The sequence below is a fragment of the Nerophis lumbriciformis genome, linkage group LG34 (assembly GCF_033978685.3).
Source record: "Nerophis lumbriciformis linkage group LG34, RoL_Nlum_v2.1, whole genome shotgun sequence".
Taxonomy (NCBI): Eukaryota; Metazoa; Chordata; class Actinopteri; order Syngnathiformes; family Syngnathidae; genus Nerophis; species Nerophis lumbriciformis.
This window is the reverse complement of record NC_084581.2, coordinates 11,508,709-11,561,780: the sequence shown is the minus strand read 5'-3', so window position 1 is coordinate 11,561,780 and position 53,072 is coordinate 11,508,709. Positions and strand designations below refer to the sequence as shown.

At 41.2% G+C, this 53,072-nt stretch overlaps 1 protein-coding gene across 2 annotated transcripts; it reads right to left on the bottom strand.

The window, feature by feature from the left end:
* Window positions 1-13,289: 13,289 nt before the first annotated feature.
* On the bottom strand, window positions 13,290-44,915 carry LOC133576301 (hormonally up-regulated neu tumor-associated kinase homolog). Of its 2 annotated transcripts, none has more exons than XM_061929429.1 (10): window positions 44,583-44,915; window positions 40,232-40,354; window positions 35,826-35,995; window positions 26,739-26,794; window positions 26,525-26,663; window positions 26,256-26,383; window positions 20,133-20,268; window positions 15,543-15,720; window positions 15,264-15,471; window positions 13,290-14,137 (listed from the first exon to the last, which is right to left on the bottom strand). In XM_061929429.1, the coding sequence occupies exons 1-10, from the start codon at window positions 44,799-44,801 to the stop codon at window positions 13,677-13,679; spliced, it is 1,818 nt and encodes a 605-aa protein (XP_061785413.1). In that variant the 5' UTR covers window positions 44,802-44,915; the 3' UTR covers window positions 13,290-13,676. The 2 variants fall into 2 exon arrangements, with proteins under 2 accessions (XP_061785413.1, XP_061785414.1); XM_061929430.1 differs by having other exon boundaries at window positions 26,555-26,663.
* Between the last annotated feature and the right edge of the window lie 8,157 nt (window positions 44,916-53,072).

Below are 53,072 nucleotides of genomic sequence, written 5' to 3'. Positions count from 1 at the left end.
GTCGACTATTTCCAAAATCAATTTGAAATGTGGACTCTTCAGACCACAGAACACTTTTCCACTTTGTATCAGTCCATCGTAGATGATCTCGGGCCCAGAGAAGCCGGCGGCGTTTCTGGATGTTGTTGATAAATGGCTTTCGCTTAGTAGAGCTTTAACTTGCACTTACAGATGTAGCGACCAACTGTATTTAGTGACAGTGGTTTTCAGAAGTGTTCCTGAGCCCATGTGGTGATATCCTTTCGAGATTGATGTCGGTTTTTGATACAGTGCCGTCTGAGGGATCGAAGGTCACGGTCATTCAATGTTGGTTTCCGGCCATGCCGCTTACGTGGAGTGATTTCTCCAGATTCTCTGAACCTTTTGATGATATTATGGACCGTAGATGTTGAAATCCCTAAATTTCTTGCAATTGCACTTTGAGAAACGTTGTTCTTAAACTGTTTGACTATTTGCTCACGCAGTTGTGGACAAAGGGGTGTACCTCGCCCCATCCTTTCTTGTGAAAGACTGAGCATTTTTTGGAAAGCTGTTTTTATACCCAATCATGGCACTCACCAATTAGCCTGCACACCTGTGGGATGTTCCAAATAAGTGTTTGATGAGCATTCCTCAACTTTATCAGTATTTATTGCCACCTTTCCCAACTTCTTTGTCACGTGTTGCTGGCATCAAATTCTAATGTTAATGATTATTTGCAAAAAAAAAAAAATGTTTATGAGTTTGCACATCAAATATGTTGTCTTTGTAGCATATTCAACTGAATATGGGTTGAAAATGATTTGCAAATCATTGTATTCCGTTTATATTTACATCTAACACAATTTCCCAACTCATATGGAAACAGGGTTTGTATATTTGTAAACAGTTTATGTAGCATCTATGTGTGTAGCATATGTGTGTGGCATGCCTGCAGGTTTGTATAGAGTATGTAGTATGTATGTGTTTGTATACAGCGTGTGTTGTATGTATGTGTGTTTGTATACAATGTATGTATATGTATGTGTTTGTATACAGTGTGGGTAGAATGTACAGTATGCGTGTCTGTGTAAAGAGTAGTATTTATGTGTTTGTATACAGTGTGTGTATAATGTATGTGTGTTTGTATAAATAGTGTGGAGTATTTATGTGTTTGTATACAGCGTGTGTATAATGTATGTGTGTTTGTATAAATCGTGTGTAGTATTTATGTGTTTGTATACAGTGTGTGTATAATGTATGTGTGTTTGTATAAATAGTTTGTAGTATTTGTGTTTGTATACAATGTATGTATAATGTATGTGGGTTTGTATAAAGAGTGTGTAGTATGTATGTGTTTGTATACAGTGTGTGTCATATGTATGTGTGTTTGTATGCAGTGTGTGTAGTAAGAATGTGTGTTTGTATACAGTGTGTATAGTATGTATGTGTGTTTGTATACAGTGTGTGTAGTATGTGTGTGTGTTTGTATACAGTGTGTGTAGTATGTGTGTGTGTTTGTATGCAGTGTGTGTAGAATGTGTGTGTGTTTGTATACAGTGTGTATAGTATGTATGTGTGTTTGTATACAGTGTGTGTAGTATGTGTGTGTGTTTGTATACAGTGTGTAGAATGAATGTGTTTTTGTATAAAGAGTGTGTAGAATGTAGGTGTGTTTGTATACAGTGTGTGTAGAATGTGTGTGTGTTTGTATACAGTGTGTGTAGAATGTGTGTGTGTTTGTATACAGTGTGTAATATGTATGGGTTTGTATACAGTGTATGTAGTATGAAGGTGTGTTTGTATACAGTGTGTGTAGTATTTATGTGTGTGTATACAGTGTGTAGAATGTAGGTGTTTGTATAAAGAGTGTGTAGAATGTATGTGTTTGTATACAGTGTGTGTAGTATGTATTCGTGTTTGTATACAGTGTGTGTATGTAAGTGTGTTTGTAGTATTTATGTGTTTGTATACAGTGCGTGTAGTATGAATGTGGGTTTGTAAACAGTGTGTAGTAATAATGTGTGTTTGTATACAGTATGTGTAGTATGTATGGGTGTTTGTATACAGTGTGTGTAGTATGTATGTGTGTTTGTATACAGTGTGTGTAGTATGTATGGGTGTTTGTATACAGTGTGTGTAGTATGTATGTATGTGTGTTTGTATACAGTGTGTGTAGTATGTATGGGTGTTTGTATACAGTGTGTGTAGTATGTATGTGTGTTTGTATACAGTGTGTGTAGTATGTATGTGTGTTTGTATACATTATGTGTAGTATGTATGGGTGTTTGTATACAGTGTGTAGTATGTATGGGTGTTTGTATATAGTGTGTAATACTGTATGTATGTGTTTGTATACAGTGTGTGTAGTATGTATGTGTGTTTGTATACAGTGTATGTATGTTTGTATACATTGTATGGAGTGTGTATGTGTGTAGTATGTGTTTGCATATAATGTGTGCAGTATCTATGTGTGTGTATACAGTGTGTAGTATGTATGTGTTTGTAATTTGTATACTTGAGTGTGTGTTTGTCTGTGCAGCAACAACACGAGTGACACCTTTTGGTTTCCCGAGTTATAAATAATAACAAACATAGTAAAAAAGGAACTGCATAACATATATGTATTATTGCATTTGAACAATTGTATTGTTGACAATAGAGGTAATTATTGTTATTATTCATTATCAATAGCGCTATTTCTATTTCTATTTGTATTGCTCCATTTGTAGTGTAATAATGTTCATTGTCAATTCTGTTATTTTTTTCACTAACTGCTTCTTTGCTATCACTTTTACCATCATGTTTGTACATGTCCTATTTGCTGATGTTGTTGTTGTTTTTGTTGTGTTTGCTGTTGTTGTTGTCTCTCTGCCTTATCCCCTTTTGTCCCCACAATTTCCCCCTCTGTCTTCCTTTTTTTTCTCTCTTTCTATCCCCTCCTGCACCAAATAATATAAATCCATTTAATAAAGTCAGATACAAATAAGGCAACAAGAGAAGTATCCCACACTTTTCCTTTGTAAAGTAAATTTGTACAGCCGATATGGGCATCTACATCAACTATATGATTTGCCTGACAAAAAAAAAAGGAACTGCATTACCTAATAATACCAGCAGAGGACGTGGTAGAAGCAACGTTTATGTTGATTGATGCTTGCTGAGTGAGCACACTTCATGTTTGAATTACATCAACGATTTAATCAAATTATGTTTTCATATGTTTTGTTAAACATTTGCAGTGTTTAATATTCAGATTTGTGCTGTTAGCAATAAAACAATAATGCGTTTTTGGGCCACGTTAACAGCACTCCCACAAGAGCGTGGCAATGGTGAGTGGTCGCTAAGGTCAAGTCGAGCGAGTGAGGTCAAAGACGTGTCGTGGCTGTTAATCAGATCAGATTGTGCTTAACAACACTGGGCTCAGGTTGCTGCACGCAAATACATCATTTTGTGCACCACTGACCCTCTTTGACTTAACACGGTCACGCCAAGATAGCGCCCCCACAACCACCATCTCACCTCAATTATGGATGGCCGCCATTAGAAAGCAGACACTGTGATGGTCGCTGCAATTATTCTGCAGTAACATCATCCACTTCATTACAGGCCTACTGAAACCCACTACTACCGACCACGCAGTCTGATAGTTTATATATCAATGATGAAATCTTAACTTTAGCTTACTAAAGTGCAATTTTAAATTTCGCGCAAAATATCCTGCTGAAAACGTCTCGGTATGATGACGTCAGCGCGTGACGTCACGGATTGTAGAGGACATTTTGGGACAGCATGGTGGCCAGCTATTAAGTCGTCTGTTTTCATCGCAAAATTCCACAGTATTCTGGACATCTGTGTTGGTGAATCTTTTGCAATTTGTTCAATGAACAATGGAGACAGCAAAGAAGAAAGCTGTAGGTGGGAAGCGGTGTATTGGGGTCGGTGGCTGCAGCAACACAAACACAGCCGGTGTTTCATTGTTTACATTCCAGAAAGATGACAGTCAAGCTTTACCATTGGCCTGTGGAGAACTGGGACAACAGAGACTCTTACCAGAAGGACTTTGAGTTGGATGCGCAGACGCGGTACCGTGAGTACGCATACAGCTGCGGCTTCCAAACATTTGATCGCTTGCCCGTACGTGCGTGCCGCTATGTGCATGTCACGTACGTAACTTTGGGGACTTTGGGGAAATATATGTGCTGTATGAACTTTGGGAAGGTGAACGGTACTTTGGGCTGTGGGATTGAGTGTGTTGTGCAGGTGTTTGAGTTGCATTGGCGGGTTATATGGACGGGCGGGGGGAGGTGTTTGTTATGTGGCATATTAAATATAAGCCTGGTTGTGTTGTGGCTAATAAAGTATATATATGTCTTGTGTGTATTTACTGTTTTAGTCATTCCCAGCTGAATATCAGGTCCCACCCGCCTCTCACAGCATCTTCCCTATCTGAATCGCTCCCACTGCCCAGTCCTTCACTCTCACTTTCCTCATCCACGAATCTTTCATCCTCGCTCAAATTAATGGGGAAATCGTCGCTTTCTCGGTCCGAATCGCTCTCGCTGCTGGTGGCCATGATTGTAAACAATGTGCAGATGTGAGGAGCTCCACAACCTGTGACGTCACGCTACTCGTCTGCTACTTCCGGTACAGGCAAGGCTTTTTTATCAGCGTCCAAAAGTTGTGAACTTTACCGTCGATGTTCTCTACTAAATCCTTTCAGCAAAAATATGGCAATATCGCGAAATGATCAAGTATGACACATAGAATGGACCTGCTATCCCTGTTTAAATAAGAAAATCGCATTTCAGTAGGCCTTTAAAGAAGTAGCACACCTGCGGTCAGGCATAGGCTCCGATCTAAATTTCTGCCAGTGGATGCTCGGACGGGCAGTAAATCTGACGCTACTCTACACTAGCCGGATAACCCCTTAAACGAAATAATTATTTAGCCTAAGCCCCGTTTCAGCCACACTAAACCATCGTTTAAGGTCCCCCTCCTTGGATAATTTTTTACACGGGTAAGTGCGCCGTGTATTTCTTGAATCTCCGGCTCTTAGCTATGTATGGACTCATTGATCGTTTACAAACTGAGTTTTGAGAGGAAGTGACGCCAGAAAGACCACGCCCCACACAGGAAGTGACATCAGAAAGAACGTGCAACAGCCAGCTTCATAATAAAGCGGTTTTGTAACTCGGAGCTAACCACTGGAAAGATGGAGGCGGATCATCCAGACATGCCCATGTTTCTCCTTCTTCAACATGTACAGACGCTTGTGGAAATCACACATGAATACCTTAAGAGAAAGTGATTGCAGCTATTTCGTATACAACACTTCTCAGACGCCAAGAGAACTTTCCAATGTCCGGATCAGCTGTGATTCTACTTACTGAAAAACTTTGTCCATTTATCGAAGGAGAGTCAACAAGAATGCGGGCTCCCGTGGATGTGATAAAAAAGGTAGCGTGTGCTTTGTATAACCTGGCCGACAAGGGAAGACTACGGAAAACGGTGAATGCTTTTGGACTGGCAAAGCAGACTTTATCAGTTATTGTCCGCCATGTATGTCACATACTCAACGTCTCGGTCCAGAGTATATAAAGTCACCAAAAAGGAATGGACAATAAAGGTGAAGGCAAAAGAGTGAGGAGTGTCCTGACCAGATATCTAGATACCCAGTTTGATTGTTGTAAAACTTTCACATGTCCAATAAAGATTTGGATAATTTATGATGGCTCAGGTGTGATTCACTACAATAGTGCCCCACAGCGCACTGGATTCCAGTTAATTGAAATACCACAACACTGGATATTGTTCAGATACGTTTAAGAACTTGCACACAAAGCAACACTGGAGGTGATTATGACGTGCACCTTTTCCGCGCATGCGTACTAGGTCGCGTTGCGCCGGCTGATAGAGGGGGTGAGGGGGTCTTAAACGACCATTGTGTGTGTGTGTGGACAAGGATAAGGTTAGGTGGGATTTACCCTGGATGGAAGGGGCCTCAGGCTTGAGCATGCTTGGTTTTTGCTTGGTGGTAAGAAATAATTTGCCATCAATCCCACGTGAGTGCTCGGAGCCTATGCAGTCTGGTGACCAGCAATTACACAACAGACATTGGCCACTTTAATAGGTACACCTGCACATTTACGGCCGTCCGGTAGTTGAAGATTATTAAGTAATCACCAAATTAAGTTTAGGGATTTTTCATCAAACAAGAACTCTTAAGGATCAGTCCCAAGTGCCAGCCAGCTGGTTCTGCTTACAAGAGCACTAATTTACTCATTGGAAATTATGACTTTAATCTCGTCATTTCAGCTAAATATTTTTTTGGATAATATTTCAACTTTATTCTCCTTGAACTTTTTTTTCTTTTAAAATTACAACTTTCTTGTATAATCCAATTTTATTTTTGCAATATTTTTTACACAAAATAGTTTTTCTCATATATTCCGACTCTATTCTCATTGTTGCAATTTATTCTCATTAACTCAAGCACATATTTCTTATAAGACACATTTTTCATTGTGTTATTATTGTTTTAATCATATTGTCAAGATTTGTTATCAAACTAAAATGGAATTTTTGTAATAATTCAAACATTTCCCTGGGATCATTTATTTTTACTGCAGCTTTACTAAGTTTGTTTTTGTAATATTTTTATTTTATTTTCCTGAAATTCTAAGTCTTCCGTAGTATTACACACTTCCCCCTCCTAATGCTGATTATTTGTTTAAAAAAATATTGTATTATTACAATTGTATTATCGTATTGTTAAGATTTTTTTTTATACAATTAAAATAGTATTTTTGTAATGATTCAACTATTTCTATGGAATAATCTTAATTGTACAAAACCCAAAACCAGTGAAGTTGTCACGTTGTGTAAATCGTAAATAAAAACAGAATACATCCATCTTCTTCCGCTTATCCGAGGTCGGGTCGCGGGGGCAGCAGCCTAAGCAGGGAAGCTCAGACTTCCCTCTCCCCAGCCACTTCGTCCAGCTCCTCCCGGGGGATCCCGAGGCGTTCCCAGGCCAGCCGGGAGACATAGTCTTCCCAACGTGTCCTGGGTCTTCCCCGTGGCCTCCTACCGGTCGGACATGCCCGAAACACCTCCTTAGGGAGGCGCTCGGGTGGCATCCTGACCAGATGCCCGAACCACCTCATCTGGCTCCTCTCGATGCGGAGGAGCAGCGGCTTTACTTTGAGCTCCCCCCGGATGACAGAGCTTCTCACCCTATCTCTAAGGGAGAGCCCCGCCACCCGGCGGAGGAAACTCATTTCGGCCGCTTGTACCCGTGATCTTGTCCTTTCGGTCATAACCCAAAGCTCATGACCATAGGTGAGGATGGGAACGTAGATCGACCGGTAAATTGAGAGCTTTGCTTTCCGGCTCAGCTCCTTCTTCACCACAACGGATCGATACAGCGTCCGCATTACTGAAGACGCCGCACCGATCCGCCTGTCGATCTCACGATCCACTCTTCCCTCACTCGTGAACAAGACTCCGAGGTACTTGAACTCCTCCACTTGGGGCAAGATCTCCTCCCCAACCCGGAGATGGCACTCCACCCTTTTCCGGGCGAGAACCATGGACTCGGACTTGGAGGTGCTGATTCTCATCCCAGTCGCTTCACACTCAGCTGCGAACCGATCCAGTGAGAGCTGAAGATCCTGGCCAGATGAAGCCATCAGGACCAAATCATCTGCAAAAAGCAGAGACCTAATCCTGCAGCCACCAAACCGGATCCCCTCAACGCCTTGACTGCGCCTAGAAATTCTGTCCATAAAAGTTATGAACAGAATCGGTGACAAAGGGCAGCCTTGGCGGAGTCCAACCCTCACCGGAAACGTGTCCGACTTACTGCCGGCAATGCGAACCAAGCTCTGACACTGATCATACAGGGAGCGGACCGCCACAATCAGACAGTCCGAAGCCCCATACTCTCTGAGCACTCCCCACAGGACTTCCCGAGGGACACGGTCGAATGCCTTCTCCAAGTCCACAAAGCACATGTAGACTGGTTGGGCAAACTCCCATGCACCCTCAAGGACCCTGCCGAGAGTATAGAGCTGGTCCACAGTTCCACGACCAGGACGAAAACCACACTGTTCCTCCTGAATCCGAGGTTCGACTATCCGGCGTAGCCTCCTCTCCAGTACACCTGAATAGACCTTACCGGGAAGGCTGAGGAGTGTGATCCCACGATAGTTAGAACACACCCTCCGGTTCCCCTTTTTAAAGAGAGGAACCACCACCCCGGTCTGCCAATCCAGAGGTACTGCCCCCGATGTCCACGCGATGCTGCAGAGTCTTGTCAACCAAGACAGCCCTACAGCATCCAGAGCATTAAGGAACTCCGGGCGGATCTCATCCACCCCCGGGGCCTTGCCACCGAGGAGCTTTTTAACTACCTCAGCAACCTCAGCCCCAGAAATAGGAGAGCCCACCACAGATTCCTCAGGCACTGCTTCCTCATAGGAAGACGTGTTGGTGGGATTGAGGAGGTCTTCGAAGTATTCCCTCCACCGATCCACAACTTCCGCAGTCGAGGTCAGCAGAACACCATCCGCACCATACACGGTGTTGGTAGTGCACTGCTTCCCCTTCCTGAGGCGGTGGATGGTGGTCCAGAATCGCTTCGAAGCCGTCCGGAAGTCGTTTTCCATGGCTTCCCCGAACTCCTCCCATGTCCGAGTTTTTGCCTCCGCGACCGCTGAAGCCGCACACCGCTTGGCCTGTCGGTACCTGTCCGCTGCCTCAGGAGTCCCATGAGCCAAAAGAACCCGATAGGACTCCTTCTTCAGCTTGACGGCATCCCTCACCGCCGGTGTCCACCAACGGGTTCTAGGATTACCGCCACGACAGGCACCAACTACCTTGCGGCCACAGCTCCAATCAGCCGCCTCGACAATAGAGGTGCGGAACATGGTCCACTCGGACTCAATGTCCAGCACCTCCCTCGTGACATGTTCAAAGTTCTTCCGGAGGTGGGAATTGAAACTCTCTCTGACAGGAGACTCTGCCAGACGTTCCCAGCAAACCCTCACAATGCGTTTGGGCCTGCCAGGTCTGTCCGGAATCCTCCCCCACCATCGCAGCCAACTCACCACCAGGTGGTGATCGGTAGAAAGCTCCGCCCCTCTCTTCACCCGAGTGTCCAAAACATGAGGCCGCAAATCCGATGACACAACTACAAAGTCGATCATAGAACTGCGGCCTAGGGTGTCCTGGTGCCAAGTGCACATATGGACACCTTTATGCTTGAACATGGTGTTCGTTATGGACAATCCGTGACGGGCACAAAAGTCCAATAACAAAACACCACTTGGGTTCAGATCCGGGCGGCCATTCTTCCCAATCACGCCTCTCCAGGTTTCACTGTCGTTGCCAATATGAGCGTTGAAGTCCCCCAGTAGAACGAGGGAATCACCCGGGGGAGCACTCTCAAGTACTCCCTCGAGTGAATCCAAAAAGAGTGGGTACTCTGAGCTGCTGTTTGGCGCGTAAGCGCAAACAACAGTCAGGACCCGTCCCCCCACCCGAAGGCGGAGGGAAGCTACCCTCTCGTCCACCGGGTTGAACTCCAACATGCAGGCTCTGAGCCGGGGGGCAACAAGAATTGCCACCCCAGCCCGTCGCCTCTCACTGCTGGCAACGCCAGAGTGGAAGAGAGTCCAGCCCCTCTCGAGAGAACTGGTTCCAGAGCCCTTGCTGTGCGTCGAGGTGAGTCCGACTATATCCAACCGGAACTTCTCTACCTCGCACACTAGCTCAGGCTCCTTCCCCCCCAGCGAGGTGACGTTCCACGTCCCAAGAGCTAGCTTCTGTAGCCGAGGATCGGACCGCCAAGTGCCCTGCCTTCGGCTACCGCCCAGCTCACATTGCACCCGACCTCTATGGCCCCTGCTATGGGTGGTGAGCCCATTGGAGGGGGGACCCACGTTGCCTCTTCGGGCTGTGCCCGGCCGGGCCCCATGGGGACAGGCCCGGCCACCAGGCGCTCGCCATCGTGCCCCAACTCCGGGCCTGGCTCCGGAGGGGGGCCCCGGTGACCCGCGTCCGGGCGAGGGAAATCTGAGTCTCGGTTCTTGCATTTCCATAGAAGTCTTCGAGCTGCTCTTTGTCTGATCCCTCACCTAGGACCTGTTTGTCTTGGGAGACCCTACCAGGGGGCATGGAAGCCCCCGGACAACATAGCTCCTAGGATCATTGGGACACGCAAACTCCTCTACCACGTTAAGGTGGCAGCTCAGAGAGGAGAAAAACAGAATACAATGATTTTCAAATCCTTTTCAACTTATATTCAATTGAATCGCCAGACAACAGAACATGATGACTGATACTTCGGACCCAGCAAAGTCGGTGGCGTTTCTGGGTGTTGTTGATAAATGGCTTTTGCTTTGCATAGTAGAATTTTAACTTGCACTTACAGATGTAGCGACCAACTGTAGTTACTGACAGTGGTTTTCTGAAGTGTTCCTGAGCCCATGTGGTGATATCCTTTACACACTGACGTAGGTTTTTGATGCCTGAGAAATCAAAGGTCCGTAATATCATTGCTTACTTGCAGTGATTTCTCCAGATTCTCTGAACCTTTTGATGATATTACGGACCGTAAATGGTGAAATCCCTAAATTCCTTGCAATAGCTGGTTGAGAAATGTTGTTCTTAAACTGTTTGACGATTTGCTCACGCATTTGTTCACAATGTGGTGACCCTCGTCCATCCTTGTTTGTGAATGACTGAGCATTTCATGTAAGCTGCTTTTACACCCAATCATGGCACCCACCTGTTCCCAATTAACCACTTCACCTGTAGGATGTTCCAAATAAGTGTTTGATGAGCATTCCTCAACTTTTTTGCCACTTGTGTCAGCTTTTTTGAAACATGTTGCAGGCATCAAATTCCAAATGAGCTAATATTTGCAAAAAAATAACAAAGTTTACCAGTTTGAACGTTAAGTATCTTGTCTTTGCAGTCTATTCAATTGAATATAGGTTGAAAAGGATTCTCAAATCAATGTATTCTGTTTTTATTTATGATTTACACAATGGGCTAACTTCACTGAGTTTGGGGTTTGTATTATGATAACTTTATTCTGGTAATAATCAAAATTATTTTTTACTAAAAATAAAGACTTACAAAATAAAACCATTTCCTCATAAAGTAAAAAAAAATAAAAAATCACTCTCTTGTAAATTTTTACTTCATTCTCATAGTTGTTTTTCCTTCCTGTGATATTTAAATATGTTCCGCTTAATTTTACAAATTAATTCTTGAAAATTAAAAAGTCTTGTATTTTTATAAATATATATTTAGAATGTAAAAAAAAATCCCCCCAAAACAACACTTTATTCTAATATTCTTAACTGCAATAAAAATACTTTTATTGTATAATATTTTTGACACAAAAATGTGTGACTTTTTGAAAGCTTGAGTCTTCAAAAAATAAATAAATAAATAAAATAACAAACATTTTGGAGACGTGACATGCATTAGAGAAAAAAAATACTTAAAAAAAGGACATGATAGTAATGTGGCGTCAGATAGTGACCATGAACGTGCGCCTCAGCAGTGATGTGACGGACACATGATAAGCTGCTTCATTCATTATTGACAGATTTTCCGCTTGCAGTACGCACATTCTCTATAGGTACTCTATAGCCTTCTTTAGCCAGCAGTGTGTTCTTGGTATGACTGAGATGTAAGAGGAGTGTGGGGGAGGGGGACATATCTACCTGTCTTCAATGTGTCCTGACAGATCGCTCACACAGAGTATCTGGTGGCATGCTGAATAATTGAGGAGGATGAGGAGGAGGAAGGTCAGGGCCAACAATGCAGCAGTAATGTCCACACGACGTCCAAGCTTCAAAGAGACAAGAGGACATAAAGAAGGGCGGTGGCACACCTGTGAGTGGGAAATGGAGATTGAATCCTGCTTGAATAAGTTTTAGCTTGTGCGTCAGCAACGCGCGGCTCTAGAGCCGCATAGCTCCGGCTTAGTGGCTCCCTGGAGCTTTTTCAAAAATGGAAAAAGTTGGGGGGGGGGGAATAAATCTTAGTTTTAATATAGTTTCTGTAGGACAAACATGACACAAACCTTCCTAATTGTTAGACTGTTTATATTTAACATGCTTCAATGATGAGAGTATTTGGCGTGCGCCATTTTGTCCTCCTAAATTCAGCAGTCCTTGAACTCACCGCAATTTGTTTTCATGCACAACTTTCTCCTACGCTGCCACAGAAGGACGTGTTTTATGCCACTCCTTCTTTGTCTCATCTTGTCCACCAAATGTTTTATGCTGTGCGTGAATGCAGAAAGGTGAGCTTTGTTGATGTTATTGACTTGTTGGAGTGCTAATCAGGCATATTTGGTCACTGCATGACTGCAAGCTTATCAATGCTAACACGTAATTTAGGCTAGCTGTATACACATTATGCCTCGTTTGTAAGTATATTTGAACTCATTTAATTTCCTTTACTTATGTCCTCTGTGTATTTAATTTCTATTTGTATGTCTCATGACACATTATCTGTATGTAATGTTGGCTGCATGTTTTGATAGTTGTGTGTCATATTGTTCCAGACCACAGCAAACATTACCCAGCTTGCAAAGATTGTAAAAAGTCCATTAGAAGACATTTCCTTTAACTTGGACACACACATCTATGCCTTTGGCCATTTTAAGCCAGTCATTTCCAGGAGAAGCCTCCGTTTTACTAATGTTTTCCTATGTTGTAAAAAAGTATAGAATAAATATTACATTTCAACATTTCTGTCAATGAAGATTTGTGTCAGCCTGCGACACATTTTGATAGTAGGCTAATATAACTATATAGACACTTGCATCATGTGTTGCCTTCATTATAACACTTACTTAAGGCTTTTGATTTTTTGGGGCTCCAGACAGATTAGGTTGTTTTTTTTTGTCCAATATGGCTCTTTCAATCGTTTTGGTCGTCGACACCTGTCTTAGCTGAACGCTGATGAAGACCTGAAGTTTGTTCTTTCATGCAAACATGAAACATGTCATTAAAAACAGGAAATGTATTTTCTTTGAAATTCGTATTCTTTTGGCCAAACTTCCATACTTGATGTTTTCGGTCTGTGGCAGGCCGAAACCGTCACGTACGGAAGTAAACACACAAGTCTGGCCATAAGAATGACAAATTGCATACATTTTTGATGACCTCTGATTTTCTTTGCTTCTGGGTACGTTGGAATTATATGTCTCCTTATCTAGTGAATATTACAAAAAAAACATTATTTGGTGTAAAAAGTAGAAAATACATCTTTTATTGACAAGAATAATGCTATCACATACACGTTTGGCTACAGTATTCTATTTTTTTCATTATATGATTACATTTGGCACTCAAGCTTTTGAAAAAGTTGGTGATAATTACAGTATAACAAAATACATACAGTATGTCAAGTGTTGGATTGTAATACCACTGGTGGTTTCTGGGGGCGCCAGTGAGCCATGATACTGTAACGTGCTTTTGCGATTCAGTAAACGTGCAGTCAGCGCCTCTCAGGAAGTGTTGTCCCCCTGCTGACTTCAAATGTAAAGCACTAATTAGCACATTACCTGCGTTTCCCAGCCCACTGTAAACTCACTTGTTGTTTGTTTGCTAACCATTTTTTACGCATCCTTTAAGGTGTCTTCGTCCCGGCCACGTGGCCGTTAGCGTCGCTAGGTGACAAAGATGTCAGTTTATGCTCTGCAGCTTCCTGTCCGTCTTCCTCTGCAGCGCGGCAGGAAGTAGCGGCAGGTTGGCGTTAGCGGTACAGCGGCACAGAGTCGAGCGTGATTGGACAGAGTTCCTTTTGGACCCGACCGCCGCCGTCTCCCCCCTCACGACCCTCCCCGCCAGAGGGTGTCTCGGCGAGGGAAGGGTTTTGGAGCCGCTCACCTGGAGTCCAGTGGCGCCAGAGACCCATACCACCTTCCTGCCTCGTCCGTCCTTCAGCGCTTGGTGGCGGAGGAGGGGCAGCGTGGTGGGCGGGGCTCTGTGCATTTCCGGAGAAGCGGCGCTCTCCTCCAACGTGTTCAACCAGAGGAGGCCCTGAACTGCGGTACGATCACCGCCGCCGTTCGTACGCCGGGTTTCTCTCGATAGGCCGCTGTCTCTGATTGGCTCGGCGGGTGAAGGGGCGGAGTCTTCCTTGTCTGGCCAAACGAGACGGCACAAACAGGTTGTTTCTATTTTTAAAAGTTCCTCATTATGCAAACGATGCTAATGTGTCCTTAAAGCCTGGTAATGAGCACTGTACACCAGTGTTTTTCCAACCTTTTTTGTGCCAAGGCGCTTTTTTTTCATTTAAAAAATCTGGAGGCACACCACCAGCAGAAATCATTAAAAAAATTAAACTCAGTTGACAGTAAAAAGTCGTTGTCGCAATTGTTGGATATGAATTTAAACCATAACCAACCATCCATCATTATAGCTCTTGTCTCAAAGTAGGTGTACTGTCACAACCTGTCACATCACACCCTGACTTATTTTGAGTGTTTTGGTGTTTTCCTGTGTGTAGTGTCTTAGTTCTTGTCTTGCGCTCCTATTTTAGTGGCTTTTTATCTTTTTTTGGTATTTTCCTGTAGCAGTTTCCTTTGAGCGATATTTCCCGCATCTACTTTGTTTTACCAATCAAGAATATTTCAGTTGTTTTTATCCTTCTTTGTGTGGACATTGTTGATTGTCATGTCATGTTCGGATGTACATTGTGGACGCCGTCTTTGCTCCACAGTAAGTCTTTGCTGTCGTCCAGCATTCTGTTTTTGTTTACTTTGTAGCCAGTTCAGTTTTAGTTTCGTTCTGCATAGCCATCCCTAAGCTTCAATGCCTTTTCTTAGGGGCACTCACCTTTTGTTTAAGCATTAGATACCTTTTTACCTGCACACTGCCTCCCGCTGTTTCCAACATCTACAAAGCAATTAGCTACCGGCTGCCACCTTCTGATATGGAAGAGTATTACACGGTTACTCTGCCGAGCTCTAGACAGCACCGACACTCAACAACAACACATCATTTGCAGACTATAATTACTAGTTTGCAAAAAATATTTTTAACCCAAATAGGTGAAATTAGATAATCTCCCACGGCACACCAGACTGTATCTCACGGCACAGTAGTTCAAAAACATTGAGATAGAAGGCAGCACACGAGTGGAACAAAGGTAAATAACATCAAATATTTACTATTTACGCGGCACAGTGGTTGAAAAACACTGCTGTACACAACAACACACTCTGACAATAACCCAAAGTTGTCATTGGGCCTTTAGTTCTGTGTTACCGTCAAGAAGCAGAGTCTCTCTGGTGTCCAAGCTGGCGGCCGGATCCTCATCATTGGCTTCCTGGGAGGTGGCGGGGATCAGAGGGGACAGAGAGGACGACGGGGGACGTTTCTCATCGTCTTCTTGCTCCGCTCTCATCCTCACACGTCGCTTCTCCGCCACTTGGCGGGCCTTTGGACGTCTGATTGGCGGCTTGGAGCTGTCACCCTAAAATGGGAGTAGGAGCACGGGGATGTTTTTTTTTTTTAAACCCCGCCCTCACTGATGCGTACACTCACCTTGTTGATCTTTGCCACTTCAAGGCTCCTCTTGTGTTTGGCAAGCAAGAGGTGATAGGAGGCCATGATGGCGGAGGGTCGGTTGGCGGTGAGCGTGTGCGTCGTTTCCGAAAGCGAGTAACCCAGCGTGTCAGTCATGTGCGCCAGCACAGATGCGTCGAGATCCTCCGTATGCAACCTGGGAGGGGAGGTGGCGGCGAGATGAGGCAACATTGCCAGGCTGGCACTTAGTCAATGTGTGGATTTGATGTTTGACAGCTAATTGGGCAAGACACTTTACCCACCTGCTCCCAGTGCCACCCACACTGGTTTAAATGTAACTTAGATATTGGGTTTCACTATGTAAAGCGCTTTGAGTCACTAGAGAAAAGCGCTATATAAATATAATTAACTAACTAACTAACTAATGTGTGCGAATGTGACTGATGGACATTTGACAGGCCAGTGCATTCTTTTTAAGATGTGTAGCGAAGTATGGGGAATGAGTTTTGGAAGTGAGAGCGTAGTAACATGTATTACTGTTAGCATCAGGGCTAACTGGCTAATTTGGGGCCCTGAGCAAAATTTTATTTAGAGCCCACCCAATTTTACAACACTTTTTATTTGTGTGAAATTATTTTGATACTGTAGGAGCCTAAATGCTATTTAAGTTAATTTACACTTTATGGAAGGTGCTTTATGTTTATTCAGCCAAAAGGGGACTATTTGCTTCATTTGAATAATACGAAAATGTATATATTGCATGCTTGGAGTAATTATAAGGCGCACCCTATTTGTAATCATTACATTTGTGTGAATCATTTGATACAGTTGGACACAGTGTATTATGGGTAATGGCAGTCAGGTATGGTGGAATCGAGCCACACAGTTTTTTGATCTTACTCTTACTTTTTCTTACTCTTTCTTACAGTAACACACTCGCTTTATTTTGCCATGCTTTTTATCCCATATCATTATTGTTTGAAAACAATACAAAGAGGAGCGTCCGGAGTTGTTTTTTGTTGTTGCCGCAGCAAGCGGGAGCAGGAGAAAGTAGAGGAGCGTCAAGCGAAGGCTACAGATACTATTTGACTCAAACTTGAATTGAATTAACAATGATATCATGGCTATGGTTTACATTTATTTGGAACATGAATGCAGTCACAGTATGTATGATACATCATATAATTTACATACTGTCATTTTCTTATAACATGTCTGAAAAGGAGTAAGTAATCCTACCTATTATGGGTTATTAATGTATATATTAAAAGATGTTGTGGACTAAAACATAATAATGGGATATAAATTGTTCAATGATTCAAGTTTTTAGTGCAAAATAACTTTAACATAATTAATGCAGCTGAGATAGGCTCCAGCACCCCCCGCGACCCTAGTGGTAGAAAATGGATGGATGAATGGATGATTAAAACGTAACTTAACAAGCCAAAGATCCCACGAACGCAGTATGTCCGCCTTACATTAACGCTGTACGCCATGAAGGACTGTGATCAAAACCATGGAAAAATACATTCTTATCAGTGACAGAGCAGAAAGGGGCTAGGAATAGGTTTGCGGTAACCTGTCACATGAAACGCACACTCATCTATTAATTGACATTTTACAAGCGCTTCTTCTTGGGGCGTTGGGTCCTACTACTGTGTGATCTCCGTATAAGGAGGGGCGGCCCTGGTTATTAGCATCATTAAATAGTCACTGTTGCACAATAAGGGACGTTTTAAAGATGATGCTGTGTCACTTTTTCTTTGGCTTTCTGCTCGATGCCATCGTAACAGATGCCTGCTAGTCAGTCTCTCCAGGATTTTGGTGTAATTGTATTCACTTAAAATGCCTTAATTCACACAGCAGGTTTTTCGGAGATTTGTGGCAAAATTTGCAATGTTTTTAAAGGCTTTTCTTTTTTTTAATAACATGAAAAAAAATGTTTTTCATCAATTTGATGTCAATCTTTGAAGTGGTCCTTCGAAAAATAACCTCAAAAAGCACACAATTTAGCCAACAATTGGAAAACAAATATTGTATGAATGTTTTACTCCTTTTATACCACATATACTTAAGAGTACACTAGATGGCACACACTCGGCGCTCATTGTCAAATTACTCTTTTAATTTAGTCTAACTAACATTAGTAATGACGCTGACATTGGCCAAAATATGCCGGGAGTTTGGGAAATTGTGGTTTTTGGATACAATTGCAAGGTCGCTCATAATTTGTGGGGATTGGTTGAATTTGCGTGAATCCACAAAATCCTGACTGGTGTGGCTGTGCTGTAGTACGTGTGAGCATGGCCGTAACTACCATTGAGGACATTGAGGTCATGTCCTTGGTATTTTCTTTAAGTGACAAGAAGATGATGCAAATGTACTTTGTGTGGGACATCGTGTGGGCTGTACATTACCATGCAGTACATCATCCAATCTCTCAATATACAATCTTTGGCCATGCAATGACAGCGTAACACAATGAAGTCCACTTTTACTTTGAAGGGGAACTGCACTTTTTGGGGTAATTTTGCCTATCGTTCACATTCAATGTGATAGACAAGAACACACACATTTTTTTTAGGATCTTAAAGATGGTTTAAAATCGCTTTCAAAATGTGACTATTGGGAGTCACAGTTGTAGCCTTCAAATCCCTCTAAAATAAATTTAATACCCTCCTTCAACGTTTTCTATACGCACTGCAAGTCTATATATAATGTAGTAACAGACACGTTCATAACAATATGAAATATGTACAATATTTACCGTATTTTGGTAAGTTTAAGCAATACCGAAACTTCTTTCCTCAGCGCATTTATTTCTGTTTCCATAGTAGCGCATTTCTGACTTCCGGCAACAAACGCGAGTGTGTTCGAACAATGGTGTGCCCTCAGGCCTAGCAAGGCCTTCTCGCTAGCAAATTTCTCTCTTGGACTTCTGGTAGCTCTTGCGGCGCGTGTCTTTAATACTTGTGTTGCAATACAGAAAGTCTTAGTTTCAAATCCCCGACATGGTTGACATTATCGATGTCCGATAATATCGGCCGATAAATGCATTAAAATGTAATATCGGAAATTATCGGTATCGGTTTCAAAATTATCGGTATCGGTTTCAAAAAGTAAAATTTATAACATTTTAAAACGCTGCTGTGTACACGGACATAGAGAGAAGTACAGAGCGCCAATAAACCTTGAAGGCACTGCCTTTGCGTGCCGGCCCAATAACATAATATCTGCGGCTTTTCACACACACAAGTGAATGCAAATCATACTTAGTCAACAGCCATACAGGTCACACTGAGGGTGGCCGTATAAACAACTTTAACACTGTTACAAATATGCGCCACACTGTGAACCCACACCAAACAAGAATGACAAACGCATTTCGGGAAAACATCCGCACCGTAACACAACATAAACACAACAGAACAAATACCCAGAACCCCTTGCAGCACTAACTCTCCCGGGACGCTACAATATACACCCCCCGCTACCCCCCCTGGCACCCCCCCACCTCAACCCCGCACCCCTAACCCCGCCCACCTCAACCTCCACATGCTCTCTCAGGGAGAGCATGTCTCAAATTCCAAGCTGCTGTTTTGAGGCATGTTAAAAAAAATAATGCACTTTGTGACTTCAATAATAAATATGTCAGTGCCATGTTGGCATTTTTTTCCATAACTTGAGTTGAAGTTGTTCTTTTATTTTGGAAAACCTTGTTACATTGTTTAATGCATCCAGCGGGGCATTACAACAAAATTAGGCATAATAATGTGTTAATTCCACAAATGGATATATCAGTATCGGTTGATATCGGTATCACTAATTAAGAGTTGGACAATATCGGAATATCGGATATCGGCAAAAAAAACATTATCGGACATCTCTAGTTGAAATTGCAATAAAGTTTTTAAATTGATGTTTTAATGATGTGAAAATTGTTTAATACGCTAAACTTCAGCATATTAATAAAAAAAAGTGGACTATTAGAAAATCATGCTGATTATCAAAGATGTTAGATAATATAACACCTGATAGTTCTACCTCAATTCATTGGGTTGCTCAAGGTAAATAGTATTTATTTGGTGTTGTGGTACACATGATGTCAGCCTTTCAAAGCTCCTCTTGGACCATCATTCTTTTTCCTCTGTATTTGTCAAATCCTAACTGCGGCCCTGCGTGTGTGAACATTCCACAATCCACAGTGAAGCTGGCCCAGGCGGGTTACACCATTAGAGAAGGCCAAGGAAGAAGAGTGTGATAACCATACAACAAGAAATGTCCTGGCTGCTCAGTACAATCGGGCAAAACAAGTCAATAAGAGAAATGTAATCGGTTTAGATCAGAGAACAAATCTGTCAAAGCAATTTCGGAGAATCAAAGGTGCACTTTTTAATTGTGATTGCATTTCCACAGTCTGATAAAAGGCTTCCAAGTCGCACTTTGACACACAAAAACCGACCACAAGACTTTTCATTTGCCTTCATTTCCTGGCTGGAGAGCAGGCAGCAGTGTCTCAAGTGGCAAACATTCTGGAAACTCATAACGCCTTCAATGCGACGCACATGTCTTTCTGCTCTAAAGAAGATATGTTAGTGTGTGGGCTACCTGTTATTGTGTGAGCGTGTGTGTAGTGGCCTCTTGGCGTAGCCCTCATTGATCCATCTCCTCTGCATGGCCGCTCGGACGCTGGGTCTCTTCTCCGGGTCCGGCTCCAGGAGATACATCACAAACGTTACGGCACCTGTGCAGTGGAAGCGATATATTAAGGATAGGAATACTGCCGACACTTCGTGCTGACTTCAGAAAGATAACCAGAACGTCGTTCGCTGTTTCAAATGTGTTTGTTGTTACAAACCCGTACAGTCGATGACGTCATTACTCTGCTTCTAAACACACTTCATACACATCTGGTCTGCCAGAGAATAAGAAAAAGTAGCAGAAGGGAAAAACCCTTTATTGACTTATATTTATCTTCAGACGCCTCTAAACTTTAGCGATTAGCATCAAATGTAGCTATGTTATCTTTTCTTTAGAGACTAACATGAAAGCAAGCATTGCTTTTCTTTAGTGTTACTAAAACGGCCTTCTTTCATCTCCGTAATATCGCTAAAATTCGTTCCATTTTGTCCACTAGCGACGCTGGGATTATTATTCATGCGTTCGTTACGTTTCGTCTCGATTACTGTAACGTATTATTTTCGTGTCTCCCTATGTCTAGCGTTAAAAGACTACAGTTGGTACAAAATGCGGCTGCTAGACTTTTGACAAGAACAAGAAAGTTTGATCATATTACGCCTATACTGGCTCACCTGCACTGGCTTCCTGTGCACTTAAAATGTGACTTTAAGGTTTTACTACTTACGTATAAAATACTACACGGTCTAGCTCCATCCTATCTTGCTGATTGTATTGCACCATATGTCCCGGCAAGAAATCTGCATTCAAAGAACTCTGGCTTATTAGTGATTCCCAGAGCCCAAAAAAAGTCTGCGGGCTGTAGAGCATTTTCTATTTGGGCTCCAGTACTCTGGAATGCCCTCCCGGTAACAGTTAGAGATGCTACCTCAGTAGAAGCATTTAAGTCTCATCTTAAAACTCATTTGTATACTCTAGCCTTTAAATAGACCCCCCTTTTAGACCAGTTGATCTGCCGTTTCTTTTCTGCTCTGCCCCCCTCTCCTTTGTGGAGGGGGGGGGGGGGGGCGCACAGGTTCGGTGGCCACGGATGAAGTGCTGGCTGTCCAAAGTCGGTACCCGGGATGGACCGCTCGTCTGTGCATCGGTTTGAGACATCTCTGCGCTGCTGAACTGTCTCCGCTCGGGATGGTCTCCTGCTGGCCCCACTATGGACTAGACTGTCACTATTATGTTAGATCCACTATGGACTGGACTCTCACAATATTATGCTAGATCCACTCGACAACCATTGCACCGGTCACCCGGGGTCCCCTCCAAGGTTTCTCATTGTCCCATTGGGTTGAGTTTTTTCTTGCCCTGATGTGGGATCTGAGCCGAGGATGCCGTTGTGGCCTGTGCAGCCCTTTGAGACACTTGTGATTTAGGGCTATATAAGTAAACATTGATTGATTGATTGATTGATTCTTAACGAGCAGCAAGTCCTGCTATGCCCGCTTGGGACATAAAAAAACAAAGGCAAAAAAAAGTGACAGAGTAAAGTCTATGTCTATTTACAAACATTGTTGTTTTGCTTTTCATGTTCTTGAAATTTTTTTGTCTCTTCCACAATGTCCATAAAAATGACATGCTTCATGCGTTATGGCCAATTATGCATACTTGACGTTGGCGTCATCTAGCTGCTGGCCCCTGCAACATACTGCCATAGATAGATTACAGTCCAGTGGGAAACACTGCACCCAGTAAAGCATACTTGCCAACCTTGAGACCTCCGATTTCGGGGGGGGGGGGGGCGTGGCTGGGGGCGTGGTTAAGAGGGGAGGAGTATATTTACAGCTAGAATTCACCAAGTATTTCATATATATATATATATATATATATATATATATATATATATATATATATATATATATATATATATATATATATATATATATATATAAATATAAGAAATACTTGACTTTCAGTGAATTCTAGCTATATATATATATATATATATATATATATATATATATATATATATATATATATATATATAAGAAATACCTGACTTTCAGTGAATTCTAGCTATATATATATATATATATATATAAATAAGAAAAATACTTGAATTTCAGTGTTCATTTATTTACACATATACACACACATAACACTCATCTACTCATTGTTGAGTTAAGGGTTGAATTGTCCATCCTTGTTCTATTCTAACCATGCTGAACACCCTCTCTGATGATGCATTCTGCTTCGTCTCCTTGTTGTGTGCGCAGTTGTGCACTGCACTCTCTAAAAGCCGTAGATGTTATTGTCACATATGCATGTACAGTAGATGGCAGTATTGTCCTGTTTAAGAGTGTCACAACATTGCTGTTTACGGCAGACAAACTGCTTTACGGTAGACAAAAACGTGACTGCTGTTGTTGTGTGTTGTTGCCGCGCTGGGAGGACTTTAATGAAACTGCCTAACAATAAACCCACATAAGAAACCAAGAACTCGCCCTCGATCATTCTACAGTTATAACGTGATTGGGCAGGCATGCTGTTTATATTGTGGGAAAGCGGACTTGAAAACAGGCTGTCGACACGTCACTCAGGTCCGCCTGAATTTCGGGAGATTTTCGGGAGAAAATTTGTTCCGGGAGGTTTTCGGGAGAAGCGCTGAATTTCGGAGTCTCCCGGAAAATCCGGGAGGGTTGGCAAGTATGCAGTAAAGTGCAATCCTAACAAAGTTTTGATTGGTTAAATCACAAAAATCTGGGTGATACTCCACTACTCCAGTCTTGTAGGTGGCACTAATGCACATTACAGAGCAGATGAACAACACAGCAACCACCACAGAGCCACTATGGACTCCAATCGGTCACAGCCAGTGATGGGCAAGCCACTTGGAAAATGTAATAAGCTAAGCTAAAAGTTACTGTAGTTAAGCTACAGGGGTAGCTCTCCCCAGTGACTTATAGCAAGCTACACGGCAAAAGTAGCTTGCTACATACATTATGACGCCCAGTATGACATGCATTACGCTACAGATTCCATTTTAACGGAATTTATATCTATGGGCCCACATATATAATATCAATGTTTATGTAACTGAGACTGTACAAATTGACCCAATAAGGGTCCATCACTATTAACTATCTGTCATTTAGATTGGGACACACTACAAATACCTCTAGGGGTCCCTGCAACCCACTGTGTGTATTTATTTTAGTTTGCCTTTTCTTTGGCCCCCCCCTATAATGTTGTTCATTTTCTTTGCCTACAGTATAAAAAAAAAACAGCATCTATCTATAGCTTGACAAGGAAAACAAAAAACAATAGCAATCTCTATTTTCTTTACCCCTACAAATGTGCGGTACCTAAATATTGCGATAATGGTAATGGAAACACCCATATTTTGAAAAACCTCTCAAATATCGCTAAAATATTTTTGCGCTCTCATTGAGACGTTTCGATATTGAAGTATTTCGGAAAAAGCATGATGGAAACTCTTTATTCGCATTTAGAGGGCAGCTAAACACCGAACCGACGGGCACTAATGTAGGACAACTAGGGCAGACGGGTCGTCTCGCGGGTCCTTTCCCCGCAATAGAGGCCGATCCGCAGAATCAGAGAGACCCACATGCTGGAACAAGTGTCAAGGAGGCTGTAAGGATGTTGCCTTTGAGCGATCACTCGCTACCTTCGTCATCTTATGACATCATGGCAACAGCAGTGGCTGCAATGTCTTCCTCAAAGTGGAGTCTCACGGGATGAGATTTTACGAGAAACTCGAAACACCCTTTAATGGAAACACCTAGCTTAATCGAAATTTTAGCAATACAGCTTTTATTTTGCAATACACAGCAATGGAAATGCAGCAATAGACATGTGTGTTGTTTGGGAACAATTGGTAAAGGTTAAGTGCAGTAAAACTTTTAATGAACTCAACTCACCTTAATGTGTGTTCCTAAATTTGTGTTGGAAGTCTTAGATAAAGAGAGCAGTTATGGTTTTGGTTTGCAGAGTAAACAACTAAAAACGAAGGTTTTGGGCATATTTTCTCTAAACGCATACATTTGTCTAAATATGGCCATGGACACGTCACGCATTGTTGTGGGTTTTGTTGACGTTGTCTTCATCATTAAAGGAAAATCTGCAGGAGAGAATCCCTCTGCCATTTTCAAGTATGTTTTTTTTTTTTGAGTCGTCAGCTTAAAGCGTCCCTCTGTCTCCGACTCCCTCGAGTTTCCCCTTGTCTTGCCTCTGATTGGCCAGTCTGTAATGTTTCTGTAATGTATGGATGTTCTCATTCATCCAGGTCATTGTATTTGCTGGGTATTATTTTTGGCCTGGATTTGCAGTAATTTTTTTCTCTTTGTAGCTTTGATGGGTCTAAAAAAAAAGCTAAGCTTCAGGAACCATTGGTTACTGCCCATTAGAGATGCGCGGATAGGCAATTATTTCATCCGCAACCGCATCACAAAAGTCGTCAACCATCCGCATCCACCCGAACTAACATTTAATCAAAACCGCACCCGCCCGCACCCGCCCGCACCCGCCCGTTGTTATATATCTAATATAGACGATGCAAGGCATTAGTGAGGTTATAAAGCTTTTGCCTGTTAAAGAAAGGAGACTGATCCAATGCAGCACAGACATTCAATGCGTGCCACGCTGTCACGGCCCAGACGCACACCAGTGCGGAATCATCTGGGAGCCGCGCTGAGCGCACCTCCAAGCGCGTGGAGGTGCGATGTCCCTCACACCCGCGGCGGCTCCACCCGGGCTCGCGCCCGAGGCTTCAGCGCGCACCGTGGCGGCCATCCTACTCGTCGCGGCCTAGCCCTCGCGGCTCTCGCTGCCGGCGACGGCCGGGTATGGGCCCGACGCTCCAGCGCCATCCATTTTCAGGGCTAGTTGATTCGGCAGGTGGGTTGTTACACACTCCTTAGCGGGTTCCGACTTCCATGGCCACCGTCCTGCTGTCTATATCAACCAACACCTTTTCTGGGGTCTGATGAGCGTCAACATCGGGCGCCTTAACCCGGCGTTCGGTTCATCCCGCAGCGCCAGTTCTGCTTACCAAAAGTGGCCCACTCGGCTCACCAGGGTGAGCCCCACCCCTTTCGTGAGCGCACTGCGCGCGGAGTGACTCCTGTTACGCACCCCCGGCAACGGGGGTGGCGGGCAGGTAAGCTGCGCGGGCGGAGCGCGCGGAGTGACCCCTGTTACGAGCCCCCGGCCACGAGGGTGGCGGGCAGGTAAGCTGTTTACCTGCTGCGCGTGACGCCGGCCGCGGCGAAGGCGGACGAGGCGGGGTGTCGGTGCGGTGGGAGCGGTGGTGACCCTGGACGTGCGTCGGGCCCTTCTCGCGGATCACCTCAGCTACGGCTCCCGGTGGGGCCCTCTCGGGGGAAGGGGCCTCGGTCCCGGACCCCGGCGAGGCGTCCCTTCTCCGCTCCGTAAAAGTGTCCATCTCTTTTTTTTTTCTTCTTCTGTTGTGGCATATGCTGCAGGTGCCTGCTCGTTTTTCGTATGTGGGTAACAACATTTAACTATGTATATATATTTCCGAATTGGTTTAACTGCCACCCGCCTGAATCTATTTAAAATCAAATTTTTTTTAATTTCAACCGCCCGACCCGACCCGCGGATAAAATCTAATTTTTTTTATTCCAACCGCCCGACCCGCGGATAATCCGCGGATAATCCGCGGACTACGCGGTTGTGTCCGCAAACCGCGCATCTCTACTGCCCATCACTGGTCACAGCCTAACTTGGCCCCAATGCAAGTGGACTTCAACAGTCAATTGTCATAACAATACATGCACCTTTATCCAGATCTGCACCAAAACATTTTATGGCAAAGAGTAGTGTCAATTTAAAAAAAATTGCCATCGGGAATGCATCGCTCGCATTCAAGGAAGACTTTTTCTTATGTTTTGACTCTCTCCTGTGATAAATGAAGTGAACAAGTGCCTAATGTTGTGTCCATTATCAATCCAGGAATGCGACACAACGAAAAAGTCATCACATTGGGGTAGAGAAAGTTAAACACGGAGTTGGTGTCACTAAAAAGGCATCAGAGTGATACATCGTGTTACTGCGATTGACCTTTGCTGACGTCGCTGGGGATGCTGCCGATGTCGCCATTGATCATCTTCTGGTGCAGATGTTTGATGTTGAATGGCTCCACGGTGAAAGGCAGCGTCCCTGTCAACATGGCGAACATACTCACGCCTCTGTCAACACACACACACACACGAACACACAAGCACACACATTCCGACAACTTTATTAGGTTCACAATTTGATGAGATCCAATACATGAGTTGCATCCACAATTGAAATAATGTTGAGTTTAATGTAACTATTTCACGCACATGGACCAAACGTCCACCTTGGGTCCGTACTTCCTGTGGGCGAGCAGCTCGGGGGCGGCGTAGGCGGGGCTTCCGCACTGCGTGGTGAGCAGCTCAGGAGGTAAAGACTCAGCCTTCAGGGTGTTGCTCAGGCCAAAGTCTGCGTGGCAAAGCGACTTACGTGAACACGTTTTAATCTGCTTGAACACAAACGTGGTCTGCTTAGAGGACGTACCGACTATCTTGATGTTGTAACGGTCGTCGAGCAGGAAGTTCTCAATCTTCAAATCTCTACCAGACAAGACAAAAAGAACGTTACACCACAATATTTGACATTTGAAGTGGGTTCCTGCCAGGTTTTCCTGCTGTGCGATGCAGTAGGAATACCAAAGTAAAGTAGCTTTTCTTTTCGCGAGTTAATTATGCCCCATGAATTCTGCCTAGCAACAAGTGGCTACACGACAATCGATCAATAAATCAAAACTTTATTTATATAGCACTTTTCATACACAGGAAAGTTGCAACACACAGGGCCTGATCTACTAAGAACCAAATACCACGCGCTAAACAGTGTGTGCAAACAATACAATTACGTGTACTATTAGTGGGCGTGTTGCGTGTGATCTACTTAGACTGCGTGTGCAATTCATTGGCGCAGACCACCCTATATAAATGAGGTTTTTGAGTGTACTGCATGGCTTTCACCATGGAGATACCCATTTACTGCACATTCATGTTACCGTGCTCTTACCTGTGACGTTTTCTTATGTTTTGAATCATGCAGCAGACCATTATGTACCACTTGCAGTGCATTTACAATAGAACCCACTTTTTTACCGCGCTGAAAGTTAAAGTTAAAAAGTTAAAGTACCAATGATTGTCACACACACACTAGGTGTGGCGAAATTATTCTCTGCATTTGACCCATCACCCTTGATCACTCCCTGGGAGGTGAGGGGAGCAGTGGGCAGCAGCGGTGGCTGCGCCCGGGAATCATTTTGGTGATTTAACCCCCAATTCCAACCCTTGATGCTGGGTGCCAAGCAGGGAGGTAATGGGTCCCATTTTTATAGTCTTTGGTATGACTCGGCCGGGATTTGAACTCCCAACCTACCGATCTCAGGACGGACACTCTAACCACTAGGCCACTGAGTAGGTCCACTAGGCCACTGAGTAGGTGCGCTCACGGGAAATGCTGGCACTAACTGCGAGCGTCTTTTGGAATGTTCCAGTTGCAAGAAAATGCATGTTGCAACAAGTTATTTCATATGTATGAAAACGCGAATGTCATATTAGCCCCTTAAGTCACCCAGCAGCTATAACATTATACAACTTTATTGCTAAATAGACAATATGTCTGATATTTTTATTTTTGACAGTCCATGTATGTTAACAAGCTTATGTAGGACGGAGCTGCAGTGCGATCGACTCCTTTCTCACAACCATTTCTGCTCAGCAGCAAGTTTGCACTTGATATACTAAACAAAGAAGTAAAACTGCGCTCGCTGTACAATATTGATAAATCACACTGTGTGTTCTAAGTAATTATATTTGCATCTCATCCTCCCAGTACTGTGGGCATTCTGATAGTATTCTGCAAATTCATGAAGTCAGACACGCTGAATGAATTGTGCTCCTTATTTTGCTCACTTAAGAGACACAATCGTCCGTGCACACGTTTAGTGTGTGTTCTATCAAGTGTGTACCTGTTTTAGTACACTTTGTAGATCTGGCCCAGAGTGCTTTACACCAGTTTAAAAAAGAAAAAAAGAAAGATAAAATGAAAACGCACAAACACATTCACCCACAGCACCATTGACAATAACAACAAGATATAACTGGCATTCTTTGCAATATATTCTTTAGGTTTTATAATGAATTCTTCATTCGAATGATACCTTTTGCACTGGGAAGTACGAATAAATGACATTTATTCAAGTAAAATGAAAAACATTGTTCTGTATGACATTCTGTGTCAAAATATTGAAATGTTTTTTAAAGTATTTTAAATTATGCAAGTGAGTAATAACCTGTGATTAATCAGACTGAATCCAAATTCAAAATTGTAATTAACACTACACGACACTACACACACTGATATATATATATATATATATATATATAAATATATTAGGGCTGTCAATGTTGACGCGTTAACACATGTGATGAATGTCATTTTTTATCGCGTTATCGTAAATGGAAAAATATTCATCACAGTGTTCGTTTTGAGCGCCAAAAGGTGGCGCGCATTGCACGGGCAGTGATCACATCATAAGCCAGTGTGACGATAGTTAGAACGATGTGCTCTGTGCCCTTCAAAACAAACTCGACAGAACTCGAACATCATATGGACAAAGATAAGACTTTCTGGAGGAAAGTTCTATGGTCAGATGAAACAAAAATTGAACTGTTTGGCCACTACCCAGCAATATGTTTAGAGGAGAAAAGGTGACGCCTTTAATCCCAGGAACACCAAGCCTCCCGTCAAGCATGGTGGTGGTAGTATTATGCTCTGGGCCTGTTTTGCTGCCAATGGAACTGGTGCTTTACAGAGAGTAAATGGGACAATGAAAAAGGAGGATTACCTCCAAATTCTTCAGGACAACCTAAAATCATCAGCCCGGAGGTTGGGTTTTGGGCGCAGTTGGGTGTTCCAACAGGACAATGACCCCAAACACGCGTCAAAAGTGGTAAAGGAATGGTTAAATCAGGCTAGAATTGAGGTTTTAGAATGGCCTTCCCAAAGTCCTGACTTAACGTGTGGACAATGCTGAAGAAACAAGTCCATGTCAGAAAACCAACAAATTTATGTAAACTTTTGACCACGACTGTATATGTATATACAGTCGCAATCAGAAGTTTACATAGACTTGTAAAGAACATAATGTCATGGCTGTCTTGAGTTTCCAATCATTTCTACAACTCTTATTTTTTTGTGATAGAGTGATTGGAGCACATACTTGTTGGTCACAAAAAACATTAATGAAGTTTTGTTCTTTTATGAATTTATTATGGGTCTACTGAAAATTTGACCAAATCAGCAATGTTAATATTTGGTTACATGTCCTTTGGCAAGTTTGACTGCAATAAGGCGCTTTTGGTAGCCATCCACAAGCTTCTGTAAGCTTTTGGTTGAATTTTTGACCACTCCTCTTGACAAAATTGGTGCAGTTCAGCTAAATTTGTTGCTTTTCTGACATGGACTTGTTTCTTCAGCATTGTCCACACGTTTAAGTCAGGACTTTGGGAAGGTTATTCTAAAACCTTAATTCTAGCCTGATTTAGCCATTCCTTTACCACTTTTGACGTGTGTTTGGGGTCATTGTCCTGTTGGAACACCCAATCACATTTTTCAAAGTCCTGACTTAAACGTGTGGACAATGCTGAAGAAACAAGTCCATGTCAGAAAACCAACACATCTAGCTGAACTGCACCAATTTTGTCAAGAAGAGTGGTCAAAAATTCAACCAGAAGCTTGCCAGAAGCTTGTGGATGGCTACCAAAAGCGCCTTATTGCAGTCAAACTTGCCAAGGGACATGTAACCAAATATTAACATTTCTGTATGTATACTTTTGACCAAGCAAATTTGGTCACATTTTTGGTAGACCCATAATAAATTCATAAAAGAACCAAACTTCATGAATGTTTTTTGTGACCAACAAGTATGTGCTCCAATAACTCTATCACAAAAAAAATAAGAGTTGTAGAAGGTATTGGAAACTCAAGACAGCCATGACATTATGTTCTTAAAGTTTTGATTGCGATTGTATATATATATATATATATATATATATGTGCATGGGAGAGGAAGGTGCTGTTGGCCACTACAGCGCCATCGTTGAGGGACTTCATTAGGGAGGAAGTCTATGATGTTGTGATGATGTGTGAATCATGGTGCCGGTACTGCGTGATGAGGTCATTGCCTGGTAATAACATTCCCGCCTTCTGAGGAGCCAAGTAAAGCCCACTGCAGTGCTGTGCGTGTGTGTGTGGGTGTGTGTTTGTGTGTGCGTGCGAGATGTACTCAAATGCCTCCAAAGTCACTCCTTCTACTCCCACACTGCATCCACATTTTGCAGCTCTGTGGCCTGTTAATATCCTGTCAACTCCTCTGTGTGTGCACGTTCTTACACAGTTCGAGTGTGTGTAGGGATGGGAATTGATAAGATTTTTCTAGTTCTGATTCCATTTTCGATTCTGCTTAAGGATTCGGTTCTTTATCGATTCACTTATCGATTCTTATTTGGGAAAAAAGATAACAAAAAGCTGGATTGGCATCAATGTGGTTTAGTTAAGAGGTTGTATGACCTTGCAAAGCCAACAGTGAGGTCTTAAGAGGCACATATGTAGATAGCGTTGAGAAAACCAACTTCTTTTGAAAATGCCATGACCTGAGAAGTCATGTCTCATATTATTTTTGTTGTGGTTCTACCTTGGTTTGTGTCTAGTTCTGTTTCAGCGTGTTTTCCCTTTGTTTACATTTCTTGTTGCCTTGGATACTGATTAGACACTCCTGTTTCTGTTTAGTAATTAGTTTCCTTCATCTTCAATCACGCCCCTTTATATTATGTTGTCTCCCAGCTTTAGTTGCTGGATCAATGTTCAATTGTTTAGTCATCCTCTGATTCCTGTACAAGTAAGTTCTATGTTGATAGCCAGACCTGGCTGCAGAAAAATTCAGTCAAAAATGGAATTAATCAATCAAGGTTTATTGGAGACTCCAACGTCTAGGTCAGGGGTCGGCAACCCAAAATGTTGAAAGAGCCATATTGGACCAAAAATACAAAAACAATTCTGTCTGGAGCCGCAAAAAATTAAAAGCCATATTACATACAGATAGTGTGTCATGAGATATAAATTGAATTAAGAGGACTTAAAGGAAACTAAATGACCTCAAATATACCTACAAATGAGGCATAATGATGCAATATGTACATATAGCTAGTCTAAATAGCATGTTAGCATCGATTAGCTTGCAGTCATGCAGTGACCAAATATGTCTGATTAGCACTCCACACAAGTCAATAACATCAACAAAACTCACCTTTCATGCACAACGTTAAAAGTTTGGTGGACAAAATGAGACAGAAAAAGAAGTGGCATAAAACACGTCCTAGAAAGTCGGAGAAAGTTATACATGTAAACAAACTACGGTGAGTTCAAGGACCGCCAAAATTAGTAGGACAAAACGGCGCTCGCCAAATACTCGAATCAGTGAAGCATGTTTAATATAAACAGTGTGCTTTGTAACAATTAGGGAGGATTGTGTCATGTGTGTCCTCCTACAGAAACCATATCAAAACAAAAAAATATTTTTTTCCCCCTCATATTTTGCCATTTTTCATACATTTTTAAAAAAGCTCCAGAGAGCCAATAGGGCGGTGCTAAAGAGCCGCATGTGGCTCTAGAGCCGCGGGTTGCCGACCCCTGCTCTAGGTAGACATAAAACAAACAAAATACAGTATAAAAGGCATTATCACATAATATTGATAATATTGGTATAGCGCACACACTTTTTTAAGCTTTAATGCTGGCCTTTGTCTGTCCACAAATGTTACTTCATGTAAGACAAACATTTTATATTTGAAATTATCGCAAGGATATGTGTTTAAAATTATTTTGACCTTTATCGTGTCCAAACAAATTTCAGAGTTGGCCAAATCTATGGTATTAATCGTAAAGGAATGTTGTAAATCAAATGATGTGCTAAAACATCTTTCTTGTTTAAAAGCTACATACAATATTAACTGTAATTTGTTCAAGCACACAATACATGTTAATAAAGTGTTTGGAGCTGAGATAGGCTCCAGCACCCCCGCGACCCCATAAGGGACAAGCGATAGAAAATTGATGGATGGATGGATTTATTAAATCAATGTATTATCAGTTGCCAAAAAGTGATGCAAAATAAAGTTCTGATATTGACACATCTCATTTGTGCATACATTAATAGAATACCCTTAAGAGATGTACAGATGACATGTGTCAATATCAAACTATTATTTTGAATCACTGAGATGTCATTTGGGGTTGATTTCAGCTTTATAAAGGGAACTTCGACACACAAACAGTACAGTATATGTACGTCATTGTCATATATGTAACTGTCTTGAATGAATACATCCAAACACTTGATTAACATGTATTATGTGCATGAACAAAGAGCATTTACTATTGCATGTACCTTCTAAACAAGAAATAGGTTTTATCACATCAACATCGGATCAACAACAGTCATTTACATCCCATTATTACCACAGAAATGGCCAACTCTGTCATTTATCGGACACGATAAAAGCTTAAATATTTTCAAACACCTATCCTTACAATAACCACAACAATAAGTGTTTTTCCTACATGTAGTTAGTAATCAGTTGTGGACAGATGAAGCTCGAAAGCGTTGTTAGCACTGTTGGCAGCAAATAATAGATTTGACTTACAGTTGTGTCGATGTCAGAATCGAGGACTCGCCTGATGATCCTTTAAGGAAAAGCATCTGATTGGCTCTCGTTCATACCTAGCCCCCACCCCTCTTTCAATGTACACCATTTAATAGTTGTGATTGGACATTTTCCAAATTTGTCACACCCATTGACAAGCCGAAATTAAATATGATTGGATTTCGTTACTGTCAACTTCTTTGTCTTGTATTTATACTTTTACTAACGTGTCAGTTACTTGTTTTATTGTCTTAGTCCACGTGCCTTAGTTTTGATTACTGATCATCTTATTTTTACCTGCTCCTATGTAAAATAAATCAATAAATTAAATAAACAGCCTCCAGCCCAGGACATGCACGGGTTTCTCTGATGTTGTTGATAGCTACTCCTAAGGTAAGTTAAGCTTTAAGCTTTTCCCTCGCTTCTCGTGTCCTCTACACGTAAATCTTTTGTACATTTTTGCTTTAATTTTTGGAATAAACGTTGGTTCCTATCTGAAGGCCGCTTCCTAATTGTCTTCCGGAATAAATGAGAACACGACCGTTGCAGCAATGCGACCGCAACGCAACAGAAAATAAATATAGTAAAAAAATAGAATTAACTAAATTATTAACATTTTTAAAACTTTTAAGAATCTTTGTCATCTCCCGAGAAAATATACTGGTGAAACTAAAAAAGACTGAATATTGTGCAAAGGTTTGTATAGATTTACAAGGTGACACCTAATATTGTCATGACGTGGACTACAGGGTGGTTTGTTTTCCCGGAATGCAAAGGCGTGAAGGTAAATACATGTTTAATTTTTACTATAAACTACAAAAAGGGTACAAACAAAAGGTGCGCACAAGGCGGAGAACAAACTTAGCTATGAAAACAAAAACTAGCACAAAGGCAAAACTATGGACATAAAAACGAAAACACTTACTGTGACACTAATAAACAAAACTTACTTGGTCAAGCATGGAAAGAGCATGGAACTATGGCATGGCATGAAACAAGAGTACCATGGGTAGCATGGGTAACAGAGGTAATAGAGGTAATGTCGCCAGGACGACCAACAGAAAATGACCGGCTTAAATAATAGTGACATGATTGGCAACATGTGCGTGAGTCCAAACAAATGACAGGTGAAACTAATAAGTAACCATGGTGACCAAACAAGGGAGCGTAAACATGAACTAAAAGAGTCTTAAACAACCAGAAAATAAGAAAACATAATCCAAACCACAGAACATGACAAATATATGACATAGGCTCATGACATGCAACAATACATTTCATGCCTTCGTTTGATATAATCTTGATGATTATGTCTGACAGCTTATGAAAACATTTAATTGAAAATCTAAAAAAATATGGGTGTTTCAAAAACTGTAAGCCGTACCAAATTGTTTATAAATAAAGGCTTTTGTCACTTTGCATGAAATGAGTTTATATCACATATTAGTTAACATTTTGAAGTTAAATTGTTGACATGAATGGACTTTTACACGATATTCTAAATTTACAAGTTCCACCTGTATAATATAATGACTGAGTAAAAATGTGGTGGGAGGAAATCATGCAACTTCTCTCCGACTACAATTGAAGATTCACTTACTGAAGGAGCGTCTTCTGTGGCAAAAGGTTGCACGCTTTTGATCACAAACTTAGTCACTGCTCGGTGACATTCGTCCTTCCTGCCCTGCGTGTACTCCTTCCTGCCGCGGTGAAAGCTAGCATTAGATGAATTGGAGCTATTACTTCGTTACTACCTGCCTCCAAACCAGTCAGAATATGCTCATATGCATCATCTAAATGAGAGGGCATTTTTTCCAATTTACCAGATAATAGCGCTAACATGACAGGCTGTACCCCGCCTTCCGCCCGAATGTAGCTGAGATAGGCTCCAGCACCCCCCGCGACCCCCAAAAAATACAACAGGTATTAGTACCTGTTGTATTTATGACAGATGAAGGCTGCTGCCTGTGATGACATCAGAGTGGTTAAAAAAATGCGATATTCATTTATAGTTATTGCATGTTGTGTGTTCAGATGTTTCAGCATATTACTCGTATGTCCTCCTCTTGATGAAATAGCAACCTTGCAATTAATACAAGTAGCGCTGTTGCATTTTTTTTGTGTAAAATACCAGCATACTTTGGAGCGCTTCTTCCCCCCGGGTGCCTCCATGTTGCGTAATGACGTCATTCCCGCAAGAATTGTTAAGGGAATTGTTTGAAAAAATGGCAAGCGATTCCAAGGAATTCATACTGGGAACCAGTTCTAAAGAAGAACTGGTTCTCGATTACCATTCCTAAGTGTGTGTGTGTGTGTGTTTACACATTGCATGTGTGCGTGCATATTACACACAACTTTGCACAGTACTGTAAACTGACAAGTGTTGTTGCAGTAATGTTTAATATTGTCCTTGTCCAATTGCACTGTACCATAGAAAGGGGGGTTCCTAATATTATGACCTTCTGAGTGGGCAGTGGGCACAATTGGCCAAATGATTAGAAACAGCTCTGAAAGCCCCAATCACAGTAGCAAACAAATTGTTGACTGAAAAACTCTGATAGTGTCAATCAAAAGTAAAAAGGCAGACTTTTTGATCCAGATCTAAAATGAGAGTTCCTAATGGAGCATGAGTTTCATGTTCCCAGTTGAACTGAAGTGTGTAGCACACACACATTACTGACCACTTAGTTCTATTTCTAAGCCGCTCTGCTTCCTGCATCACGTCCAATATAGCACATTTAATTTAAACTTTATGACCTAATTTAGTTGAGCGCTAATGTTTTACGCAGAAGCACCAAAAACCACAAAGGAGGAAACCACAAGGAAGCATCAAAAGGTCAGTGTACATATGTTCCATACGTGTGTGTGTGCATGCTCTTACCTGTGCACGATGCCGTGCTTGTGAAGGTGTTCCACCGCTGAGAGAATTTGCCGGGCGTAGCGGCGCACCTCTCTTTCTTGCAGCCTCTTCCTCTCGCAGATGTGGTCCATCAGGTCCCCCCCGGCGCAAAGCTCCATCACCATGTAGAAGCTGTTCTCAGTCTCCAGAGTCTAACACACATACACACACACACACGCACACACACACACATATACACCCTTTATAAAACTCTTTGATGGGATGACCTTCAGGAGCGAAGCTTAGGCCACAGGTGAACCAGATTAGTGTTACTGTCAACAGGGGGTTAACTTTTTTTTACACCTGTATGACATATTCAAATGTCCGTTTCAACATCCAGGTTTGGGTAAGCAAAGTCTTTTTTCGGCAGCCGAATTGTCAGTGCATCACTGGTCAATAGTATGCAAATAATATACATACATATATATATATATATATATATATATATATATATATATATATATATATATATATATATATATATATATATATATATATATATATATATATATACACACACACATAATATGTAAATAATATGTATAATATATATGTGTGTGTATGTGTGTGTGTATATATATATATATATATATATATGTCTTAATAAGGTTATCCAAAAAATAGTGCTCGATACCGTAGTAGAGCGCAATATATGTATGTGTGGGAAAAAAAATCACAAGACCTGTCATCCCTCAACAAGCGCAGCGAAATTGTAACAACATGCCGCCATAGACGGAAACACCTCCTAGGTAACACATGAGCCAATCACCACGCCCCTAGGCCAGCCTGTACCCACCCACTCTGTGCCCTATATAAACCATGGTATGCGAATGCTCCCATTAAAATCTCCTGATGATTGAGGGTACCCCCCCTCATGAAACAGGCCTGTAGAGATGAAATAGTCTTGTGATTTATTTTCCCACACATACATATATATATATATATATATATATATATATATATATATATATATATATATATATATATATATATATATATATATATATATATATACACACATAATATATAAATAATATGTATAATATATGTGTGTGTATGTGTGTGTGTATATATATATATATATATATATATATATATATATATATATATATATATATATACACACATAATATATAAATAATATGTATAATATATATGTGTGTGTATGTGTGTGTGTATATATATATATATATATATATATATATATATATATATATATATATATATATGTATATATATATATATAATGTATATGTATATATATATATATATATATATATATATATATATATATATATATATATATATATATATATTTATATACAGTATACACACACATCAGTGACATGCGGTCACTGCCATCATTGAAAGAAAAAAAATGTAAAAAGAAAAAAAAATAATTATGTGTTCAGTGATTATAATATAAAGTTATTTTCCATTTAACTTCACCAGTTTTAGATTATTTTTATTCAAAATCGCTGAATTTTCACATTTGCCGTTCAAATACTGAGAAGAGACGTTGCGGTGAACAGCAGCCAGTTGAGGCACGTCACTCAGTGCCTTACCATGGATTGCGCAATGAATCGGCTAACTGCTGGGCTGCTGTGCAGTGAGACCGTATTGCTATATAAATTATATTATACATTTCCATAGTTTAGTTAGCTGAGGTATACATGTACAGTGTATTTTGTCAACAACTGTATGTGTGTAAAGTATTTATTGTGCTGAACAATCATAAAACTGCTGCGAAGACGCACTGTGTGAGGCTCGCAGTAATCCCGCCTCCTGGTGCCAGTTAATGCACTCCCGCCGCAGAATGCACCCCCCGACGGGAGCGCCACACCAACCAAAGCCCACACCCAAACCCTCCACGTGCAAGACCTAATCCACCCAAAAAAGTAACTTAACAAGAAGCCAAAAAGTGCAGAAAACAACAATGCTCGCTCCGGAGTGTAGGTGTGGTGAAATTTGTCCTCTGCATTTGACCCATCCCCTTGATCACCCCCTGGGAGGTGAGGGGAGCAGTGGGCAGCAGCGGCGCCACGCCCGGGAATAATTTTTGGTGATTTAACCCCCAATTCCAACCCTTGATGCTGAGTGCCAAGCAGGGAAGAATGCTGGTATGAGCTTTTAAACATAACCCGTTAACTGCTGCCAATCAAATGGTGAATACGATACTCTTTAGGGTTCATATGTTTGTAAATCTGACTGTGATGAAGTCAGTGCCTCACCAGCCATGAACCTCACCGCACGTCACTGACACACACATATATATATGTATATGTATATATATATATATATATATATATATATATATATATATATATATATATATATACATATATATATATATATATATATGTATATATATATATATATATACGTATATGCGTATATGTATATGTGGGGAGGCGGGGCCGGCAGGGCGTTCAATCCCCACCTTCTACCATCCTAGTCACGTCCGTTGTGTCCATAGGCAAGACACTTTACCCCTTGCTCCTGATGGCCGCTGGTTAGCGCCTTGCGTGGCAGCTCCCGCCATCAGTGTGTGAATGTGTGTGTGAATGGGTGAATGTGGAAATACTGTCAAAGCGCTTTGAGTACCTTGAAGGTAGAAAAGCGCTATACAAGTATAACCCATTTATCATTTTATTTATATATATACAAGTGTAATAATGTGTGTGTGTGTGTGTAAAGAGCATAAACCAACCAAAGATATTACACTATGTATATCCATTCATACATTTTATTACTTTATTTTTATTTTCACACAAAAAACCCTAAAATTTAAGGTGGACCGACGTTTTTTTTGCAGAGTAGTAGTAGTAGTATTGACTTTGAACGCATATCATTTTGCAGAATCAAATACCCAAACAAGAAATCCCGCACATTTGTGACTCAGTATCTGTGTTTTTCAGTTTGAATGGAAAATAATCCACCATTGGGCCAAAGAAAGATGCGAGTGCCAGCATTTGGGTAAAGAAGCTGAGTAACACTCTTTAATTCAAGAAATAACTCATAGCAAAGTATGAAGGTGGCATCCGTCTGGCTCTCTCCTCCCCACCTTCCTCTCCGTTCATCTCTGTCTTTGTCAACAGGAAACTTCAATAAAGGTAGAATTTAAGTTAAATGTTTACTTAAAATTGGAGGCATCCCCGCTGTTAGTGGGCGTATAAAATGCCACAGTGAACCACATAAAATGCGCCCAAAACATTTGGTCATACTCGCTAGTTTTAGCTAGAGATCAGGGGCGCCGAAAAGGGGGGGGGGGTAAAGGAGACGGATTCTAGGGGCCCATGATGGAGGGGGGCTCAGAGAGGCCCCTAAAGATGATGAAATTATAATACAGAAAAAATAATGACACTGTGTTGGGGGCCCTGTAAAGATTCTTTTCATGGGGCCCAAAATCCCTAGCGGCGCCCCTGCTAGAGATTGACATAACTTTGTTAACATAACTTTCACAGTGCTGAGAAGGAAGTAGATTCATTTTATTGAATTAAAAAAAACAAATAATCAAAAACATGATCAAGAGTGTTGCCAACTTAGCAAAGCAATTCAAACGTGTCACTGCTAGTCTGCACAAAACTGAAGAGAATGAGTCGATAACGGCAATCTTTTATTTTATAAACTAAATCTAAACGTTGGACATTTATTCATGAAAATATGGAGAAGCTGCTGGAAGGAGATACTGTTGAAGTCTATAATAGCTGAGCATTATTATTACTTTATTCATAAAACTACTGCAGTTGTTAGCACTACATTCCATTGTATTGTTGTTGATACAATATTTCTTATCCAAAAAGTTTTTTTTTCTTTTTAAAAGGCATGTTATAAGTTCAAATTGTGCTGTTGTGGTGGCCAAACACCAATTAAATTCATTTAAATTCATTCCAATGGATCACATCACAAAAACAATTAAGTTGAGGTACAAATGTATTTCTGCATGTATTTCTTGTGTTTTCTGCATGTACAACTAGTCCATCCATCCATCCATTTTCTACCGCTTGTCGCGTTCGGGGTCGCGGGGGGTGCTGGAGCCTATCTCAGCTGCATTCGGGCGGAAGGCGGTGTACACCCTGGACAAGTCGCCACCTCATCGCAGGGCCTATGTACAACTAGTATTATTGTTTAAAAAATGTGTTTAGCATTTATATTTTTGGGTGTCCGGAAAACATTAATAGGTTTAACATTTCTCATGATAAAACTTGCTTCAGTTTTTGTCCGAATGGGTTTTCATTGGCCGTATACTAACAAAATTGGAGGTACCATTGCATTTCTATTTATAACTTCATACTGGAAATATCGTTTCCCAAAGACAACGAGAGTAGATTGCAGAGCATATTCCACTGTAAAAGATCAAAAATAAGTTTAGGTAGATTTTTTTTTACCTCCAGCAGGACGACGATGTGAGGATGTCGGATCATTTGATGGATGTGAGGTTCTCTCTTCATGTTCTTTTGCACGTAAGAGTCCAGGCGGGCTTTCTTCTTGTCAATCACCTTCATGGCCACCTGCACACACATGGGGGACTGTGTCTTTGATGAGAATATCAATGAAGTCTGGTGCTATCAGGGCCACATTTACATTACTTATAGTCGATGATGGGCTTGGAAATTATAGTAAGCTAAGCTACAAGTTAGTCTCGATTAAATGCAGCTAAGCGACAGGGGACACTATTCCCAGAGAATTGTAGCAAGCCACACAGCAAAAGTAGCCTGCTGCATCAAAGCTATGAATGTGTGTGTGTGTGTGTGTGTGTGTGTGTGTGTGTGTGTGTGTGTGTGTGTGTGTGTGTGTGTGTGTGTGTGTGTGTGTGTGACCCCCAGTATGACATGCATTAAGCTACAGACCCCCATTTAAGAGCATTAATATCTATGGGCCCACATGTATAATGTCATTGTTAATGTAACAGGGAGTGTACAAACAGATCCAATAACAACTACCTCTAGGGGTCCCTGCAACCCACTGTATGTATTTATTTTAGCTTTGTTTTTTCTTCGGCCCACCCTTATTACCCACTGTTATTCATTTTCTCTGCCTACTGTAAAAAAAAATAAAAAAAATCAGCATCAATCTATATTTTGACAAAAAACAAAAAAAATGACTTGTGTGTTTGAGAACAGTTGGTAATGGTTATGTGCAGTAAACCTTTTCATGACCTCACCTCACCTTAATGCGTGTTCCTTAATTTGTGTTGTACTTCTTCGATGACGAGAGCAGCTACGATTTTGATTAACAGAGTAAACAACTAAAAACTAAGGATTTGGACATTGTTTTCTTTATCCATCCATCCATTTTCTACCGCTTGTCCCTCTCGGGGTCGCGGGGGGTGCTGGAGCCTATCTCAGCTGCATTCGGGCGAAAGGCGGGGTACACCCTGGACAAGTCTTCACCTCATCACAGGGCCAACGCAGATAGACAGACAACATTCACACTCTAAACACATACAATAGTCTAAATATGGGCAAGGACACATTATTGTGGGTTTTTTCACTAAAAGAAGAATATAATCAGCGGGAGAGAAACCTTCTGCCATTTTCAAATATGTTTCTTTTTTTTTTGAGTGGTCAGCTTGAAGCGTCCCTCTGTCTCCGACTCCTTCGTCGGCATGTGACACAAGTGGGTCTGTTATGATTTTGCTTCCTGGTTTCGATGACCCGCCTTATCTTGCCTCTGATTGGCCAGGCCGAAATGTTTCGTCCTAACCTTAGCCAATTGTGATTCATCATACGAACGCCAACCAGTCATGGATGTTCTCCGTATGTATGGATGTTCTCATTCATTCAGGTTATTGGGTTTTTGGCCTAGATTTACAGTCCATTTTCTCTCTTCTTAGCTTTGATGTAAGCGACATCACTACATGGGTCTAAAAATGGCTAAGCTGCAGGAATCGCTACTCGTTCAAAAAGTAGTGAAGCTATACCATCAAACTACTGAGAAATGTAGTTAAGCTACCTAGCTTCGCTACATGTAGCTTGTTACTGCCCATCACTGCTTGAACTTAGTTATACCTATTACAGACTCTGAGCCTGCAGACAGATTAGGATTTAGATGAAAAATATATTTTATTAGCTCATTATAAATGACAAGATTGGTAAAAATAGTTACCGTATTTTTCGGATTCTAAGTAGCAGTTTTTTTCATAGTTTGGCTGGGGGTGCGACATATACTCTGGAGCGACTTATGTGTGAAATTATTAACACATTACCGTAAAATATCAAATAATATTATTTATCTCATTCGCTTAAGAGACAAAGCAAATGACAGCAATCGTCACACACACGTCAACCAATAAGAACTCGGCGGGGGCGGGTCATGGCAGAAGTGCATTGTGGGTCATGGCAGAAGTGCATTGTGGGTCATGGGATGCTACATGCTACTATGTCCGCAGCTATTAAAATGGCTCATTTCAACATTGGCGGTAACTTATAAAAACTGAGAAGGGCTGAACAAAAATGGCACCGAAAAGGAAATCATATACTGCCGATTACAAGCTAGACGTAGTGAAATATGCTGCAGAAAACGGCAATCGAGCAGCAGAAAGAAAGGAAGCGGCGCATACCAGGAGCGACAACAAGGAAGAAGATTTCATCGGATTTAGTGATCAGGAGTGACAGATTGTTTGGTAAACGTATAGCATGTTCTATATGTTTTAGTTATTTAAATGACTCTTACCATAATATGTTACGTTAACATACCAGGCACGTTCTCAGTTGGTTATTTATGCATCATATAACGTACACTTATTCAGCCTGTTGTTCACTATTCTTTATTTATTTTAAATTGCCTTTCAAATGTCTATTCTTGGTGTTGGGTTTTATCAAATAAATTTCCCCCCAAAAATGCGACTTATACTCGAGTCGCTACATGTTTTTTTCCTTCTTTATTATGCATTCTCGGCCGGTGCGACGTATACTCCGGAGCGATTTATAATCCGAAAAATACGGTAATTAGAAGACAGATACTGTGAACTATGAACTATTAAAGTTTTATCGCATAAAAACTACAAACCCCGTTTCCATATGTGTTGGGAAATTGTGTTAGATGTAAATATAAACGGAATACAATGATTTGCAAATCATTTTCAACCCATATTCAGTTGAATATGCTACAAAGACAACATATTTGATGTTCAAACTCATAAATATTTTTTTTTTTGCAAATAATCATTAACTTTAGAATTTGATGCCAGCAACACGTGACAAAGAAGTTGGGAAAGGTGGCAATAAATACTGATAAAGTTGAGGAATGCTCATCAAACACTTATTTGGAACATCTCACAGGTGTGCAGGCTAATTGGGAACAGGTGGGTGCCATGATTGGGTATAAAAGTAGATTCCATGAAATGCTCAGTCATTCACAAACAAGCATGGGGCGAGGGTCACCACTTTGTCAACAAATGCATGAGAAAATTATTATTAAGGGTTCAGAGAATCTGGAGAAATCACTGCACGTAAGCAGCTAAGCCCGTGACCTTCGATCTCTCAGGCTGTACTGCATCAACAAGCGACATCAGTGTGTAAAGGATATCACCACATGGGCTCAGGAACACTTCAGAAACCCACTGTCAGTAACTACAGTTGGTCGCTACATCTGTAAGTGCAAGTTAAAACTCTCCTATGCAAGGCGAAAACCTTTTATCAACAACACCCAGAAACGCCGCCGGCTTCGCTGGGCCTGAGCTCATCTAAGATGGATTGATACAAAGTGGAAAAGTGTTCTGTGGTCTGACGAGTCCACATTTCAAATTGTTTTTGGAAACTGTGGACGTCGTGTCCTCCGGACCAAAGAGGAAAATAACCATCCGGATTGTTATAGGCGCAAAGTTGAAAAACCAGCATCTGTGATGGCATGGGGGTGTATTAGTGCCCAAGACATGGGTAACTTACACATCTGTGAAGGCGCCATTAATGCTAAAAGGTACATACAGGTTTTGGAGCAACATATGTTGCCATCCAAGCAACGTTACCATGGACACCTCTGCTTATTTCAGCAAGACAATGCCAAGCCACGTGTTACATCAATGTGGCTTCATAGTAAAAGAGTGCGGGTACTAGACTGGCCTGCCTGTAGTCCAGACCTGTCTCCCATTGAAAATGTGTGGCGCATTATGAAGCCTAAAATACCACAACGGAGACCCCCGGACTGTTGAACAACTTAAGCTGTACATCAAGCAAGAATGGGAAAGAATTCCATCTGAGAAGCTTAAAAAAATGTGTCTCCTCAGTTCCCAAACGTTTACTGAGTGTTGTTAAAAGGGAAGGCCATGTAACACAGTGGTGAACATGCCCTTTCCCAACTACTTTGGCACGTGTTGCAGCCATGAAATTCTGAGTTAATTATTATTTGCAAAAAAAAGATACAATTTATGAGTTTGAACATCAAATATCTTGTCTTTGTAGTGCATTCAATTGAATATGGGTTGAAAAGGATTTGCAAATCATTGTATTCCGTTTATATTTACATCTAACACAATTTCCCAACTCATATGGAAACTGGGTTTGTACTTTCCTCTGAACAAACACATACGCGTGCAAGGAGTTTGTTTGTTACTATGGCAACACCGTCACAAACATTGAGATCTCATTTTGTCCTACTTGAGCCCTTATTATGATACAGTGCGGCACACAGTACAAACACAACAACTAACAAACGAATACCTCAGCAATCGACAGCATTGAGCCGTACCTAATGAAGTGACCAGTGTGTGGATACGTAAAACCGAGAGCAAAGACAAACCTTCTCTCCGGTGCCAAGGTGGAGGCCCTCCATCACCTTGGCGAAGGAGCCCTTGTTGATCATCTTGCCCACCAGGTAGGAGCCCACACGCTTGGAGTGGGGGAAGCTTCGCAGCAGCTCCCTTGGGGCTGACGGCAAGGGGACGCGGACTGGTGGCCAGGGACTTCCGTCTTCTTTATCCTTCTCCGTCATCCTCTTCCCTGCCAAGGAGGGGTTCATAGCAGCGGCCGGCTTCGGGGCTCCATGAATTCGCTCAGACGGGGTCAAAGGTGGATGTGGTGCCTATTCCCCCCCTGAGGAGGATACAAAGTTGTGGTCAGCCTGCTTGGTCTCTCATAGAAACTTTGAGCTGCTGGTGGATCATTAACTCTTCTTTCTTGGCTCACCTTCAATGACGACATTCTACACCATAATTACCCCCCCCTACACACACACATCCACCCCCCCAGCTCCCTCGCAGAGTCTTGTGAAGCGCTTAGTCAAAGTGACTCAGTAACCACTCCACCGACCTCCTTTCACACCTAATGCACACATCACACACACAACTACTAAATGACACAAAGCTAACTACAACAACAACAACAACAACAACAACAACACAACTATCTGATCAGTTCCTATGAACGCTTGTAGCGGAATGGGGGTGGGGGAAGGGGAGCATGGCCCCAAAAAAAGCCTCAACACTTTGGTCCAAAATTATAAAAATGTTCCTTATGTTCACAGTAAATCAAGCAAATAATGTATAACACCTGCCTCACTGTCATTATTTGTCCATCATTCATACACGGCGTGATGTTTTAATGTATGCTGTATGTGCAATATGATATGAGTGTTACTACTGTTATCATCATCATCTGTGTAATATTTTGTGAACAGTATGGCTACTTGCTGTGTGCGTTGGTGGTGCTACTTTTTTTATTCATTGTTTTAAATACGTTTTATGCTTTGCTGTATTTAAACGCTGCACTGCAACCAGGGAATTTCTTCACTGTGGGACAAATAAAAGTCAATATTTTCCTATATTTGACATTTATAGCGTCACTTATGGCTAGTGTTGAAAATGCATCGGCGAACACATTAGCATACATGTAATACAGATTTATGTAATACAGTTTTATAATCATTGGACAAATACTCAATGACTTATGGAATTATGAAACGGTTCATCGATTCACAAAAAAAGCTTCCATTTATATTTGGTTGCTTCGATTAATCGTTTAATGAGTAATGAGTAATAATAAACATTGATAAAATCTGGACCCGATTCTGACTTGAAAAGATGTCACAGTCCACATTTTTCAACCGTTTTTGACCAGTCCACCTTCAAAACATTCCTCTTAGTTGGGAAAACAAATGCTCCTATTGGGTTTTTGAACAAATTCCCGGGTTTCCCGAAATTCCGAAATACCCATTTCCAATTCAAACTGTTAATACGTCAACGTTTTTCAACCGATTCTAAACATTTCAACACCAACCCATTTATATCATCTAGGATAATTGTGCTAGTATCAATATTTTAGAAAATTCCCAGTTTTCTCGAAATTCCCAAATTTCCCCGAAATTCCCATTCAAATGAAAGGATGTATTCAAAGTTCTACATACCCTACATTCTCAAAATATTTCTGAGATGAGAGCGGTGATGTGTGGGTGCATTGAACAAGCTATTTCCCCTAAAATACTCATTGAGGCTGTAAATGGATTTTTATCCGATTACTCGATTAATCGAACAGACCTATCGATACCTTACTTGATTACTAAGATAATCAATAATTGCAGTCCTGATATGGACCATTGGTCACTGATTTCAAAGACGTTTTGCTTGACGGCGGCCATGTTTTTCAACCAATCTTGCTCAAATGTTTGGCGAATAAGCTCGAAAGTTCTGTAAAAATGTGTGCCAAATTTTGTGACAATCACCCTAACTTTACAGTAAGTAATGTTTTTTAGAGCTACGTGAGAACTATCAAGTCCATCTGACTCAATGGCCGTCAACTTTTGAGGTTTAATAAGAATGCCCGCATGTTGTGTATTTGTCAGAAAAAGAATAGCTCAGGCAACACAGTTGGGTGCAAATTTGAACACATTTTCACACTTTTGTGGACACCGAATTGAGGCGATGTTGAACATCCACTCGGCTGTGATCAGTGGAAAACAGCAGTGAGGTTTCACACTGGCGCCGTGAGATTGAACTTGGACAAGACGTGCGTATGTGTGTGTGTGTGTGTGTGTGTGTGTGTGTGTGTGTGTGTGTAGGGTGGCCGGGGGGAGGCTCAGATTGCAGTGTCTCTGTTAAGAGGCCTCTATCCACTATGCAACTTGATACACATACACACACATACACACACAGTCACACACACATACACACAGTAAAGTCTATTTGTTTTGATGCAGTCCACTCTGATTAGTTACTCAAGCATAAACACCATTATAAGTATTTCTGAGTCAATACAGAGCTTTGATGCTCTGATACTACATCAGAAGGTGGACAATTGTACTTTTTAGTTTGTCATTACAATATCAACTTTTTCATTTGGTCATCAGGCCAGCTACTATTGTGTCCCATACAGAAATGGATCCCCGGTACCATTGGGGGCACAGTGTTGACAATATCTACTTATGGACTCTTTCAGGTTCCTGGGCTCCACAATCTCACAGGCCCTGAAGTGGACCTCCCACATAGAAAAAAGAGGATGTACTTCCTGTGTCAGCTCAAGAAGTTCAACCTGCCCCAGGACCTGCCGATCATGTTCTACACATCCATCATTCAGTCTGTTCTGTGCACCTCCATCACCGTCTGGTTTGGATCTGCAGCCAAGCTGGACAAACACAGACTGCAACGGACAATTGGGACTGCAGAGAAGATATTCCCCCCCATCTAGGACTTATACCGGTCCAGGCTCAGGAAACAGTCATGAAGCATCACTGCAGACACTGTTCAAACTCCTCCCCTCCGGCAGTACGCCAAAATCACTCGCCAAATGAACAGTTTCTGCCCTCGGGCTATCAATCTGTTAAATAATAATATTGTTATTAATATTAATATTATTAGCCTTGCACATATTAGATATTTAAGTATTTTTAGTTAATCCATCCATCCATCCTTTTTCTACCGCTTGTCCCATTGTTAATATTTATTCTTTACATTGAACAAAGAGAGCACAGTCTTCCAAGTCAAATTTCTTGTGTCAAACATACTTGACCAATACATCTGATAGTTTAACACCAAATAACTCTACCAAACCACACAACCACACTCTACCCCCCCCCCCACCCCCACACACACACCATCATGACATATCGTCGATCGCTCTGTTTTTGTCATTAATTTGCTTTTACAGAATGAGGAGTGGGTCATAAGGGGTCCCCAAAATCCGCCCCGCAGGAAGTCCCAAGTTTAAAAAAAAAATAGAAAAAATAAAATAAAATAAAAATAAACATATATATATATATATATATATATATATATATATATATATATATATATATATATCATCAGGAGATTCTGATGATTGAGGGAACCCCTCATGAAGTAGAGATGAAGTAGTCTTGTGATTTTTTCCCACACATACATATATATATATATATATATATATATATATATATATATAAATATATATATATATATATATATATATATATATATATATATATATATATATATATATATATATATATATATATATATATATATATATATATATATGTATCTATATACACACAGAGCCCCCAAATTGTTTTAACCCAATGCGGCCCCCGACTCAAAAATTTGGGGACTACTGTGTTACATGATGCTGTGAAAAATAAACGTCAAACTCATTTGTTGAGCTAATAATCCAAAACAGACAGAATTGATACCTTAGAAGCAGAGGTGTGGACTCGAGTCACATGACTTGGACTCGAGTCAGACTCGAGTCATGAATTTGATGACTTTAGACTCGACTTGACAAAATGTAAAAAGACTTGCAACCCGACTTAGACTTTACATCAATGACTTGTGACTTCACTTGGACTTGAGCCTTTTGAATTGACATGACTTGACATGACTTGCTACTTTCCCCAAAACCCAAAGATGAAAAAGTTATTCGGGAGCGCTCCGTATTTTTCATTGTGTACTTGTCTATCAGCGTTGCGTGTGTCAGCTGGTGTGCTCTCAATACAACAGCCAATCAAATTAGATCTACTTTGTTTTCATCACATCAAATTGCAGGACAACCAACGAAGAAGACATGTCCAAACCACATGCCAGTGAACAAAAAATGATACCTAAAATAATTTCGTTTGGGTATAAAAATTACGAGGTGGTCAACACAAAACGGTTTGCAGTATGCAACACATGCGGTTCGAAAATGACTGATGGAGAGGCAACAACTTCCAACTTCGTCCGGCATTTGAAGTTGCACAAAGAACGGTAAGTTTTGAATGTAAGATAACGTTTATTGGCTAAGTAACGTGACCTTTATTTGCTGTGTAGTTAAATCAGTGAGGCTGTAAACTCACTGCTAACGTTATAACGTTATTGCAAACACGGGAATCTGTTGCAGTTCACTACCTTATTCATACTTTTTGTTCAGTGATTTTTTTTAAGCAGGGTTACGTTAGTCAATATATCACACGTAACGTTAGACGGCGGTCAGCAGCACCGCGTATTTTAGCCACCTAAAAAAAGACAAAAATAGTAAAATAAAGGTCAGTTAAAATGTATACTATATTATGAATATGTGTACCGTTTTAGCTAGCTTTCTGACATACTGTTGGTTGTTTACTTCAGTGGTCCCCAACCACCGGGCCGCGGCCCGGTACTGGTCCGTGGATCGTTTGGTATCGGGCCGCACAAGAAATATTTTTTTCTTTTTTTTTTTCTTTTTTTAATTAAATCAACATAAAAAACACAAGATACACTTACAAGTAGTGCACCAACCCAAAAAAACTCTCTCCCCCCTTTTGTTCTGGGCATTGAACATGAAGACTCTTCCTTCACTGTTCCGAGTGGCCATGAGAGTCTTGGCAGTGCCTGCCTCCAGTGCTCCAGTGGAGCGAGTTTTCAGCCATGGTGGCATCATACTACGCCCCCATCGTAAACAAATGACTGACAGACTCTTGGCTAATTTGGTCTTTTGCAAATGCAATGCAGCATAGGGCCCTGACATATAAAAAGTACAACTTTTTTGTTATGTTCACGTATATGTCATGTTTTTTCAATGTTAACACTTTTGTACAAATAAGTACATTTGCACTTTATTTTTCAATGTGTTTGTTCTGTAAAGGAATGAGTTAATGTTTAAAATGACTGGTTAACAGTGACGCCGTTAGTTTCGGCGGTAACTAGTAATCTAACGCGTTATTTTTTTATATTCAGTAACTCAGTTACCGTTACTACATGATGCGTTACTGCGTTATTTTACGTTACTTTTTATGTAGTATAAAGTGTGTTTTATCGGAGCGCTGCGTTCTGATTCTTCTTGTGTCACAAGCCGGAGAAGAGAGAGAGACATGCGCTCTGTGTGGGTGTGTCTGTGTGTGAGTGTGGGGAGCGAGGGGGGGGGGGGCGTGTCTGATCATGGCGGAGCCAGAAGTCGAGTTTGCTAACATGGAGATATTTTCACTACTTTTCTTTTGTCGAGCACAAAGAAAATAACATTTTAGTTAAATGTAAATTGTGCTTTGGATCAAAGATGCCATCTACTGCCCAAAACAGCAATTCAAATCTGCTGAAGCAAGCTACATAGCAACATGCTTCGACGAAGCTAGTAAAGAGAGACAGAGACTCTGATGCCACTTCACCTCCACCACCACCACCATTCACCGCTGAAGGTACACACTCTGTCAATCAATGTTCCCTCTAATTGTTCATGTGTGAGCAAACGCAAAAAGTCCCTGAGCATTGAGTGGAGTCCATGTGAGCAACTTTAGACGTGCACACTGTGGCTACACCAGCAGCACACCTGTCCCAAACCTCACTAAATAACAACTTACATCTCCATCCATCCATCCATTTCCTACCGCTTGTCCCTTTCGGGGTCGCTGGAGCCTATCTCAGCTGCATTCGGGCGGAAGGCAGGGTACACCCTGGACAAGTCCCCACCTCATCACAGGGCCAACACAGATAGACAGACAACATTCTCTTATTATTATAATCAAATGACAGCAGTCATTTCCATTTCTAATATAAGTGTTTAGGCCCACTTATAATGACAATAACAAAAAATATTGTTTTTCATGAACTGTGTACTTGTATTGTTTGTCTGGGTGGAGGTCCTGCTTTGGAAATAATTTGTACCCCTTTCAGACATTGCATTTAGTTCCCATTAAAACATTCACATGTTGCACAATGAGATGTAAGCAGGGGATCATGTGTACATTCCTGCAACTTCCTGTTTGTAAAAAATATATTTTTATTAGTATTTATTTAATATACTAACAGCATTTAATGATTAATATTTATAAATTAAGATTCCTAATAAATGACACTAGAATAAGCACACATTTGATTGGTAAATCATAGTGTAACGACCTGGAATGACACTTTATGTGTGGTGTTGGAGTTGTCCGACTTTTTGTGTGGCTGTAAACGCATCACTGGCTAAGTGCCATATGTGCAAGTGTTGGCGCATGTGAGAGAGCGAGCGGCTGCTGTTGATATAACAAAGTTGCTTTTGGTCTGGTTTGTACTGCAGAAAATGACCAGTTTTGCTAGATATAATTTTTTTTTACTAATGTTTTGGTGATGTGTTTATGGCCGACAGTAAAGAGTTTTGCTCAGTAAAGTGATGGATGGAATTCATGTCCTCAAAGCGTCTCGACAGACGTTACAATATTTGAACAATGATGACGAAAACGGTTTTCTCTGTCGTGTCCGTGTCGTGTCGAAAATTGTTATGCGCTTATTTTTTTATTTGATTTTGTACATGGCATAGATTTGCCGTGCGCAGAGGACGCTTGAGCAGTGCGCAATTGCACATGCGCGCTCCTGAGAGGGAACGTTGCTGTCAATTCTCTTATATACTCTTTCATTCTAGACTTCTAGAGTGTTTGATTATCACATCACTCTAAATGTATAGACTATAAAGTTCACAAACATAAAGAGGGATCCTAGTGGGCCAGGCCAATCTTTCCTTATCTAAACTAAAACTGGGGAAATGTGTAGTGTTCTGGGTTTCAGACATGATTTTGTATAAGAATTACTTGAGGAAGAAAATGCCTGGTTAGACTTTGTGTATGTAGTGTGTGCCTTTCTTGGTTTACATCTATGCTGTTATTATGCTGTTTGTTACTTATGTATGTTATGTTGCAGCTATTTAAAATAGTTTTATCAATTTGTTCTGGCCAGAAACAAATTGGCCTTTGTAACATATCTTTGTCTTTGTGTGTTGTATGTAGACCACATGGCTTAGCAGAGTTGAGTGATGCAAATGCATGTCAAGTTGATCAACAGATTGTATTATTCTCCACTACAATAACAGTACTGAAATGAAGGCTAAAAGGGCATTAATTGGAGCTTTAAAAAAGAAAAGAAAAAAGAAGTAACTAAATAGTTACTTTTCACAGTAACGCATTACTTTTTGGTGTAAGTAACTGAGTTAGTAACTGAGTTACTTTTGAAATGAAGTAACTAGTAACTGTAACTAGTTACTGCTTTTCAGTAACTAACCCAACACTGCTGGTTAATAGTGCTATTATAAAGTGCAATGTCAGCACAATTTTCTTTCCTGCAATTTAAAATGCACTTGTTTTAATAAATAAATACAGCGTTTGAAAAGCATACACAATCTGTGTTAATATATTAGTCTGTGGTTAAAAGGACTTGAAAGGACTCGAAACTCAAAATGCAGGACTTAGGACTTGACTTGAGACTTTCCAGTCTTGACTTTGGACTTGACTCGGGGCTTGCCTGTCTTGACTCGGGACTTGACTCGGACTTGAGGGCAAAGACTTGAGACTTACTTGTGACTTGCAAAACAATGACTTGGTCCCACCTCTGCTTAGAAGTGGTGAGAGATAACGTTTCCCTCTAGTGCTTACAAGTGGTACTACAATTGGGCTATCTTGATTCAGTAACAAAAACATGTACACGTAATAGCCATTGCAACAATACACTTGCATGTATGTTATTGTGCGCCTTGTTTAATCAGGTGTCTGTCCCTGCTGCCCTCTAGTGGACATAGCATAACAGTGCAGCTCAGCTACAAAAAGAAGCATTTTTTTTGTTTGCATAAACATATTTTTTTACCTTCCAACAAAAGGGTCTGTAGGAGCTGTACAAGGTTGAATTGGGGTATGGAGTAGAGAGGAGGTGAGGGAGTGAATAAGGAAATGATTAGGTGCACTTAATGAGGCAGCTGCAAGGAGTGTGAGACATCAGAAGAGAGAAAAAGACAAATGATGTGCGACAACAGCAGGGATTTGGTGCAGCTGATAATGAGGCACCATCGTCAGAAGAACCTTGCTCACAGAATAATAATGTAAACAGCAATGACTGCAGAACACTGTTAA

Bases quoted from the DNA above. Each gene is read 5' to 3' on its own strand.
- LOC133576301 (XM_061929429.1), bottom strand. From the start codon at position 44,801: ATGAACCCCTCCTTGGCAGGGAAGAGGATGACGGAGAAGGATAAAGAA. The intron at 40,355-44,582 runs GTTTGTCTTTGC...ATGTGTGTGCAG, and splicing joins ACCTTGGCACCGGAGAGAAG to GTGGCCATGAAGGTGATTGA. The intron at 15,721-20,132 runs GTAGCCCACACA...CTCCCCTCCCAG, and splicing joins ACACGCTCACACAATAACAG to GTTGCATACGGAGGATCTCG.